General features: G+C 55.6%; 2 protein-coding genes across 3 annotated transcripts in view; both read left to right on the top strand.

Moving 5' to 3' along the window:
• Npm1 (nucleophosmin 1) overlaps positions 1 to 6084 on the top strand; it is a 13292-nt gene extending 7208 nt beyond the window's left edge. Inside the window, exons 8-11 of one of the 2 annotated variants that reach the window (XM_076856349.2) lie at positions 230 to 313; positions 930 to 1031; positions 3538 to 3612; positions 5731 to 6084. In XM_076856349.2, the coding sequence (XP_076712464.1) occupies positions 230 to 313; positions 930 to 1031; positions 3538 to 3612; positions 5731 to 5769 (300 nt within the window). In that variant the 3' untranslated portion in view covers positions 5770 to 6084. The other variant, XM_077109450.1, reaches the window with a different exon arrangement.
• Positions 6085 to 12738: 6654 nt separating this feature from the next.
• Fgf18 (fibroblast growth factor 18) lies at positions 12739 to 41100 on the top strand. The gene is made up of 4 exons (XM_076857602.2): positions 12739 to 12882; positions 24003 to 24183; positions 34261 to 34367; positions 40199 to 41100. The coding sequence occupies exons 1-4, from the start codon at positions 12739 to 12741 to the stop codon at positions 40463 to 40465; spliced, it is 699 nt and encodes a 232-aa protein (XP_076713717.1). The 3' UTR covers positions 40466 to 41100.
• Positions 41101 to 69327: the final 28227 nt, after the last annotated feature.

Genomic DNA, 69327 nt, shown 5'->3' with positions numbered 1-69327 from the left:
TTTTAGCCTCCCAAGTTGCTGATGTTAAAAATATGCGCAACACATCTGACTCTAAAATTTAACAGTGAGAAATGGATGGTTTTGTGGCCAACAGTTCATTAACCCTTTGCAACCTTTTGTTAAAAGGCTGCTTTTTTTTTTAAAGCATGATGTGGGATATTTTATTTGTATTGGCTGTCTACTGTGTATAGAGAGGGTGACACTGATTAAGATTAATTTCCAATTGCAGTCTATACGAGATACTCCAGCCAAAAATGCACAAAAATCGAACCAGAATGGAAAAGACTCAAAACCAACAACACCAAGATCAAAAGTAAGTGACAACATACACATAAAAGTAGGCTTCAATGAAGTGGTTGGGAAAACAGTTCAGAAATTGTTCTGTGGACAATCTGGTCTGTTAGGAATTTGGTAGGTGTTTCCAGAACAGTGATAACTAAAATGTGGTCATTTTTCTGGATACTCTAAGATAGAAGGCTGCTGGTTTTCCAGTGGGGGAGAAGGCCAATGGAAAGATTTATGATGTAAAATATTTCCTGTATGTAAGGTTGTATTTATTTGCCCAGAGCAGAGACACTCAACCCTGAATTCATGTTAGAATCTAATAGAGTTTTAAAGAACCCTAGTAATTGTGCCCTACCTATGGAGTCACTTGGGGTGGCCTCTAGGAGTCAGGGTATATGAACTACCTTGCTTCATTCTTGGTAATCATCTTTTTATTATTTAAATGTTCCTGTTTAATACCATCATAAGGTATTTCTTGCTTAAAGGAATGACTTCAGTAAAATAAGTGTATGGCATGTACTAAAACAGCAGTTCTGTTGTATACTTGCCTTTATAAGGATTATAAGAATAAGGAAATCCAGAAAGTGGGTTTTAGTTAAATGCTGCACTTTTATGATCATTTGAAATTGAAACTTTTTCTACAGGGTCAAGAATCCTTCAAAAAACAGGAAAAAACTCCTAAAACACCAAAAGGACCTAGTTCTGTAGAAGACATAAAAGCAAAAATGCAAGCAAGTATAGAAAAAGTGAGTAAAATGATCTTAGTAAGTTTGGCATCTCAAATCATTATGGCTTATGGCTGGGAGTGGTGGCACATACCTGTGAGGCATGATCACCAAGTTGAAGGCCAGTCTCAGCAACTCACTGAGATCCTCTTTCAAAAAAGGAAAAGGGTTAGGGATGTAGCTCAGTGGTAACTTTCCCTGGGTTTACTCCTTAGTCCCCTCCCCAACCCCCCCCCAAAAATCTATGAGGGTTTGGACAAATTGTTCCTTTTTATCATTTTAATATACCCACCCCTTCTGTGCTTTGAGGGTGTTTTCTGTATTGTGATTGACTCATGAGGCACTGAGCCACATCCCCAGCCCCTTTTTTCAGGTTTTTAAATTTTTTCTTTATTTTTATGATACTGAGGATTGAACCCGGTGCCTCACACCATGTTAGGCAAGCACTCTATACTGAGCTACAACCCTAGCTCTTCGTGTTATAGTTGGAGATGGGGTCTATTGCTGAGGATAGCTTCCAACTTGGAATCCTGCCTCAGCCTCCTGAGTCACTGGAATTACAGGTGTGCACCACTGCAACTGGCTTGAATTTTCCACTTTAAAAAGCCAACAGGCCCATTTTTTGTGAGCTGCATTTTTAATTTTAACCAGTTAAAATGAAGTCAGAATATTGTTTGTGTACTTCTGGTTATATTATGCTGAACAGCCAGCAGAGGGCATAGGAATCTTAAATACAGTTGTAGATAGCTGCAAAAGTAGAGACTTTAATTTTGCCTGCTCTGTGCTAATAGTTTGATAATTCATATTTGACTCGAACATTTTTCTAATACATTGAGTCATTTCTTTTTTCCCTTCATACCAAGACATTCCCAGCCAGTACACGTGGGTAATGTCCAAAATTTGAGTATCTAATGGGCTTACATGTAGTCTCCCTTTTGTTCTAAATAACAGAAACATGAGAAGAAGGTGAATTTTTTTTGTCTTGCTACTTAATTGGGGACTGACTGTAGTGAGCTCAGGATTTTTGTTGTAGGGAATAATTGGTTTAAATGTCAAGGAAAAACATTTGAGACAATCTTTTAATTCTAAGAATGATATATCTAGACTCCAGTTTTTGAGCATACATGTGGGTGGTGAGGAGGAATTGCCACCCCTTTCCCCATGTTTCTCCTGTGCTCTGTAGGCTGTACCTGGCTTCAGAAGATTTCCTTATGCAGTGATGAGTGGATTGGAAATTAGCATTGTAGCACCAGAATGTATTGTTTGCTTTAGTCACACTGTAACCTCTTAGCCTTCCTGGTATCACTGACTTATTTTTATCCCTTGCATACAGTGCTAAAATGATGCCCCTCCCCTCCATTTTAATGTGGTCCTATCTCCTTGGTTTAATTGCAGGCACATTGAACAGCCCTGGGCACTACTGGTAAATTAAGCCCAAAGATGGGGAGAAAGGAAAAGGAGAGACAAATATAGTCCATACTGAGTATCATCAACAATCCAGGCTGAAGTCTTCTATTTTAATCTCAATCCCCTTTCCTGATTTGCCACCCACACCCACTTGCAGGCTGGAAGCAATCTCTCTTGATTTCCTAAAGCACTTTTGACTGCTGTGAATTCAGTTGAACCTTATATATTGCTCTCTTGTGCATATGCCTCATCATCTCTTGGACCATGTTTTAATCACCTTTGTATCTCCTTAGCTGCTCAATAAATATTTGAATGAATCAAATAAGGATGTATGTGACAATAATTTTGAAAGGGAACTTATTACAGGGAGGTTTTATTTATCTAGGTGATAAGAGGCAGTTAAATATCAATATTTGTAGCTGAATCTGGCATAGTCCCTTTGGCATTTGGAAGCTTCTCAATCTTACTAGAGTGCATTAAAATAACTAGCTAGGATAAGGAAAACCAGTTAACTTAAAATAGGAAAGAAATGTATGATGTAGTAAATCATAATTATAAAATTTTCAGGGTATTCAATAATAATGTTTTAACGAATTTTGATGACAAAGTTTTAGACATTGCTGATGCCGATAGTTTTTTGCTCATGTTCATAATTGGAAAGAAATGCCAGAGGTTATAGTTAGAACTACATCCCCATTCAGCTTTATATAACCCTTCAATATTGGTGTACAATGTTAGTGTACAAATGTTAACTGTTTTTTATACGGCTTTGGCCACATGGGACAATGTTCTCAAGGGAGGGGGCATATATTTACTTTGTATTTGGTTTAGGGTGAAGAGAGTAATACAACTGCTTTGTTATAATATGGACAGGCAGCCCAATTGCCATATTTGCATACAATGTGGCTTGTGTCTCCATACCTAGAATGACTGTTCTGAACTAGAGCCTACAGCAAACCTGAAGCCTCTAATGGGCCTAAAAATAACAATATTTTAAAAATGAAAATGTTGAAGGGACAAATGACTGATAACATGTAAAAGCACAGATCTTAGAGGAATTTCCTGAAGGCCTCTAAAGAATATACTTCTATTCTTATTCTCAATGCTTTTTTCTCAATAGGGTGGTTCTCTTCCCAAAGTGGAAGCCAAGTTCGTCAATTATGTGAAGAATTGCTTCCGGATGACTGACCAGGAGGTAACTGAATTTTCTGGGGATATGACCAAATCCAATTTTTTTCATTGGTTTATTATGATTATCCTTTTAATCTGTTTAAGTATTGGCTACTTATAAAAGTGTCCTAACCACAGAATTTGGTTGGCAGAGACAGAACTATTAACACTGAACTAAAGAGAATACAGAGTAATAAACATCTTGCTTCTAAATTTCACCCTTTAGGTTGACTTTAGCAAAATGGTCTTCTCATGTTTAGCATCTATGAAGGATACTAACTCCCAAGAAAGCAAGTGACCACATTGCCCCATTCAGGCAAATGGAGTATCAAGAAAAACCAGTTTACTTTCTTAGCCATGAAAGTACTTTATTTTTTAAAGAGATTTTAAAACAATTTTTGTGCCAACTTTATTGTACAATTAACATACTGTAAGATTTGCCAGTTTTTGTGTGTATGTGGTGCTGGGGATTGAACCCAGAGGCCTTGTGCATGCAAGGCAAGCATGCTACCAACTGAGCTAAATTCCCAGCCCATGAAAGTACTTTATTACTACAAGAAAGTTATTGTATCTTTGCTGTGCTGTGGAGGAATCCAAGGCCTCAGCCCTTTCATTCTTATTTTCAGTTAACTGAAAGGAAAATGTAAAAGTAGTCACCTAGGGTTGCTAGGTTTTCCCTATGTAGAGAATAGATCCTGTTCAGTGATATTTATGTATTCAGTATGGAGGAAAGTTTGATACAAAGTTCTATGTACCATCATTTTTTGTTTTTATGATTGGTAAACAAAATGAGATTTTTTTTTACTAAGAAAAATCCACCTTGGGAGTGGTGGTATATGCCAGCTATTCTTGAGGAGACAGGAGGATTGTGAGTTTGAGGCCAGCCTAGGCAATTTAGCAAGACCTATCTTAATTTTAATGTTTATTTTTTTTTAGTTTACGGCAGACACAACATCTTTATTTGTATGTGGTGCTGAGGATCGAACCCTGACAGCACGCATGCCAGGCGAGCACGCTACTGCTTGAGCCACATTCCCAGCCCAATACCATATCTTAAAAATAAAAAGGGCTGGGGATGTAGCTCAGTGATAGGGCACCTTCTGAGTTCAGTCCCCAGTAATTGGGGGAAAAATCCAAGTGACGATGTCAAGACAACTGAAGTGGCACTTGTCTTTCATACCCTGTATGAGAGTTTTGCTGGTAGTTCACTGCTACCCAGAAGTATTTTCTGAGTAAAACTTCAAAGCATGTTTTTGAGTGAGTGCCAGGAAGAAGTTGTTTGAGTTCTAGTAAATGATAAATATTATAGCTTGATTTACTGTTCACTGGTTGAGCATCTCTTATTTGAAATGCTTGGGATCAGAAGTATTGCAAATTCTGGTTTGGAGGAGGGGGTGCTTTTATATTGTTGGCTTTAAAAGTTTTAGAATCATTTGAGCATCCCTAATCCACAAGTCAAATGTTTGAAACTATTTGAGCTTTGTGTCAGCACTGAAATATTTTGGTGGGCTGGGGATGTGGCTCAAGCGGTAGCGCGCTTGCCTGGCGTGCATGGGGTGCTGGTTCCATCCTCAGCACCACATAAAGATAAAATAAAAATGTGTCCACCAAAAACTAAAACATAAAATATTAAAAATTCTTTCTCTTAAAAACAAAACAACAAAAACATTTTGCTTCTTGAATTTAAGTGTTGTCATAGATGATGCTTCAAATCAGTTAAAAAACCATTCTGATACTAGTTGCATTTTCACTGGGCAAGATTTTGAATGTCAACACTGTAGGAACTATTAATATGTAAGTAGAGCATGTTCTAGAACTGAGGAATTTTATAAGCAGAGAGCTTATTAAGGAAATTCAGATCATCAGGAAATTAGTTTAGATACATCTAGTTTATTTTAGATAAGCAACAGAAATGTAACTTTGCTAACTCTGGCTATTCTAACTGATCTCTGGGCCAGTGATATTTGATTGGTGTAATTAAAGTTTTTGACTTGGAGTTAAGCTCTCAATTACCTGGAGTGTGAACCTTTTTTGTGGTAGAATAAAAAATAGATTTTGAATTGTGCAGAGAGACATGGTTTAATTTATTGATGTCTGTGAAGTATTATGGTTCTTTAACCACAGTTCTTTTTTTTTTTTCCAGGCTATTCAAGATCTCTGGCAGTGGAGGAAGTCTCTTTAAGAAAATAGTTTAAACAGTTTGTTAAAAATTTCCGTCTTATTTCATTTCTGTAACAGTTGATATCTGGCTGTCCTTTTTATAATGCAAAGTGAGAACTTTCCCTACCGTGTTTGATAAATGTTGTCAAGGTTCTATTGCCAAGAATGTGTTGTCCAAAATGCCTGTTTAGTTTTTAAAGATGGAACTCCACCCTTTGCTTGGTTTCTAAGTATGTATGGAATGTTATGATAGGACATAGTAGTAGTGGTGGTCAGACATGGAAATGGTGGGGAGACAAAAATATACATGTGAAATAAAACTCAGTATTTTAATAAAGTAGCACTGTTTCTTTCTATTATTTAGCCTTTTTATACTTTGTCAAAGAAGTAAATATCCATAATTAAAGCTGTCCAATGCTATCCTAAAATCTGATGGGAAAGTCCCTGCCTACTCTGCCAAATAGTTTTCCCCATAGTAAACCAATTTTTCATCATGAGTATTTAGTGATCATTCCCATCCAGATCCTGTTAGTTAACAATCAAAACTATTAATCATGTTTCCAAACAGTACATCAGACTATCTACCTACCCTTGCCTCCCAGAGGAAATCTCTTATGTGGCAACAACCCAGAACAGACTTTTATGGTCTGGGTCTGAACAAAATGACTTAGGTGACTTTCCTGTTTGTCCAAAATTCAACATTTTGATAAACAGAAGAAAAGTTAAATTGTCACATGTGATAACATGAGGATGTCAGGGCCACATTCTCAACACTCACTGTTCTGCTTTAAGCCAGTTGTATGGTGATTCAAGCCATGTGGACATTATTATGATTGCTTAGCTCTAAGCAAACACTGCATAGCAATGCCGTATGTAGCATGCAACAACATGGGAAGACTGTCTCTGGAAACTTTTCAGGGGAGGGTATCAAACTCAATGCTGCCTTATTGTCTATTTTTCTTTTTGACTTTTAAGCATACACCTTAACTCTTGCCATTTTAGTGTGTTTTGTTTATGATAACTTTTCTGAAGAATTGTTTGTCTAGGTCTTGGGCCAGTTTCTGGGGAAATTGCAGTGTCCCACTTCAATTCTTAGGCTTTGATTCTCTTGGATGTTTTTCCTCATTCCTTTTTGTTTACACTTTTAAGACTTTTTTGTCTTCCAACTTTGTTTTTTAACTTCCCAAGTGGTGGTTCTTTGGATGTTACCAAAAGCTAGATTTCAAGGGGGGGGGGAGCAGGTTGTAATTTTGGAAGTGATCTTCAAAAAAAGGGTTGACAAAAGCCAACTTCACCCATTCCCTGTTTCCAGGTCTCTTATCGAATGGTTGTTTCCTTCACTATTCATTCTAGGATATCAGTGTTGCTTATTGTAGAAGGAAATGGTAAATACTCTCTGCTGGAATACATTGCCATTTTAAAGAGGATTTGTGTATTTTGGGTTTGAAAGATAATTTTTTTGAGACTGGATAATATGCTTTGTTGCCTATACTTGCCTGGAACTCATGCTTACTCCTTCCTGGTTCAGGCTTCTAAGTAGCTGGGACTACACGTGCATGTTGACTGCTGCTGTCAAGATAATTAAATTTCTCCTTATCAGCCAGCTTGATATGAATAGATTAAGTGCTACAGGTAGAGATGGTACCAAGAAGTACATTAAACTTAGGATCACTCCTTTGTGCTGGCACTTGGTAGTATGTGACTCAGGATAGAGTTGATGGAATTCTGCCTCCATTTTTTAAAAAATATTTTTTAGTTGTCAATGGATCTTTATGTGTGGTGCTGAGAACCAAACCCAGTGCCTCACACATGCTATCTGCCTCCATTTTAAAAAAACGTCTTAAAATGTAGGTCTGAACTTTTTAGTGTCTTGAGTTTGTGTCTGGAGACCGAACTTACTTCAGTTTAGTTAAAAGTCACATGTGGCAGGAAGCCCAGAAGAACTTGCTACCATTCTGAGAGAAAGCAGTTGGCCTTGGTGGTTGTCCTCTTGTGCCTCATTGAATCCAATCCATCCTTGAAAGCCCAGGCAGGCCTGCTTTTCCCATCTCCTCACCTTTAGTACTACTAGGTAGCCAAGTCAGTATGATGGCAATCTGAAAATTAACTTCCTTCTAGATTTTACTACTTTTGACAATCTTTCTATAGTGAAAACTATTAGGTGATTACTATCATTTGGATTTAATAGTCTAAAAGCACTATAAGGTACTTATAGTGGAGAATCATGAATTTGTGTCCTTGTGCATGCTTGTAGGCAGGTCTCTACCATAAAGACCAATAAGAAGCAACTGTTCCTTTGTTTTCTGTCACTAAGTAGATAAACTGGTTCAGGAGGGTCTGAAGATCACTATTTACTTTGGGGGCAAGTATATTTTCCTTCGGCCAGTCTGCTGAATATGGATGCTTAATGGGCTTAGTCTTTAGCCAATGCCATTTATAATTCTGCAGGCATTTTCTTTGGTGTTATTAGTAAGCCAAAATCCCTATTTTTATTGAAAAATTATGTAAATTATATTGTCAATCTCTGAAAAGAACCAGTGGATTTATCCCACAGAGAAGTTTTTTAATGTTTTAGGTGTAGATGGATACGATACCTTTATTTTTGTCTAGTGCTGAGGATTGAACCCAGTGCATCACACATACTAGGCAAGAAGTGCTCTACCACTGAGCCACAACCCCAGCTCCCACATAGAGATTTTTATTTATTTGTATTTCAGTTCACTTTTGGTTGCTAAAATTGCCCCCTTTGACCCTTCTGAAGCTACCTTTTGCCATCACAGACCTCGCTGAGTTAGCAGGAGACGGGCCTCAACATAGATGACTATTCATACTAGCCTTGCTTAGTTACTAGGTTGCATTAAGTCCATTATCCATTGCTGTACCCTGAGTGCCTATCTGAGAGCTCCACATATAAAAGGTTTTTGTGACTCTTTGATAACTGCAATCAAATTATAGGTTTGACTTGCTTTTTAGTGTGAGAAGATATTCCAGGTTCATTTTGTTCATAGACTTGGAAGGAGCTATTTGGCATTTAGGACTACAGTTGGGAGTATTGCTTAGTACTGGGTTCTGTTTGGCAGGCTGGGATTTGGAAAATCGGAGAAATATGTAGAATATATTACTGCTATGTGAACACTTCAAATTCAGATAGAATTCATTTAAGACATGCATATGGTGAGTAGTTTATTGTTAGCGTATCTTTACATCTGTGAAACAGTTTGAAGATGTAGAATAATGGAGAAAAGGAATAATGTGAAATAAATAAATTCTAGTCAAAAGATTCTGGTTAGATGCTGCTTCAACTTTAGGGAATAATCTTACTTCCTCATTAGAAATTGTGAAGAAAATAATGTGAAGACAATGTAAAACCAGAATTATTAGTTAAAAACAGCTAAAACATTTGGACCTTTAGTATATGCCAGATGATTTTCATTCTTAATTCTGTGACCCCATGGAAGTTTAGTGTTCTGAGTCGTGTTTTGTAGACAAGGAAGCAGTCTTGGATTGCTTGCTAGAAGTGAGAGAAACAACATTCAAACCCAGGACCTATGGCTATGTTTCTACTAAGAACTGTCTGGACTTTTTTTTTTTTTAAAGAGAGAGTGAGAGAGGGAGAGAGAGAGAATTTAAATATTTATTTTTTTTTAGTTATCGGCAGACACAATATCTTTGTTTTGTATGTGGTGCTGAGGATCGAACCCGGGCCGCACGCATGCCAGGCGAGCATGCTACCGCTTGAGCCACATCCCTAGCCCCTGTCTGGACTTCTTGGTCAGTCTTATTTGTGTGGTAGAATAGGAGATTGATAAATTGTTAAGACCACAGAACCCTTTAAATGGAACAATAGTTATATACTCCTTCCATTAAAAATTAATAGAGATGGTAGTAGTATAACAGCATGGAAATATGATCTTAGCCAGTAGTTACTAAACACTGTCTTGGGAGGCCAGAACCAAGCCTTGACTCATATTTTCTAATAAAGCAAGATCAAAGGTGATGGCGATGGCTCAGGTCCAGTGGGTCATTTCAAACTATCTGGGGATTGGTTTATTTCCAGAACTTGGGAAGTTAGTAGTAACTTCTGAAGCCCAGTTCTGACCATGTCTGTTGATTTTTTTTCATCCCTGTAGATGAAACCCAGGGATGCTTAACCACTGAGCCCCACACTGAGCCCCTTTTTTAAAACAGGGTTTCCCTAAGTTGTCCAGGCTGACCTGAAATTATAGGAATTGCTGGAATTATAGGCATGCACCACTACACCTAGCTCTGGTGGGTCATTTCAAACTCTGGGATTTGTTCATCTTCATTTAGTAGTAACTTCTCAAGGCCAGTTCTGGCAGAATGTCTGCATAAATTCAGTCCAGCAGCTTCTTGCAAAGACTTTGCGGTCACTTGGTACCTAGTTTTGTAAAGGTTCTCTGTACTTGACTCCAGGGCTGTTTAGAATAGCCTTAGCATTGAACAGGAACTTAAAATAACTCGCAGGGAGGCTTGATATTTGGAACACAGAATACTGATAATCGGATCTGTGACTTGAAAATAGCTCTGCTTGACAGCACCTACCTACTTTATTATGTTTGAGTGAGGGTGGAACGCTGAACCACAGCCGGTGACAGAAGGCTTTTAACCACATAGTCTGAATTCCTGAGTTCTTCATTTTGAGCTTGCTCTCTAGTTTCTTTTCCACTGTGACCTGTTTTATATCTGTCCTAGTTTGAGCTTGGTGGCAGCAATCTCTAAAAGGGGTGTGAGTGGGAAGGACAGGATTTTGCGGTTGGTGGGCACCGGCGGAACCAATCTTTTGAGGATCCTACCAAAGGAGGCAAGTTCCTTAATAGCACACAAATGGAAATAAATCTTAGCCCGGTTGGGAGGCGGCTGGAAAAGGGCCTAGAGTGGTCGCTGACCAGAGTCCTGCTGGCTACTCCCAAGCATATATCCCTCACAAGCTGGGGTTGTAGTGACGCCTTGGAGCCGCTAGGTGGTAGCCATGTGTTTCCAAAACTAGCTCGCTAACGCGAGAGCCCAGCTGGGATCCCAAGAACCGACCCGGAGCCCTGGAGGAGGAAGAAGGGAGAGATGACCCGGAGCCTTCCCCACTTCCAGCGGCAGGGAAAGAAGAGAGGAAGAAGGCTCACTTAGCATGGGCATTCCGCCGGGAGGGTGGCTGGGAAAATCAATATCTTGTGTGGACTCCTGGCGGGTAAAAGCGGCGTCCCTCAAGTGGAGCTGGGGGGTTGGGCCTGACCTGCTCTCTCCCGGTTCCCCACTCCAACGCTGGTGGGTGTGAGTGTGAATAGCGAATATGGGTGAGTGAGGTCGTTCTGCACCTAACTGCGTTCTTGGGAACCGCTCTCTATTCATTTCGGCCAACATTTGCGCTGTGGCGCGGGTCACTGCGCCTAGGTGCAAAGCTCCGACGGCTTCCAGCGCTCACCCACTCCAGCCTCTTAGGTTCTGCCCTTCGGAACTGCGGGTCCCGTCGCCGAGAGTGAGCACCTCCCTTCCAACCCGGAGCCACCAGGAGAAGGAGGAGGCGGCGGTGGAGAGGCCGCGGCAGGCTGGCGAGCAGGCAGGGCCGCCTTTGATGTGGGCGCGGCGCACCCAGGCGAGCTGAGCGCCCGTCCGGCCGCGCCCCGAGGGGGGAGCCCCGAGCCCCGCATCCTCATTGTGCCGGCTCGGGCCCGGGCCCGCCCCCGGCCCCCCGCCCCCTCGCCGCCCGCGCGTAGAAAACGCCCCGGCCGCCGCCAGTGGTGGGAGGCGGCGATGCGCACGGCCGGAGAGACGCGGAGGAGGAGACATGAGCCGGCGGGCGCCCGGACGGAGCGGCCGTGACGCTTTCGCGCTGCAGCCGCGCGCCGCAGCCCCAGAGCGCTGACCCCTGGCCTCGCGCAGTCCCGCGCCCCGGCCAGAGAGCCTGCCCCAGCTTTTATTCCTGTCGCGCATGCTGCCCCCGGAGTGAGCCGGGCACCAGCATTCCGCGGACGCCTGGACGGCTGCCGGACAGCAGTGAGCAAGCTTCCCGCACCAGCCGAGCGCTTCCCGCACAGCGGCGGCCGCCCCGCAGCCCCCGCGCCAGCCCGGAGGGCGCAGCGCTCCGGAGGAGCCGCGCGGGGCGCTGATGCCGCAGGGCGCGCCGCGGAGCGCCCCGGAGCAGCAGAGTCTGCAGCAGCAGCAGCCGGCGAGGAGGGAGCAGCAGCAGCGGCGGCGGCGGCGGCGGCGGAGGCGGAGGCGCCCGGTCCCGGCCGCGCGGAGCGGACATGTGCAGGCTGGGCTAGGAGCCGCCGCCTCCCCCCCGCCCAGCGATGTATTCAGCGCCCTCCGCCTGCACTTGCCTGTAAGCGCCCGCGCGCGGGGCTGCCCACCCTGCCTGACCGTCTGCCGGTGTTCCCGCACGTCTGTGCTCCTGACTCCGCCTCGTGTCTGTCTGTCCGAAAGCCCCCTCCCTCTAGTCCCACTGACCACCTCTCCATCTCTCTCCGCAGGTGTTTACACTTCCTGCTGCTGTGCTTCCAGGTACAGGTACGTGGGCTCCTGACTTGACCCCCCCCCCTTCTGCCTCGCGGCAGAAGCCGACCCCCCTCGCCGGGGCCGCGCCCCCTCCGGGTGCCCCACCCTCCCGGGCGGCGAGCCCAGTGCACCTGTTCCCAGGGCGCGAAAGGGCGGTTCCGCGCGCTCCCTGCGCCGCTGGCGGATGAGCCAAGGGCAAGGGACTCTGCTGTCGCTCGCTAGCCGGCGTGGGTTGTCGCAGCGCCTGTTGGCCTGGGATGAGATCCCTTGGAGCTAGTGGGCTCAGCCCCAGCAACATGCCCGACCCCGAGACCCCTTCCTGAAGTCAACGGCGAGTTGGGACTTAGGAATTTTTCTGCCAACTGTCCTTAACATCGCCGTTTGCTCTTCCAAACAAAAAGACTCCTTTCAGTTGAGAGGATTTGGAGTCCAAGGAGAGAGCTGCAGTTGTAAATTACTCTGTGGTTTCAAAGGCGTTTGTATGCGAGAAAAGGAGAGCAAGAGCGAGAGCACGACCAGAGAGGGAGAGCGAGCGCCGGGTCTAGGTCCCGCGGAGGCGCTGGGCGGCTGGGTTGTCCGCGAGGCCGCTCCGGGACAGGCGGCGCTCCGCACGCCCTGGCCCAAGGTGCTGCAGCCGGCGGCTGGTTCCCGCCTGCTCCGCGTTCACTCTTGCTCTCCGTGAATCAGAAGAGGGCTTGGCGCTCAGCCTGGAAAGCACTTGCTAAAATCTGATCTGTTACTTCAGCAGCTTTCAGACTCGGGAAGGTCTTGGCACGCAGACAGTTGGAACGCTCTGGCTTCCAAAGCCGTGGAAATGAAGGAAAAGGGCGGGGGGGAGGGAAAGAGGGAGCCGACTTCAGGCCCGATTAGAACCAGACCAGGGCTGCCTCGGCATGACGGGGTGGGGGCAGAGGGAATGGGAAGCCCAGCTGCCCGAGCCCCCACCCACCTAGAGCGGCCAGAGAGGGGATCTGGGAGGAGCTGGATGCAGGCCAAAAGAGGATTATCTGCCCCTTCCCCCTCTGCCTTAAAGGCAGGTGTCCCTACAGGGTTGGGAAGGTGCTTAAGCCTGAGCCTTCTGGGTTCTGGAGATGCCCAGAGACGGCCTCGCACATGGAAATTGGAGTTCCCAGATTTCTGGCACCAGGAATGTGTGTGTTGAGGGCTGGTTGGTGAGACTCCGCAGTCACTTGCCTTGGTGCTGGTGGCAGGAGAGGACTGGTGCCCTTGGGATGGATGTGAACTGGGGGCAGCCAGTTGAGGCTGGGAGGAGGGTGGCTGGAGGGACAGGCTGATGGGTTCTTTCCTCCTGTTGGCCAGGCTGGGGTCCCCAGTGACTCCTTGAATCAATACAACTGGAGTCAGTAACTTAAGACTGGCTGTTTGCCAAAGCAGATGTGACCCTGTGTAGTGATGGGGGTGGGGGACCGGGTGGGGAATGGTTGGTGTCAGAGAGAGAGGCCAGTGCCAGGCATGGCCTGCCTGGTCTGCAGCTGAGTCCCCAAGCAGAGGGCAGGCCCCAGGGTCACTGCGGAGGGTCTGCTTGTCTGGCCTGGGGAAGGCTCCTTGCTGGACGGCTGGACCAGGGGCTGGAGCTTCTCAGGAGAGGGGCCTTTGGTCATGGGTGCCGGAGCTTCAGGGTGTATCCCATTCTTGGTTCTTCTTGAAGTGAGGCCCAGGAGGGGCTGCTGGGGGGGGGGGTTGTCTTCTCCAAGGAGAGTGTGAGGGAGGGAGCCCCGCTGTGTGTCCCAGCTCCACCTCTGGGCCAGAGTTGGAGCCAGCATCGTAGGAGGAGCTGGAGGCCCGCCTGGGGTAGGTCCAGAGGCAGCCCTCCCCAGGTGAGGGGCCTCCACGCCACTCTCCTGCCTTTGCTCCTTTGTCCCCTCTGGCATTTCCAGCTGGTTCATGTGCCCTTGGAATACATCTCAGAGTGGGATTATAGGGGGAGGGGTGTCTTTGAAACAGTGCACAAAAAATTGTGCCCAAATGTGCCATGTCGGAAAGAGAGTTCTCAGCAACCCACAGATTCCGAAACCACTCTGACCCCTGAAAGGTAAAGAGGTAGTTCCCCAGGGGGTTCAGGTGAGGTTGGCAGCCCACAACCCCACTTACCTTTTCAGGGGCAAAGTTTGTGTGGTCCTTAGTGGTAAAAATGAGGGGCAGCCCCTATGGGGGGAATTGCCAGGAGTTGGGGGTCTGATCCCAGTGGAGGTGGTGCTGTGAGGACGCTGGAGAGTGGCTCCATGCGGGCAGCCTGGACCTAGACAGTGAGTTGGAGCGCCTTCAGTGCGAGGCCCACAGTGCACCCAGGGCCCACCCACTTCCCTGAATGGTGGGCAGGGCTCAGGGCTTGGCGATTTGGTGGGCTAGGCCTGGACCCCAGCTCCATCGTTCCCTGCCCGTGGCTTCCTGGGGGTCTTAGTTTCATCTTTTGTGAAAGAAGTGGCCCTGGGGTGGGAATGATGAGACAGAGCAGCGTGACTTCTCATCCTCCCCGGAAAGTCGTCTGGGCGGAGAAAGGGGCCCCCCCATCCTGTCCTCCCCCACCTTGCTATCCTGGGGGTCTGGTCCATCTCAGGAATAGTCTGCCCCCTGCCCCCAGGCCTCAGCCGGGGTCAGGACGGGTTCCTCCCAGCCACATTTCCATGAGCACATTGAATGCTAGACACTGTCCTCGCCCACCCCCAGGGTGCTGAGTCCCGCCCTCACTCTGAGTCCGGCAGTCACCCTGGGAAGCGGGAAGCTGGGAATTTAATAAGATCCCTTCATCCCTTCTCCCCAGGACTTGGGCACTGTGGATAGCTCTAATCGGAAGAATTTTAGAAATGTCCTCCGGAGCAGGTGGCGTGACCAGTAAATTGCTTTTCTGCACTTGGCTGAGCTGTGACAATGACACGGGCCGGTCCTTTCAGGAGGCTCAGCCGGCACCTGCCTGACATTGTTCCCACCGCCAGGCTCAGCTAGGTCCAGGCCTTCCCAGACAAGCCGGGCATGAGCAGGCCAGGGGTGGGGGGAGGGGGAGGGGGGGCTTCCTCCAGTCCCCTGTCCCTCCTAGTGCCTTGTCCTTCCCACTCGGCCACTTCCTGTGCAAGAGGTGTTCTGGTTTGGAAGTTTCCTTCCACGTCCCTCTCTGTCTGACTACCCAGCTTCCTCCATGGGCTTTGGACCCTTCCTTCAAGCTGGCTAGTATGGGATCAGTGCCCTTCAGGGCAAGAGGAGGATGGAAAACTGTCCTATTGGGTGGCACTTTTGTTTATTTATTTCGGGCACTTTCAGTTTCTTAAAGATCATCATCTTCCATTTAGGCAGGTTTTCATTCAACAGCTGCTTGGGGGGAGTCTGCTTCTTGCTAACCTGAGGATAAGCCCTAGAGGGCACCTGGCCCCAGAGCTCGGAGCCTGTCAGGGAGATGGCCAGGTCTCAGGAGTGTGTCCACCACTGCTCCCAGCTCTGTGGGGCAGGGCGCATCTTCCTCCACCAGGAAGGTGCTCGTAAGGATTTCACAGTGTCTGTGGCATCAGGCAGCTGCTTTCAATCCTCCAACCATTGTACAAGATGGTGGGGAGGAAGGAGTGACGTTCCTCCCACAAGGACGGAGAAAGCGAGGCAGAGACGAGGAAGGGATTTGTTCAAGGCACGGCTGAGTCCCCGCCCTCTGGATGCAAGATCTTGTGTTCATGCCACTGTGCCAGGCTGACTTTTCCAGAGAATCCTGGCATTAATCAGAAGGAATCCTGGTGGCGAAACAGTCCCAGGAGGGTGCTGAGGGAGGCGATTCTGGGCTCGAGGTATTGGACCTGCCGCCCCTCGAACTTGCTGCTCTGAGAGGGTCCTGGAGGTAGAGGTGGGTGTTTTGTGGGGTGGGGCTGGGCATTCGCACCCTCCTTCCAGCCTCCTTCCCAGGTAGAGGGGGAGGGAGGGAGGCAGGCACCCTGCCAGCATTTGTGATGTTCCAAAGTGTCACCTGCGTGGAGATAAGAGGTGGGTTTTAGAATTTTATTGTGGTTGGTTCAGCCAGTGCCAGCAGGCCTGGACAGCACGTCAGGGTCTCCGTGTGCAGCCTGTATACCCTTCCTGAGCAGCTCTACGGGTGCCCCGGGCCCCCGAAGGAGGCTGGAGGCGGGCAGGGAGGTCCATCCTCAGCAGGACTTAGTCCTCTAGCAGGAAAACCCTAGGTGTAGAAAATGGGGGTGCAGGCCTGTCAGGCTAACGCAGAGAGGGCAGAAGGCACCCATGTAGCCCCAGCAGGTAGGGTGCGCTCAGTGGAGGGCTCAGCATGTGCTAGGACTTCTCTCAGCGTCTGGGCAGAGCCTCCCCAGCTGTTGGAAGGAGGGAATTCTATGGGTAAGGACAAGAGGTTCAGGGCCATAGTCGGGCGCCTGCTCTGGAGCTGCCAGCCTGGCTCCAGTGGTAGCTCCGCCTTCTCTTTGCTGTGTGACCTGGTGCAAGTTATTTGACCTTCCTGGGTCTTAGCTTTTGCACACATAAAATGGGGGAAAACAAAACAAAAGAAAACACAAAAACAACCCTTACTTCCTGATGGGAGTGCTGGTGACAGACTCATGTGTGCAGTCCCCATGCCTCTGGCCCTGGGAGGTTGCCTTGCCCGTCACCCTATCAGCTCCTGGGCACTGGGAAGGGGGCATTGACTCTGGGCAAGGGCTGCTCTGAAGAGGAATGTCTGCTGGACCCAGGGCAGACACTGGGGGACCGGGATGCCGAATCCCTCCCACGTGCCAGGGTGGGAGGCCGTCTGGCCTTGGCAGGGGCTTTGGCCTCCTGTGGCACTAGCAGGAGGGTGGGCCACAGGCTCCAGTCAGACTTGGTGGCAGCACCTTGCTGACATCCAGGGGGCCTCAGCTCAGACCCATTTAAAACACTGCCGTGTCAAGGACAGGGTAGGGTCCAAGGCAAGCCTCCTGAGGGCCACCAAGCAGAAAGACTCCCGGGGCCACGCACCAGCCCTGGCTCTGTCACCTCCCATCCTGTGCCTTCCCTCTGAGCCTTGGTTTACCCACTTGAGGGTCAGCCAGGTGGGCAGTGGCTTCTGAGTTGCTGCGGCCCAGGTGCGGGTCTGAATCCCACCAGCGCCTTGGTGGGGACATTGCAGAATGGGACAGTGCGAAGCTCCTGCTTCTCAGGGGTCTTGGGGGTATTGCAGCCAGCATTGAGGCTGATAAATACCTGAGCAATAGTAGTCGCTCTGTCATGTGCCATGTGTGTCTGGGGCATGCGACGCGCTAGAGGAAGCCAGCAGGGTTCTTGGATTGGTGACAACAGGCCTTCTCCTCCAGTTTGCTGGTGGCATAGGCTTTTGGCCTTAGGTCTGGATTTAATTGCTGTTCCGCCACTCACTCTGACTGTCTCAGAGTACTATAGGGATGATCACACCGCTCCCCAGAACACTGTTGGTAGGAGTAATAGAAGCCCAGTCCTGGACCAGGTATGCAGTAGGGGCTCAAATATGGCACCATTCTTCATTAGCAATCCATAAACATTTATGGGATGCTGCTTCCTGTCTGGCTGGACTGGTTTTCACGGGCCCGGAGGAGACATCGGGGGCTTCAGCTCTTCCCTGGGGTCCTCTGGGTGGACACTGGGCTGCCTTACCCACCAGCCTCTCTGGCTCCCGTCCACCTTCTACCTTGGAATCCCACAATCCCACCGCACTTTGTCCCTGTCCTTCGACCCCCATATTCTCTGCTAGAACTCACAGGTACAGAAGGGTCTCAGGCTTCGGCTCCAACCCACTGGGTCACTCCTGCCTTGGCCCCTCAGTGGCTCTGTGACTGGGAAAATTGAGGGTCTCTCCATTCTGTGGCCTCCTGGGGGCTGCTGCCAGGGTGGACTGTGGTCCTCTGGGGGGAGCACTTGGCACAGTGCTAGGCTTGACATCAGTGGGAGGTAAACGTGAGCTGCAGTCCTGGCTTGGCTCTGGGTGTCTGAGGCCTGCTGTGGGCCGTATGCAGATCTTGAAGTCCAGGGAGGGCTGACCCTGCCGTGGTACCATGGCACCTGGTTCTCACCCGGCATGGAGGACCTGGATGGAGCTTCTACGCGCTCGGCATAGGGCGTCAGCTTCTCTGCCAGCCCTTGGGGTCTGGAAGAGACCAAGGCTGGGTGCTAGAAGCGGGAGCCCCAGCAGCTAGTGGGGATTGTGTGGAAGGGCCCGGATGGAGCCCAAAGGAAGGAGCAGGCCAGGTGGAGGGGTCCGTGACTGTGTGTGCGCTGTGAGAGCCCTGCAGGCGTGGGCATGGCTGTCTCCAGCAGACCAGGCCTGGTGGGCCACTGGGGTGCCTGTGACGTCAAGCTCAGGGGTGGAGGCGCTGGCACAGCCCGGTGGGCACTGGATGCCAGAACTCAGGGCTGGCTTGTGATCGCAGGCCTGGGGACTGCTCTCCCCACCCCAGGGCTACAGGGACGGGATCGAAGCCGGCATTGCCTGTAAGGGAAAGGGGAGAAGAGAAGCAGGCTCAGTGCTTGACAGGGCCATCCCTGTCCCCAGGCTGGCTCCGGGTGTGGCCACCTGCCCCAGCACCCATATTGACAATCTGTAGGAGTCGGTGATGTATGGGGAGAGGGAGGCTGACCCTCGGGCCCAGCCCCCACCCTGCCACGCCCGCCATGCGGATGGCTCGGCCCTGCCAATCAATACATTGATAGCTCTGGGAGCTTAATGGACAGGCTGGGGGTGGGGAGGGCCCTTTGCGGCCCTCCTTGCTCTCCAGGCTGGTTGGGCATGGGGAGTGTGACAGGAGGGAAGCCAGACACTTGGGCTGAGGGTGGGGCTGCCCATCTGAGTCCAGCTAGGTCCAGGGGTGGCGGTCCCCCCTCTGCGTCCTACACAGGAGTGCCTGCTGCGGGGACCCTGTGGGCTGCAGAGCAGACAGGGACTCAGATCTTGGCTCAGCTGCTTTCTCTACTGCTCTGACTGGTCCTTGGGCCTCTCTGCGTCTCCCTGGGTTGCCTACAGCACAGGGACAGTCATCATTGTGACCTGCTCTGGTCACGTGGGCAGTAAGGACAGTGTCTGGCAAATGGGCATCCTGGGCCCTGGCATAGAGCAAATGCCCAAGAAGTAGGAGCCAACGTGAGAGTCGCTCTCAACAACAGTGATCGGGAGGGTGCCATGGCTGGCAGCGGCCCCTGGCCAGAGTCCAGGCTGCTCTCGAGGAAGAGTTTGGGGAGCTGCCTTTGGGAGTAGAGAGGGGGCCAACCTTACCAGGGACCAGGTTTGAATCCAGAATTTGGAGATGCTCTGGAAGTCCTGGAGAGACTGACCTTCTGCTGCTGGGGGAACGTGGCCAGAAGTCTGTGGCTGCCTACCTGGGGCCAGGGAGACCTCAACAATCGGGAGCTGGAGTGGGAGATAGCAGTGAGACCCTGTCCTCCTTGCTTGTGAGGAGGAGTTCATGGTCTTCAGCTGTTTCACAGACAATATCCCTCACCCCTCAACTATGACTTGTGTTCTGAGCCAGCCACTGTCCTGGAATGCAGTCACTCCTCCCTTATCCTTGAGAATATGTCCTAAGATCCCCAGTGGATGCCCCAGGTGGAGGACAGTACCAAACAAGCATTGTTGTCCCGAGACAGTCGCCCTGATGGCTGAGGCAGCTGTGAAGTGGCTACCTGGTGGGTAGTGTACATAGTGTGGATACACTAGATCAGTTGCCCTGATGGCTGAGACAGCTGTGGATGGCTACCTGGTGGGTAGCGTATACAGTGTGGATACGCTGGATCAGTTGCCCTGATGGCTGAGACAGCTGTGGAGTGGCTACCTGGTGGGTAGTGTATACAGTGTGGATATGCTGGATATGGGGGCAGCATGAGGTTTTGTCATGCTACTCAAAATGCCACCAAATGTAAAACTTACTAATAGTTTATTTCTGGAATTTCCCATTTAATATTTTTGGTCCTTGGTTTACAAGGGTAGCTATGGACAGTGGAATCCAGGAGAAGCAGGGAGCACTGATGTGACAGAGGAGGTGGGGAGTGAATCGCCTGAGGGAGGGTGGCTGCAGGTTGAGTCAAAATGATGGACAGAGGGGAAGGTGGTCCCCTCCCCAGTTCTATGACTTAGGGCAAGCGATATAACCTCCCAGAGTCTCATAGTCTCCATCTGTTAAACGAGGATAGTAAGCAAGCCACCTCCCGGGGCTGCTGGGGCGATTGTAGGGTGATTCAGTCACAGCTCTGCATGTCACGGCCATTTAAAAGACAGAGAAATGTCTGAGCTAAATATTACAAACAAAATATTTTGCGGATGGGAAACTGAGAGTTAAGGAAACTGGGGTGGACCTGGGCAGCCTGGGGCTGGCCCCACTTCTGGTGTGGAGTGTGATTGTGCCATGTGTGTGACGGGGCACGGGCTAGTGGCTGGTGGCAACGTGGCCTGGGAAGACGTAGGAAGCCACGAGTGTGCTTTTCAGAATGGAGGGTGAAGGCTTCAGGCCAGAGGGAGCTCTGGTGGCGTCGGACGCCCCAGTGGGATGGACACCATAGCGATCCCCACAAGATAGCCAGATCTCTTGTACCTCAGAGGGGCCCACAGCCTGCCTAGGGCAGAGCTGGATTTTAAGGCCACCTGTACGTTGTCCTGCAGGAGTTGGGACCCAGGGCAGGGCTTGGGCAGGGACACTGTCTTTCTGCATGCTCTGGGCCATGTGAGACGAGCATGCGACTGCGGTCAGGTGGGCTGGGTCCCCGGGCCCAGGGGGTGCCTCTGTCCCCGGGTTCTGGCAGGCCTGGCCCTGTTGCCTCTGTGCAGTTCCTGGGCTGGGGAGGGAACATTTCCCCCCCATTGAAACCTCAGACTGGGGAAAGGGCAGGGGGTGAAGTTGGGGTCTTAGGCTGCCAGGGGATTCTAGGTCACCCCCCCCCCCGTGGGAAAAGCTACTTCCACCGAAAACATGATCCACGCGTGGAGGGGGGTGAGGTGGGGGTGAGATGGGGGCGAGATGGGCCGCGAGGCCCTTCTGTCCACTTTGAAGAAGCTACGGGGCTGGGACTGTGTTTGTCCTGCGGCTTTTCAGGGCCCCTCTGGTGACTCTGCCCCTGAAGGGTATGAGTGGACAGACGGCAGCTCTGACTGTCCTTGGAAGGCCCTGACTGGGTTCCTGCTCAGGCACTGAGGACCAGTGACCTGTCACCCAACTAGTGGACAGGGAAAGGGGCCATGGGGCCGGGCAGCCCTGCATGCCTGTGCTCCGGAGGCAGAGCCTGGGGCTCTGCTCACCTACCTAGCCCTGTGGCTCTGGGCAGAGGCCTGAGGACCCATCTGTGAAGAGGACTCAGCTGCTGGGGTGGTCAGGGCAGGTAGAAGAAAAGCATATCCACTCTCAGCAGAGTGCCTGGAGCAGAGGACAGCAGGGCCTTGCAATCCCAGTGGCTCAGGAGGCTGAGGCAGGAGGATCGCAAGTTCGAGTCCAGGCTCAGCACTTAGCAAGGCCCTAAGAAACTTAGTGAGACCCTGTCTCAAAAGAAAAAGTAAGGGCCTGGGGATAGAGCTCAGTTGGTAGAGTGCTTGCCTCGCATCACACACACATAAAATAATAAAATAAAAAGGGCTGGGGGTGTGGCTCAGTGGGTAAGTACCCCTGTGTTCAACCCCTGGCACCAAAATAAATAAACAAACAAATAAATAAAATAAAGGAAAAAAAAAGATCTCCCCCTGCCATCCCCCGTGGAATCTGCTTGTTTGGGTGGTAAGAAGTAGGGTCATTACTGACCTCCAGGTGTCCCTCATTTGGGGCCACATTGGCAAGCTTTTGCCGACGGCCTGCTGGAGGTAGAGCGGAGACCTAGGATTGACCCAATGAGCTTGACTCGGGGACAGCTGCATGTGCGGAGACCCTCCCAGCCTTGGAGGTGGGGGCCAGGCAGGTGCCTGGGGCAGGTGACAGCCAGGCTGAAGGACACTGGCAGCCCTGAGCCCACCAGAGGCCTTGCCCAGGGCCTGGGGCGCTCTTGGGCCCTGTGTCCTGGAGAGGCCACCCTGACTCCCTACCCCGGGACTGATCAGGCCTCAGGGTGTGGCTTAAATCACGGAAGCTGGGCAAGATGGATTGCTCACCCCACATCCTGTGGAAGGGTCACCCTCCAGCCTCTGCTGACCCTGGGTCACCCACGCTGCCTCTGTCCAGTGGGCCAGGGAGAAAATCGTTAATGGGAGGCCAGCTTCTGGGGCAGGGAGTGCCCCTTGGGGGCCCGGGGTGAGGAGATTGGTTTGACCTCTGGTCGATAGGGCCTCCTGTGAGTGGGGGTCGGCGGGCGGGGGATGCTGGCGCCTACCCTTGGGGGAGGGGACAGGGCCAGGCCACTCCGGAAGTCATTCCAGGAGGGTTGAAGTCCATGCATGGAGGTGTCTTGGGACATGTGCCCATAGGAGGGGCTTACTGTCCCTGAGCTTCAGGGTGGGTGTCAGCTGCAGGCAGGTCTAGCTAGAGCTTCGGCATGGGTGGGGCATCCCGGGAACAGGGTCCCCTGTGTCTCGCGTTGTTCCAGACATGTGACTGCCTGCCGGCCAGGCTTCAGGACCTGCTCAGCTTTATGGTTAAGGTGGGATGGGTCGTGGGAAAACTTAATGTCGTGATAAGTGGCACGGCAGGACTCTGAGTCTTGTCAGCATTCACCTGTTCACCCACCCATCCATCCACCGTGTGTGGGTGTCCACTGCCCTGGGTGCTGGGGAAAAGCAGTGTACAAGGAGGACACAGCTAGATAGCTTCAGCTTTCATGGTGCCCCAGTCCGTTGGGGGCAGATAGACAAAAACCAGACTGGGAGATGGTATGTCAGGTTGATAAGTGCTACAGAGGAACACAGAACATCAGGGGTCAGGGCTGAGTCGGAGGCTGCCTCAGAAGGGCGATCCAGAAAGGCCTGTTTGAGCAGAGATGCAGGTGAAGTAAGGACCTGGAGTGGAGAGGGCAGGGAGAAACCAGGGGAACAGAGGGAAGAGCAAATGCAAAGGCCCTGAGGCAGGAGCCAGGGTAGCTGGTAGGAAGGGAGCAGTAGAAGATGGCAAGGCATGGGGAGTGTGCCAGGGAGGGGTCTACGAGGACCAGGTTTGGTGCAGGATGGATTAGCAGGTGGCTGGAGTGGACCAGATTAGCAAGAGGCCATGAGGAAGTAGGTGCCCATTATCCTGATGAGAGGCCATGTCTGGGATGGGAGACTGGAGAGTTGTGTGTTGGTGCAACCAGAGAAGGCTTCTTGGAGGAGGTGGGCAGATCCGAGCTAAGCCCCAGGTGATAAAGGGAACTTTGATGGGTGATATGAAATGGAGGGTTCTCCAAGAAGGGCCTGAGGTTGGGGTGTGAGTTAGTGGGAGGGTCACAGTGGTGGGGAGGAGCCTCGGCCTAGCGGTGGCCTCTGGCCCATCGGTTCCCAGATGGAGACTTGCCAGGTCTCCCCCAGCGGCTCTCTGCCCGTCCCCCTCTCCCCCCTCGGGTGGATGAGGTCTTTTTCTTCCCGTTGGCTCTCTGTGTCCTCACGGCATCCTGCCATGTCCTGGGGTGGGGCGCTGGTGCCACTGTTCTGAGGAGGAGCTGGCCACAGGGTGAAAGGGGCTTCCCGCTTCCCTGCAGGGCTGTGGGGCAGCGTCCAGCAACTTCAGGTGCGTCCACCGTCCACCATCCACCGTCCACTGAGGCTGGTTCTCGGCTGCTTCCCGGCTGGGCCACTGGGGCCCTCAGCTCTGTGGAGCAGGGTGGCCATGGCCTTCACCCTGTCCCCGTCCTCCGCAGGTGCTGGTGGCCGAGGAGAACGTGGACTTCCGCATCCACGTGGAGAACCAGACGCGGGCCCGGGACGACGTGAGCCGTAAGCAGCTGCGGCTGTACCAGCTCTACAGCAGGACGAGCGGCAAGCACATCCAGGTGCTGGGCCGCAGGATCAGCGCGCGCGGCGAGGACGGCGACAAGTATGGTAGGTGCCAGCTGCTGCCCCCGGAGGCCTCGGACTGGGCCTCGCCCTGAGCGCTGAGCCCCTGGGCCTTGGTCCCCTGGTGTGGCAACCTCAGTTTCCGCGGTCCTAGCTGAACGTGGGACCAGAGGTGCTGTGGCTGGGAGCGCCCCGGAGAGCAGCGGTGGTTGTGGGCACCGGTGGCCCTGCAGGCCCTGCAGCAGGTGGCCGCCTTGTGTGTCCTGCTCAGCCCCAGGCGCAGGCCTCCAGCCTCTGGGTCGCTGTGGATGCGCTGCGTTGGGGGGGCGGGGGACCAGCCTGGCGCATGTGCGGTGCCTGGGCGGCTCTGGTGCACGTGGCTTTCAAGCTTGAGCGTGTGGACGCTGGACGCGTGGGATGTGGTTTCCCTGACCTGCCCTTGACTCTGGGAGGGCCTCGTCCTCCTCTGGGGAGTTTGGGCGCCCTCAGCCACACCCCCCATGCTGAAGCTGCACCCACAAGACCTCAGCCGCCCTGAGGGGTGTGTCGGGGACAGTGGCTGAAGGCATACTTGGCCCGCAGGTCATTTATGGAAAGTCACCAGGCTGGGCCTCGCCTCCTGGTCCTTGCCCTCTTGGAAAGCACTGCCCCATGGGTTCCTGCCTGGGTCCTGGGAGGCATCCCGGCCCACAGGCAGGTGGCTGGGGCAGGGTCCCGAGTGCTGCTGGCCTGCCACTCTGGCCTTTCTGGGATGGTGCCCCCCTCCGCGTCCCCGCCCAGCAACCCTGCCCATTGCGGTCAGGACATGACAATAAGACAAATAATTTCTTGGACCCTTTATCTTGGACACCATTTATTTTCCCCGAGCCCCAGGGCAGGCCTGACCCCGTATTAGGGCCTTAGTGTGGCAGCTGCGGCGGCACTGGGGGCTGGGCCGGGCCAGGCTGGGCAGGGTCGCCGCTGGGCTCTAGCTGCTGGGGCCAGCTGCCTGCTCTCAGCCCCCCACTCCTCACTGGCTCCCGGCCCCCCTTTCCCCTCTCCTGGCCTGGTTCTGGCCCCTTCTCCTCTTTGTTTCTGTCCATCTCTGTCCCTCCCTCTGTCCACAGCTTCTTTGCCCCCGTCTCCTGGGCCCTCTGCTGGCCGCCTCTCTGGGCCCCTCTGCAGATGCCTGGCTTTGCTGGGCAGACCCAGGTGGTGGTTTTCCCTGGGATCTTCTGTCCAGTTTCTGCCAGGAAGGGGCAGCTGGCTGGCCGGGCAGGAGGAGGTGCCCTCCCGGGGAGCCCCTGGAACTCCTGCTGGCCCCGCCAGCCTGGAAGAGTACAGGGGGCCAGACTCTGGCCTGAACCATCTGTCCACACCCTAGAAAAGGAGGTAGGAGCTGGGGAGGGAGAGGAGCCCAGAAGTGACTGGCCTGTCACTCTGAAGCCACCTGTCCCCCCACTTCCTTTGCCTGACTGGGAGCTCAGGCGGCCTTGCCAGCTGTGTGACCTCGGACAAGCTCTCGGCCTTCTCTGGGCCTTTTCTGTTCTGTACACTAGGAGGCTGGGCCTAGAGTGGCGCTTCTTTAATGCTAACAAGCCTGTGAATCACCTAGGGGTCCTGACAAATGCCCGTGTCCCCTGTGGGGGTCTGCAGTGGGCCTGGGCTCCTGCATTCCTCGTGCGCACTCAGGTGGGGCCACGGAGCCCATCTCTGAGTTGCAAGAAACCAGCGCATCTTGGACACTCTTCCCCTGCCACAGACTCTTGAACTTAGTCCTCGTCGCTTAAGGACTATATTTATGGATCCTCCAGGCCCCCAACACCCAGGGCGACAGGGGCCTTGCAGGCTGCTGCTGTTCCACTTAAAAGTCCCATTAGAAACGCAGATGAGGCCGAGGGACCCCATCTGTGAGCCCTGGGAGAGGAAGTGAGACAATGGACCAACCGGGGTTTCCAATCTAGATGATCAATACAAATATTATTGGAAGGGTGATTTATGTGGCCTGGGCAGGAGGCTGGGCCTGCTCTGTGGGGCTGCAGTAGGGGCCCCGCCTTGCCTGGGGGAGGGGTGGCCTGGGGCCCAGCGCTGTTCCGGAACCTGCTCCCTCTTCTCAGGACGGGGCGCAGCTGGGGACTGTGACGCCCACTGAGCCAGCATCGCAGCACTCTATAACATGCTGCTCGGAATTCCAGCCCACGGCAAGTCCAGACGGAGTCCCTCTGAACGCCTGGGGTCAGGAGTCCTCACAGACACCAGGGGCTCAGGCCAAGAAGCCAGCACTCCGGGCCTTGCCTGCACGCCAGGCGCCGGTCCCCCTGCCCAACTCATTCAGGGCTTTGCAGCTGCGGTGGTCCTCTGGGAGACCTCCCAATGCCACCGCAGCTGCCACACTAGGGCCCTTGGTGTTCTTCAAGAGCTCCCTGTGTTCCCCTGAAGCTTTCCCAGAACTCTGGTGGCCGAGGGTGGCCTGTTCCAGGTACAGGGTGCTTTCGTAGCTTTGCTCTGGAGGGGACACAGCTGGCCAGAGGGTTGGCGGCCGAGGAGGAGTGTGCTGGCAGGCAGGGGCCTTCTTGCCCTTGGTCCTGGTCACCTCTGTCCTGCAGGAGGGCACTGCCTTGAAAACAGCAGGACACCTGGTTCCCGCTGCAGGTCCATTACTGGGCAAGAGTCTCTGGCTCAGGACTCGGTTTCTTCCTCTGCCAAATGGGGACCAGCGGTCCCTGTTCTACCTGTTTCTGAGGTGGACGGGCTGAGCCTAGGATGTCAAGCTGTGGGAAGTGGGCGGCTGAGTGGTGGGGCTGGACTCTTAGCAGGGAGGCCCGGGACCCCCCACAGGGTGTGGTCGAGGCCCCCGCCATGGAAGGGACTGTGGAGGCCCACCTGGTCTTGCAGGCCTCAGGATTGGTCACTCCTGCCTGATTTCACTTGCACAAAGGCCTTCTCTATTTGAGGATAAATAAAAAAGTTTAAAAACCCCATTCTGCGGTCGGCCAGCCTCCCGGCCAAGAGTGCCCAGAGCAGCTCTGAGCAGACCAGCAGGGCCAGGAGTGCTGGCCGAGGGCGGGATGCCCGGGTTGCGTGGGCTCGCGGTCCGAGGGCATTTGAACCTGGGCTCCTCCACACAGGCGGTGCAGACCGTGGGCCCAGTCGGCCTCCCTGGTCCAGTTGTCTCTTCCACAGAATGGGGGTCACTGAAATGAGAGCGAGCCTTGGGCCTGCAGGCTAGGCGACGACTCAGGGAGACCTAGTAACCACCTGGACGTAGGGGCAGTTGGGGAGGAGCGTTCCCCACTGGGAATGGGTTCCTGAGAGTTCCAAAGAGCCCCGGCAGGAAGGGGGCTTCCTCTCCCATCTGGGAGGCTCTGGTGTGTGGGGTGCAGGTGGATGAGGCCTCGTCACGTGGTTCTGAGGGCAGGTCTCAGGGCGGAGCAGGAAGGAGGGCCCAGGGGTGGGGCATCTTGTGGGGCTTTTTGCTGAACTGGTGGGGGGGGGCCCTCCTGTCCCTGTGTCCCTTTGCTGGTACTTGCTGGAGGGCTAGGTGTGGGATGACTGGTGTGGCTGGGGCTGCAGGGACCCCGGCTCTGAGTCCAACCCCCAGGCCATCCTCCACCCCCCAGTCGAAACGTCACTCCCGCCCTGGTGCAGAGCACTCATGTCACTTAGACTAAAGGCTCTTGAGTCTTCCTGAAGGCCTGCGCAGGCCCAGCCCCCGAGACTGCCCCCATCACCGCTGGGCCCCCATGCCTTGCCCCTGGCTCCTCGAGCCATGTCTCCTCGGCCTGAGGACCCTGTCCCCAGAGTTCTCGTGACTGCGCCTCCCTTCACGGTGGTTTTCCTCCTGGGGCGATGGCTGCCTGAAGGCCCCTTGGCTCTTTGGTATTTGGCTCTTGATCCGGCAGGTGCTTCTGCTCGGTCCCGCAGACCCTGTGCCCTGAGCCTGTCACCGAGGTGCTCAGTATATGCATCTGAGCAAGTGGATGCGGGGTCCTGGTGCACCTGGGAGTGGGGCGGGGTCACTGTCACTGGGGCACCGGGCTGTGTTTGGCACCATGCTGCGCGGTGGTGTGTGTGGCAGGCCACGGCCCCTCCTTCCTCCTCCTGCCTTGGACCAACCCACAGACCTGCTTCCCGTCTGAGCTCTCCTGATGGGGGCGGGGGTGGGCTTCCTCTCAGGCTTAGTCTCCTGCCCTCTGGGCTCCTGTCATATGACCTCTGGCCCAGTGGGAAGTGGTCCCCTGTCTTGTCCACTCCACAGTTGCCGTGGTACCTAGAGTGACAGCGAGGGTTAAATGCAGCTTCTGATCAGCTCTATTGATTTTCTTCCCTTCTTCCCTTCTGGTGAGCCCACGTGGCCTGCGAATGCCCTCCAGGGACTTGAGAAGGGGAACTGGAGGACAGGCCTCAGTGGGCGTGTGCGTGTGTGTGTGTGGGGGGGGACAGGGACAGGGAGAGGAGATGGGGGGGCATCTCTAGGGAGGAGACCCTCCTCCCCTCCCGGCCTCCTGTCTGTCCACCTGGCCCACCTTCAGAGAGCAGCAGGGAGGGCTGACCCAGTGTGACCTCCCAGCGCCTCTGGGGCCAAGGGCATTCTTCGCTGGAGGACGATGCCGGGCACTGGGCCAGCAGCTCGGTCAGCACTAGAACTGTCGCCGCGGGTGGCTGCAGCGCCCTGTGCGCCCCGTGTGGCCTGAGCCCCCGTAGTCCTGGGGAGCCTGCCCACAGTCTGGCCATGTTCTCTGTGGCGCTTCTCTGGGCCCCGGTTCCTGTGTCTCTGGCTGGCTCCGTCCCTCCCTAGGTCTCCGGCTGCCTCTCGGCATCTTTCACTCCTGTCCCCACCTTTGAGGCCAGAGTGTTCAGAGGGAGGCCCAGCACCTGTCCGGCAGTCCACCTGGACATCTGAGCCCCTCCTCTCTCCTGTGTCACCGCAGGCCTGCGCTGCATCTGCCCTCAGGCTCCTGTCCCTGGGCCTGAGTCTCTGGCTCTGGGCTGCTCTGCCTGTTCCCAAGGAGCCCTGCCGTGTGTCTTTGGGCAGGTGACACAGCTGCTCCGTCCATGCCCCATTTCTGCACCTTTGAGCAGGTCACAGCCCCGCCTCAGGTTGTGGTGAGGCTCCTGGGAGGGAGCGGGGCTCTGCGTCCTTTCCTGGCACCTTCCTGCACCCGGCGTGGCTGGGCCATCCCTGGAGGTGCCTGCCCAGTGGGCTCTCCTTTTGGGGGAGCTGTGGCAGGGGCTCCTCATCTTGACTCCTCCTTGGGTCTGCGCAGTGCCTTCGTCCCTTCTCCAGAGAGAAGGTTCCTTGGCTGGCTGGCTGGCTGTCATCTAGTTCTGTCCTGGGTGCCTCTCAAGGTCACCCTAGGGATCCCTCCTTCCTCAAAGTCACTTGGAAGTGGAGGTGGGAGGGATGGGCCTCTGTTTCTTGCTCTGATGCCCAGGAGAAGACCCCACCCCCACTCAGTCCTCCCAGGAGAGGACGTGGGGGAGGGGGAGAGGGAGACCCAAACTTCAGGCAGCCTGCCTAGGTGTGACTCTTAGCTCCCTCACTGTGTGGCCCTGGGGACAGTCTTCCTGCCTGTGCAGCAGGGATGAGGACCAGAGTTCTAACCTCACAAGACTTTGTAAAAATTTTTTTGGTACCAGGGATTGAACTCAGGGGCACTCAACCACTGAGCCACACCCTCAGCCCTTTTTGGTATTTTATTTAGAGACAGGGTCTCACTGAGCTGCTTAGCACCTCGCTAAGTTGCTGAGGCTGGCTTTGAACTTGCGGTCCTCCTGCCTCAGCCTCCTGAGCCCCGTTGAGGGCAGGCAGGGGAGGTTTACAGGTGTGTGCCACCGTGCCCAGCCCTCACAGGACCCTTGTTGGGAGTACTGACATAGCATATGGAAGGTAGTTTGCAGAGTACCTGCTCCTCAGAAGCTCTCCATTAATGTGAGTTAAGCTGATACGATCTAGCCAGCCAAAGCTAAAGGGGTCTTACAGGTCACCTTGTCCTGTTTCAGAGGGACAGGGTTTCTTCTTTGGGGTTTTATCTTTGCTACTGAGGCTGGGGATGAGTGAGTGGGAGCCCAGCATTCTAGCAAGTGGCCTGACACCAGGAACCTCAGCAGGAAGGAGCAGAGTGGTCAAGGGCATCGACTGAAGTCAGAGGCCGAGTCCACACCCTCCTCCTGAGTCACAGCTGAGTGCCCTTGGGCATGTTCCTTCACCTCCTTGAGTCTCTGTTTTAGTTTTTGCTACTGCAGATTGAGCCCAGGGACACTTTACCGCTGAGCTCTATCCTCGGCCCTTTTTATTCTTAATTTTTTAAAAAAAATATATATTTTTAGTTGTAGATGGACACAATACATTAATTTTGTTTATTTATTTTTATGAGGTGCCGAGGATGGAACCCAGCGCCTCACAGGTGCAAGTCAAGCACTATACTGCTGAGCCACACCCCAGCCCCCTTTTTATTCTTAATTTTGACACAGGTTCTTGCTAAATTGCGTAGGGCTCACCAAATTGCTGAGGCAAGACTTGAACTTGAGATCCTCCTGCCTCAGCCTCCTGACTTGCTGGGATCACAGGCGTGTACCACGCGCCCAGCTCTCCTTACTTCTCAGTGTTGGTCATACCTATATGGCGAGCTGTTCATGTACCTGTTAGAACTTACTTATTGGTCATTTCCCATGAGCCAGGCCTGGGATAGGGGCTGGATGTCACAGAGATAATAAGCAGATAGATCCTTGTCCCCATCGAACTTACCTTCTTGTAAGTGGGAACAGATAATAAACAGGGTAACAAATTGTGTTAGCTTTCCGACACTGTAACAACACACCTGAGAGAATCAACTTTAAAAGAGGAAAGGTTTATTTTGGTTCAGTTTTGGAGGTTTGGCCCATTGTCAGTCGGCTCATTGCTTTTGGGCCTTGGTGAGGCAGCATGTCCCAGCAGGAGTGCGTGGCGGGGGGAGGCCCTTACCTCAGGGTCACCTGGAAGCAAAAAAAGAAGCAAGAGGGGGTGTAGGCTCCAATTTTCCCTCCAAGGACATACTCCCAGTGACCCCTACTTCCTCCCATGAGGCCCCACCTCTTAACAGGTTCTGCCACCTCCCAACAGTGCCATGGGCTGCGGATGGAGCCTTTCTTCCTGGGGCCTTTGGGGGGGACCCTTATTCAAACTTTAACACAGGATGGTGTAGGAGGTTGAGGCAGGCTGGACTTGGGGAGGTGGCGCCAACATTACACAGCCTGGTCAAGGAAGGCCTCTCTGCGGAGGTGAAATCTGAGTGGCCATCTGGAGATGAGGAGCCCCTATGGGATGCTCTGGGCAAGGCAGCCTCCAGGCAGCCGGGCCAGCAAGTGCACAGGGCCTGAGGCAGGAGCATGCTGGGTGTGTTAGAAGAGCGGCTGCTGGCTGGGGCAGGAGGAGGGCAGGCGGGCAGGGGCCAGGGATGTAGGTCCTAGTCAAGAGTTTGGATTTTATTCTAAGTGGGTTGAAGATCCCTAGGAGGTTTTTAGCAGGGAAGAGATGTAATTAAATTGATATTTTAAAAGGATTCCTCTGGCTGATGTGTGCAGGGGAGACCAGTGGGCCAGGATGGCGGAGGGAGCCCAAGCTGGAGAGGAGTCACCACCCTTCGGCCTGGCCTGCCGCAGGCCCCAAGAATGGAACCGAGAGAAGGCTTCAGACTTCTGAGAGCTGCATCCTGGGGACGTGGGTGTTGGGAGGGGGTGAGGGACGCTGGGCGAACCTGGCCCGGGTGGAGTCTCTCTCCTTCTCTCTCTCAGAACGGCTGCGGCTATTACTCCCTGAGGACTTTACATAATTCTGGCCCGGGTCCCTCCTCATTATGTCATGCGCTGAGCAGAGTCTAGGTCACTCCTCTGCAGGCTGTTGGGGGTGGGCGGGAAGGACAGGCTCTGTCTCCTCTGGCACCGAGGCGGCCAGGCGCAGACCCCCTGGTGCTGCGGAGCGGGTGGAGGTGCAGTCCGGCCTGGCCCAGGCCAGCTCCAGCAGAGGCCAGGCGCCCGCTGGCCGCCCTGGCCAAGAGCGATGGGGGTTTCCCCGGGAGGCAGAGCTCCCCAGAGCTGGGACCTCGTCCCTGAGCTCAGGAATCTGCAGAAGAGGTGCGGGGTCTGAACCTCAGTCGCCGCCTCCAGAGACCCTCCAGTAGTGGGCATGCGCGGCGTCCGTGGGCTGGCACGGGAGCAGAGCTGGGGCACGGTGGAGGCCCTTCTGAGGACGGAGGCCGGCAGAGCGGAGTCTCCCTGGGACTTACCTGGGGTGTCCTGGGCCCCAGCCCCATGGTCACCGCTGGAACGGGAAAGACTCTGGGCCGGGCGCTCCCTGGGCAGCAGGCGGCCCTGGGAGCAGGTCCTTGTCCACCCAGCGCGCACGTCCTGGTTTTTCCACTGTTTTTTTCTTTTAGGAAAACAGCTTGGTTTTTCAGTTTTTAGGAAACTTAAGCCCCAGTTGCTGCCGCCCCTTCTCCATCCTCGGAGAGCGGAGCTGCCGTGTCCTACCGTCCTCGCGGGTGGGTCCATTTTCTAGGTGCGGAGACCGAGGCCCGCGGGTCCTTGCGCATGCGCCCCCCTCCCTGCGCGCCAGCGCCCGCACCCCGCTACCTCCGCTGCCCGGTGGAAGCCCCGGGTTGTCCTGGTCCCGGAGCCCTCACCACTGCGAGGCCAGAGCGTGGTGAGGGGACGGAGGAAGCCACCCCGGGAGTGGAGCTCCGGCCGGGGGCAGGGCCTGGACCAGGGGCAGCGGGGTGGCCGGGCCTCCCCAGCTCAGTGGGTTCAGGTTCCTGACTCAGTGTCCCCTGGGGGCGGTGGAGAAGTGGCCTCCCGTCCCCAGAGTGCCTGGATTCCTGTTAGATCTTTAAATTTTATGTAAATTCCTTTCCCCCCTTGGAAAGGGGGGTGGTGGTGTTTAATTAGCAGCGGTGTCAAAGGCGGGCTGAATTAATTACTGGAAATCCCGAGCTCCACCTGGTTTCAATTTGCACAACAGGGTACCGGGGGCTACATTTGTGATTTTTTTTTTTTTTTTTTTTTTTATTAAAATCATACCTAGAGTATTTTAGGGGCACTGAGGTACACATTTTGTGGCTCCAAGGATACTGTACTCAGGAATTTGGGGCTGTGATGTTTGTTATGGAGAAGCAAGTCCCTTGTCACTGGAATTAAACTTTTGTGGGTGAGGGAGGGGCAGGTGCTGGGAAGCAGAGGGTCAGAGAGGGCAGAGAGAGAATTTCCACAGCCAAAGAAAGCAGCTGTGGGAGGGGAAGTGCTGCTGGGGGAACCAGACATGGGGGTTCGCAGCCAGAGAGCAAAGGGAGCTCAGAGAGGTTGTATGACCTACTCAAGTCACACAGCACCCTGCTGGAGAAAAGTGTGGTCTGGCAGAGGGAAGGGAAGGATCTGGACAGAGCATGCCTAATGGAGGGACAGTCACCCTTTAGTTTCTTGAGCTCCCGTTCAGTCAAGAGTTTAGAGGCTCCGCACTGGTTACCCAGAGGGAGGCCTTGTGGAACACAGTGGTCTAGCGTGGTGTGTCCTACCCTGGATGAGGAGGAACTGGGTCCTGATTGGGACTTCTGGCCCTTGGGAGATAGTTACCCTGTAGCTTTGGTGCCCAACAGGAGGGAAGTGGAACATCTTGAATCCCTTTCCCTGGGCATGTGCCTCCTCCCAGTGTCTTACTGCATCGAGGGCAGAGGTGTCGGGGCACCTGCCGGGGTTCGGGTGTCTGCCTGGGGGAAGAGCCTCCAACTGACTTGTGTGCGCTCGTGAGTTGGCCTGTTCCCTGCATCCAGAGACCGAGGCTTCTCAGGGGTGCCGCTGTCGGACCTGCCGCAGGGACTGGAGAACTGGGGTGACGGGGAGGAGGGAACATTGGTGTCTAGTCACGGGGCAGAACGGCAGCAGGAGCCCTCTGGGTCCCACGTAGGAGCAGAGAGGCCGGAAGGTGGGACAGATGCCCCCCGCGTCCTTCTCTGGGCCCTGGGGGCAGGGTGCTTTCAGGGGACCTGACAGAGGCCTGTCTCCCGTCTGATTTGGGGGGACCGAGGGACCAGGGATAGAGTCAGGGACCAGGTTGCTGAGCCTTTAGGACTAGACTTTAAAAAACGTGTCTTGTTCTCCTTCTGCCCTTCCAAGCCCAGCTCCTAGTGGAGACGGACACCTTCGGTAGCCAAGTGCGGATCAAGGGCAAGGAGACGGAGTTCTACCTGTGCATGAACCGCAAAGGCAAGCTCGTGGGGAAGGTGAGTGGTGGCCTGCGTTTCCTGGACCTGGGGGCTGGGCTGGTGGGGTCCTGCCAGCCCCATGTGGAAGGCCGATGGGGGTGTGCCTGCACGGGCCCAGTTCCCACGGGCACCTCCTCCTGCCCTTCTCTGTGCCGATACCTGCAGCCAGCCAGGCGCGTCAGTGGCTGGACTCTGGTCTCAGGCAGGGCCCTGGTCTCTCCTGGCAGGCAGGAGACCTGGCTTGCTCAGCCCTGAGAGAAGCCTAAGGGGCTCTGCGGCCTCCTGCCTACGTGTCCCTGACGTCTGCGAAGAGGGACGGCAGGCCAAGGGCTGTGGCTGCAGCGATCATTTTAACAATCGCCAGGGGTTTAGAGCGCCGCCCAGCAGCGGCCTCCGGAAGCCGGCCGCCTCGTCAGCGCCGGGCCTCACGGTTCTAGCATTTCAGGAAGATTTTATTACTTTGGAACTGGCAAGAGAGCCGCATGTAACAAATTAGGGCCGGGTTGGGGCGCGGGTGGGGTGGACCCAGGGCTGGGGGCGTGAGCTGCTTCTCTGCGTTCCTCCTTTCCTGCTTGCTTGCAAAGGTTACCCTCTGCTACCCCTGGGGGTTAAGTGGAAGGTGCCTCTGGGGTAGCTCTGTGAAGTCATGTTCTGTCCCCTCTCTGTAGGGACTCTCTTCACCCTCCTCCTTGGGGCAAAGCCCTGGGGGATTATCTTTGCTCATGGGGCCTTGTTGGGGTAAAGGGAGCTGGCTACCTCTTGTGAAGGCAGGTTTGATTTCCTGAATCCCCAGCTCTTATCCCCACCCCATACCCATACGGGCCAGGGAGGTGCAGGGAATTGTCACACGCTGGTACCGGCTTCCTTTAACTGAGCACCTACTTTCTTCCAGGCATTGAGCAAAAATGCTTCCAAATAATCCCAGAGATTGGTACCAGCACCATCCCTATTTCAAAGGTGGGAAAGCAGAGGCTTGGCCACGTCCAGGGGCACTTGTCCCAGATCCCACACTAGAGCTAGGCAGGATTCAATGCCTAGTTTGGAAGGAGATTCCAGCTGCACTGCACGTACCAGCCCAAGCAGCTCAGAGAACAAAATAATAGTAACCCAGAGCGGAGGGATGGAGGAGTGGTTTTAATTAGTGATTCACTCCGCCAGTGCGAGGCGGGCCGGCGAGGGGGTCGGGGCAGGGGCCGGGCGCGGGCGCCGGGTCCCCTGGCCTGGCCAGTCCCCTGGCCGGCTGGCTGCTTCCTGCGGCGGCGGCCCAGCCCCGCGTCAGGCACTTTGTTCTGCTGCCCGCCTGGGCCTCCTCCCAGGCCCAACCTGCTTTGAGTTTGAGGCTCGTTTTTCTCTTTTGCTCCCCAAAGAAGGGACTGGCGGCACCTCCCGTGCCCGGTGCCCACCACGCCGCCTCGCCCGGTTGTTCCCGGCATCCTGACCCCAGGAGGGCCATCTTGGGGTCAGAGGAGAGGCTGTCCCTGGGCCATCCCGCCGCCCTCCGCCCCTGGGCTGGCCGCTGAGTCACCGCTTCCACAGGAGCCGGCTCTGATTTCCTGCCCCCTGGCCCTCTCTCCCGTCATTAATATTGGTGACGGTTCAGCTGGCGGGCTGTGGGCAGGAGGAGGCCTCCGGCCCCCTGCCGCTCCCTCCTCTGCCCTGGGCCCCCCCCCCCAGCTCCTTTCTTCAGTGCTGACCCGGCCCAGGGTGCCCTGTCCACCTGTCCCACTCCCTGGCCGGCCAGGTCCGCCCCCTCTGGCCCCTGAGGTTGGGATCCAGCCCCTTGGGCTGCTGTCCGGGCCACGCCCTCTTGGCTGCCAGGCCCAGGTCTTGGGATTCCCCTCCTTGATGGCTGGGGTGTGTCCTTCCTTCCCTAACTCCTGCCACGCCTGGTTCTGGCCCCACACCTTGCCAGAAATGGCTGCTCCGGCCGCCTCCCGGTGTGGGTTCCCAGGCTCCTCGGCCGCCCAGGCTTGTCCTGCCCACGCTTAGAGTCCAGCACCCTCCACCTCCGGCCCAGAGCACACCCCCAGGCCCCAGAGTCTGCCCTGGCCGGTGGCCTTCCTTCTGGCTCAGCCTTCAACTACCTCTAGCCATCCCTGGCCCTTGGTCAGTCCCCCCCAGAGTCCTCCCCCCACCCTCCCCTGCCCCTATGCTCACCTGGTCTGTCACCGCTTGTCCTGGGTCTGGTTCCCCTACCAGCCTGGGAGCTCCTGAGGTCAATTCGGGATCCACCTGCCCATGTTCAGCAGAGGGGTTCTAGGAGCAGCAGGGAAGTAGGAAGGGTTCTTGCTTTCTGAGGTCGACCCCGCCTCCAGCCAGAATGGCCTCCGTGGGAACCCGGGGTCAGAGGGCTCCCCTGGCCCTGAGGCTCAGCACCCTCCTTGTGAAGCAAGGATGTGGGACTCCATGAAGTTGATCCTTTCCCTTCACCAAGCTACTCCTTTAGTTTGGGGACCCCTGGCCTCAGCTCCTGTGCAGTGGCCCAACAGGGCAGCTTCCTGACCCTGGTGCTGACCGTGGGCATCGCTGGCCAGAGCCGGCATGCAGTCACCCCCTCTGCTGCCTGTGCCAGTGGTGCCCAAGCCCTACCTGTGAGCCCCTGCGTGCTCAGGCCACTTCTCTGAAGCCACATCCACCTGGCCCAGACAGCACTTCCTCTCACTCCAGAGTGGTTTTCAGAGTCTAGCATGTACGACCATTGAGGGGTCCTCTTGGGGCAGCAAAGAGCTTCAGACCCTTTTAGGGTAGGGGGCTCCCTGTCCATCAGCATACCTTTAAGACCACTTTGGTTGTAAGTCACTGAAACTCAACTCAAAATGCTTCAAGCAGAAAGAGTTTTTTGGCTTACACAGCTAAAAGAGTCTACGGGTCTGGTTTTAGGTAAGGCTTGATCCAGGGACCAGATGATGTTATCAGGATTCAGTCTTCAGATCAAATAGAAGGACTCGGAGGTGGGAGTCGTGGGAGGGGATCGAATTCTACTGTGTCACTGAGGTGCTGGGAGGAGCTGTTGACTCCCTGTCAATATGGACGCTCTGCTGCCTGAGCCAACTGAATCCGTGCTTCTGGGGCTGGGGCCTGCATGAGTTTCAGTCCGAGCAGGGGATCAGCAGGCCACACCTGCTGTCAGGAGCAGAGGCGAGGGTCAGGCTCAGGTGTGGCCAGCTGCTGGTCCTCACCCACTCCTGCCTGTGCTCCTGGTGGAGCACTGGTATCACCAGAGAGAGACCTCCCAGCTGTTCCCAAGCGGCCCCCAGTGCTCTGGGGGAGCCCAGCCTGCAGCCTCTGAGCTCTAGTGCTGTGTTCTAGCGCCTTGAACAGCCTTCTGTGGGCTGATGGCGGCCCTGTGGGTCTGGGGCAGGGTTTGGTGGGCAGTGTCTGCTCTTCCCTGTCCTGTCTGCCCATGGACTTCTCTGGAATAGACAGAGGAGAAGTGAGCAAGTCCAGCTCTGCAGGCCCCGTGACCTTGGGCAAGCCCCTTTGTCCAAGGCGAGCTCTGTTTCCTCCCTTGGGCAGAGGGTGGACGTCACCTGTTAAGAGGAAGAAGTGACACCTGGACGTGGCCACGTCTGACCTGTGGTCAGTGACACACAGATGCTGAAGGAATGCGTAGGGAGACTAGTGGGGCCAGTAGGGGTCTCCAGCCCTCCTCTTGCTCTTCCTCCCTAATCAATGTGTCCCCCAGGAGGGACATTCTGGGATATCGCTGGGCACTCACTGGTCAAGCATCCGGGAGGTGGAGTCTGTTTTCTTTAGATTTGTTCGTGTCACCCCCACCGTATCAGTGAGGCTCTCAGACATCTACCTGCAGACGCCATGGCCATCCCTGGCTTGGGCTAAGGAGGAGGCGGAGACGCTAATGGTCTGGGGGAGAGTAGGGGGCAGGTGCCCAGGGGGTTCAGAAGAGGAGTAGAGAGCCTCGTAAAGGACCAGGGAGGAGGGGAGGAGGCCTGGGAGCTGAAGGGCGCTGGCCGGGAGCTTCTCAGAGCAGGCGGGCACACAGCTGACCCCTGAGGAGTGAAAGTGCTCCAGGCAGGGTCCTTGGGTGGCCATTGGGTGGCAGGCAGCATGGCGAAGCCTTTGTCCCCTTTGCTCTGATTGTTTCTGAAGACCAGTTGAAGAACCTGAACTCAGGTTAGACAGGCAGCTTCCAGAATTTTCCTTGGGAGACCAGAGCCCGGGCACCACTCCCCTCGCCTGCCTTTGCATTTCCTGGCTTGCCTCGCGACATTCCCTCACTGCTGTTCCCGCTCTCACTGTCCCCTGGGTCCCAAGGGTGTCTCCAGGCCTGCGCCTGTCCACTCTGCGGTCTCCCGAGAGGGCTTTCTCCCGCCTCCCTTTCTGCAAGTTCAGCGCGTCTGCAGGGCCCTGCCTGCCCTCCGCTCAGAGGTGAACGCTCCTGGGAGCTTCAGACAAAAGGTTGGAGCCTGCGCCTGGGTCCGCACACCGCCAGACCTCTGGCTTCCAAGTTGGATGGGCGGCCATCCGGAACGGGGAGTGGGCCCGGCCTGAATGTGGACTCGTTGGTTGGAAACTCGAGTGCTGCTAACCCATGTGTTCCGCACTCGTCCCCACTGAGCCAACTGGCCGGCTCCAGGAGGTGACACGAAGCCCTGCCAACCCCACTCTCTGTCCAGGCACATCCACGGAGCCAGGCCAGTCCCGAGAAGCCCCCTGTTCTTTAATATTAACCTGAGCATGTCCCTCCTGTGGCTCTGGCTTGCTTAGAAGCAGCGTTCCTCACAGTATCTCAGGGACGGTCCCACTTGACGGTGAGGAATCTGAGGTTGGGAGAGTGCAGGTGGCCAAGCCGAGGTGACCCAGGAAGTTAGAGTCCCTCTGGCTTCTGCCTCTGAATCCAGTGCTCCTGGTTCTTCCAGGAGGGTCCCCACATCTGCTGGGGAGCCTGGCAGCCCAGGACTGTGGGCACAGGCGTTGGTCACACTCATCTCCCACCCACAAGTACTGAAGGGTGCCAGTCCACGCTGGGCGTGGTTTCCATTGAGCTTCATCCTGGTGGAGTGGACCTGGCCTGAGTAGCTGCTTCAGGTCAGGATTCGGGCAGACCCTGTCAGGCTCCTTTCTGATGCACGTGAGAGGACACAGGGTCAGCTGGTTTGGAGGAAATGGGACAGTACTGGCCCATGTGACAGTGAGGTCACTTGAACTTCAGATGTGCCTGATCCAGAGCCCAACAATGGGACAATGGCCAGACACGAGTTCCCCTCTGGGTGACACGATGGCCACTTCTGTTTCAGCCTTATAGATTCCTCAAGTTTAAATAGGCCTCTGTTTTTCGAGGTCACTTATGCTAAGGTCTGAAGCCACCCTGTGAATGGATGACCTGGTTCAGGTGGCCACTGTGAGCCGGTCACGAAGGCCACTTGTCACACTGGCTCTGCTGAGCTCTGTCCCTCACTCCTGCGCTCCCCTCTGTCACCTCCTCCTGTCAGAGACTCTGCAGGGCCAAACTTTGGTCAGGCTGCTGAGGCTTTTCCTGGGCCCACTGTGCAGTGCAGTTCTGCCCTTGACCCTTGGTCACTCTCCATATCTGACAGCTCCACCTCCCCCCTGGTGATGTCTGGTCGCACTGGCCTGCCTTCAGCAGAGACCCCATTAGGTTGCTGCCACTAGAATCCCCCTGACCCCTGACATTTCCTCTTAGTCATCTCCATCCTCTGTACCCGCTGTGCTCCTCGGCTCTGAACTCTAGCTTGCCTGTGCTGTGCTGGGAGTTGAGCCCTGTCTCTCTCCCTTGCTGCTAAATCCCATCGCCACAGCCCCTGGACTGTGGTCCACAAGGACCATTGGATCGTTTTTCTTTAACACTCTTCCTCTCTCTCCTGCAGCCTGATGGCACCAGCAAGGAGTGTGTGTTCATCGAGAAGGTTCTGGAGAACAACTACACGGCTCTGATGTCGGCCAAGTACTCTGGCTGGTATGTGGGCTTCACAAAGAAGGGGCGGCCTCGCAAGGGCCCCAAGACCCGAGAGAACCAGCAGGATGTGCACTTCATGAAGCGCTACCCCAAGGGGCAGGCAGAGCTGCAGAAGCCCTTCAAGTACACGACGGTGACCAAGCGGTCTCGGAGGATCCGCCCCACGCACCCTGGCTAGGCTGCGGCCCGAGGCCCCCAGACCCACTCACACTCCCCGAGAACGGCATCAGAGGAATATTTTTACACGAAAAATAAGGAAGAAGCTCTATTTTTGTACATTTGTGTTTAAAAGAAGACAAAAAAAAAAAAAAAAAACTGAACCAAAACTCTTGGGGGGGAGGGGCGATGAAATTTTACTGTTGACTTGAAACCCCGGTGACAAGACTCATGTAGAGGACTGCTGTCAGCCCACGGGTGCCTGCCCCTCTCGCTGCAGGAGTGCAGCTCTAACTTGTCCCCAGAGGACTCAACGAGGGAGCCGACACTCCGAGAAACCAAAGTTCTTTTTCCCAAAGGTTCTGAAAGCAAAGAAAGAAGGAAAAGAATAAAGAAAAAAAAAAAAAAGAAAGTAGGGCCCCTTCCCACAACATCCCCATGTCCCCAGCCCAGCCCTGCCCAGACTCAACAAAAATCGCTCTCTGGTTTGCAGTCAGTTATTTATTGTCTGCTGTCCCGAGACACCGCGCAGGGAAGGCGCCCAGCGCTCCGCGCCCGACTCCGACGACAGACAGCCTCGTCCAGCCGCGGTGCCCTGTGCGTGCGCGGTCCTGGAGGACGCTGCTGTGGACCTTCTCGCTCACGTGACTAGTACACCAATGATAAGGGGATACTTTAAAACCAGCTATATTATATATATATTATATATAGAAGCTATTTATTTCACCTCTCTGTATATTGCAGTTTCATGAACAAGTATTACTGCCTCAACAATTAAAAACAACCAACAAATTATTTAAAAATCCACGAGGCGAGTGGTGGCTAGGGCGGGCTGGGGCCGGGCAGCTGCTCCGTGTCCTGTGGGTCTTAGTCTTTGCTCCGCGACTAGAGCCTTGGGTCATTTGCTCCTGGATTCGCTCAGCGCTCAGCACTGAGCAGGCAGCCTCAGAGAGAGGACAGTCTGACGGGACACTGTGACTGTCTCCCAGCATTTCCCGTGCACAGCCTACGGGCCAAGGTTCAGAGCCCATGGGGAGCATCACTTTCAGGAACCCAGTGGGACCTCCCTTCATTTGTTGATTTAGTGAAGGCTTCATCCACTCAAATGTGTTCACGAAGCACCTACTAAGTGCCAGGCAGTCCCCTAGGTCTGGGAGGTCATTGAAGAACAACACACACACATACAGAGTCCTGCCTCACAGACGGGCCAGATGAGGGGACATAGTCAGTGGGTCCAGGTCAGTTTGGCACCTGGGATTTCTGTCCTCAGACTCGCGCCTAGTGGGCAAGGAGTGTGGCTCCAGCGCCTGTTCTCCAGGTGGCCCTGGGTTGAGAGTAGACAGGAGGCGTGGGCCCCGCCCTGAGCCTGGGCTGAGTGGGAGACTCGGCTCTCTGGCTTCTCCTGGCTCCATCCCACGTCTCTTCCTGGTAAACTGTGTTCCTCGTGGGACAGCAGAGTGACTGAGGCCTCTGACCCCTCCTCTGGGGTCCTGCTGCTGTCATCTGCCTCTCTTGAAAGCTCCTTCCCCTGAGACTGGCCAGACAGGTCCCCACGAGGCCCTTGGAGAGGAGGGGATGGGGCAGGGAAGGGTTCCCTGCTGGGGTGATGCCAACGTGGAGGTGCAGAGCCCCTCTCCCCCCCAGGCCCTGCCCGCATGTCTGTGTCCACCTTCCCGCCCAGCTCTGGACACTTCCTTAGAGCCTGTGAAGTTCTGGAGGTGGGCAGCCTCCCTGTGTCCTCGGGAGCTTGCGTGGAAGGTACAGTTACTACCCCAGGTTTTAGATGAGGAGACCGAGGCTGGGAATCTCCAAGCCAGGTGTCCAGGTCGCTAGATGAGGACATGGTGGGGCCCCTCTCTATGTGGCTGCTGCTTGGTGGGAGCCTCTGCTTCAGGCGCATTCTGGTGGCTTCCTGGGCACTAGGCCAGCAGGTCCATCCATAGCTCAGTGGGGGAGAGGCGCTCCCACCTTGACAGATGGAGAGACTGCCGGGAAAGATCATCCACTGGCCCAGGCCCCTCAGTAAGCAGGGGACAGCCAAGACCCTTGGGATGACCCTTTCTGTCACTGTGACAGAAGGCCTGAGATAACTGCCTAAGAAGAGGTTTCTTTGGGCTCAGTTTGGAGGGTCCAGTCCGTGATCATTTGGCCCTCAGGTTTTGGGCTTGTGGAGACACAGCACATGGGGGGACAGTCCCTGTGCAGATCCAAATTGCTGTCCTCATGGCAGAAGCAAAAGAGAGAAAGAGGAGGCCCGAGGCCGCTTCAGGGGCACAGCCCAGCGACCAAGGGCCGCCCCCAGGCCCCACCCCACACAGTGGCCCCCCGGGGAACCTCGCCCTGAGTCCCTGAGCTTGGGTCCTGACCCAGAGTGCAGCCCCCGGGCTTCTGTCGTCTCCAGGCAGCGGTTCTGTGTCGCGCCTTCACTCTCCGTCAAGGCCATTTATTGAAACAGCCTCCCTGTGAGGTGGACGCTCTGTGGCCTCAGCACTGGAAGGTTCTGCGTGGAATTAAAGCGTCAAGCGGAGCAGCGCTGCTCCAGGTCCCGCGCTCATTCCCTCCCCACCCCGCAGACCAGGTTCACTCCTGCCAGGGGGCCCGTGTCACCCGGGCACCACGACCCAAAGGGCCGCTGCCCTCAGGGTACGTGCTTCCCCTGGGGACACGGACAGAACCGAGCAGGCAAACCCTAGGGGACACAGAGTCCAGCCCAGGAAAAATCAGGCCAGGTGGGGGCGGGGCTGCTGTCGGGGGCGGGGCTGCTGTCGGGGGCGGGGCTGCTGTCGGGGGCGGGGCTGCTATCGGGGGCGGGGCTTCAGAGGTGGGCTTTCTGAGCAGGATTGAAGGAGGAGGGAGGACCCTCTCCACGTGGAGGGGAAGCACACTCCAGGCGGAGGGGACAGAGGGCTGGAGCCTGCAGGGCTCTCAGGGGACAAGGAGGCCTGGGACCGGAGCAGGGTGAAGGGAGGGGGCACTGGAGAGATGCAGAGTGACCGGAGCTTTGGCTTGGCGTGTGATGGGCAGCCAGGTCTGAGGGACCTTGCACTTTAAAGGAGAAGGAAGGACAGATGCTAGCCTAGCGCTGCCCAGCACCCTGAGCCGGGCAAGCTGGGCATCCACCCTGGTCCTGGGCTGCCTGCTGCTGCTGGCTCTGGCGTCCCTCCCAGCACACGCCAGGCCCTCCCCAAAGCCTTGCCCCTGTTCCCCTGGGGCTGTAGGGCCTGTGGTCATTTCCTCCTCTTGCCTCTTTAGAGTCCCCTTTGCGGGAAGATGTGGGCCCGGCTCTGTTTAGACAGAGCTTCCTGGACATTCCCGAGTTACAAGGAACATGTTCATGATGAGCACCGTGGACAGCAGGGAGCTCTTCCAGCCAGGATGGTGGCTTCTTAGGGCCACTTGCTGGCGGAGGAGGCTGTGGAGCCTCCGTAGTCGGCGAGGCAGGGAACTCCAGTCCTAGCAGCTGCAGCCGTGCTCCAGAGCTCCTGTTCTGCACCAAGCACCATCTCGTTGGCCCCCCGGGTGGTGTGAGGCAGGTGTTCTCAGCCCCACTTTACAGAGAGGCTCAGAGATGCAGTCACCTGCCTGAGGTCCTGCTGCCAGTAGACAGAGGAGCTGAAATCGGGCCTGGGCCAGTCTGTCCAGGTCTGGTTGCTTTCTGCTCTCCGACTCTCTCCAGGCTCCTCTCTCGCTACCAATCCACGGGCTGTGTCTCAATACCCATTGTCTCCCCCACCCCCCAGGGAGGACAGATACAAGTCGTATTCCCAGTGCCTGGGGATGGGTCTCCCCAGCCCCCTGCACCCTCCAGGTCACTGTCTCACGGAGTGTCCAGAGACCTGGGACCTGGAGCCCCTGAGTGTCTCTGGCCACTCTGCCTGCTGGGCAGTCTGGGGCACACTCGTCATTCCTGGGAGTGGCACGCTCAGGGCCCCATCACCTTTAACCTTGCAGGGCTGATGTTAGGCTAAAGAAAAGCAACGAGTTCTTCCTGCTGGAAAGGCCTCCGCTGGTGCTCCCTCCTGTCCTCCCTCTGCTCTTTCCAGGAGGAGGTGGCTGAGACTCAGAGAGGGGGAGTGCCTTGCTCCAGGTCACCCAGCGAGTGACGACAGAGCCTGTTAGATGCCCAGTTAGTAGTTACGACCTAGGAGATGCAGACGGAGGCGAGCCTGGGGCCAGGACACCCTCTCAGCATCCTTCCAAGCTGGTTTCTAGGATCCAAGTGAGCAGAGAGCAGGGCAGAAGGGGGCCGTGGCACTGGGCCTCAGCTCCCCCCCACCTCACCCCCATGACGGTGCCCAAGGTCTTTGTGCTGAGCCAGGAGAGGTGGACCCGGCCCTAGTGTTTCAAGGGACAAGAACAACAGTGGGCCCCAAGTCCAGGACTCACGTGGGTTTGGGGATGAGATGCCCTTACACCTCCCCCGCTGTGGGTCTTCTGCCCCTGTGACTGACCCTCTTCCTACTCCACGGCTGCCCTTGAGGTCACCATAACGTGCCACTCCCTAATCTGGCATGGGGCTCCCAGGAAGGTGAGTGCTTCGCATTGTCCCTGTTACCAGGACCCCTGTTCCATGGGCACAAGAGCCTGGGAGACTCAGGCCATGGAAGAATGGGACAGACTCGAGGTCCCCCCGGGAGAAAATGGCACAGCTGAGACTTTTTTTTTTTTGAGACAGGGTGTGGCCATGTTGCCCAGGTTGGCCTTGAACTTGTGGGTTCCAGTCATCCTCCTGCCTCAGCCTCCCAGGTAGCTGGGACTAGAGGCAGGTGGCCACCCCTGGCCAGAGGGAGACGCCAGCCCAGGCCTGCTGTTCCCAGCCCGCACTGCTCTCTTGACCCTCTCCTTCCCGCCTCTGCTGAGGATGCAGTGGCAACCAAGCTCCAAAGTTTGGAGCAAGACACGTGCTGTGGCCCTGGTGGGGCGGGGTGGGAGGATCCTCTGTGTGACAGTGCCACAGGCTGCACTTGTGGGCAGGCTGCGGGGATGCGTGGCCCCAGGCCCAGAGCAGGACCTCGGGGGATGCCCTGCTGGCTGCCCCACCGGCTGGAGCCTCGCCAGGCCAGGCTGCCATGCCCAGGGCCTGAAAGCCCCATAAACAGGGCAGAGGGCCCCCTCCCCCCAGCCGTGGGACCGGGCTCCGGAGGAACAATGGTAAATTAGGTGTTACAGATGTGAAGGGTGCTCTCACCATGCAATTAGCCGGTGGGTCTGGTAGAAACATTAGGCACAGTCCGGGACCAGATGGCGGCAGGGCTCAGTCTCGCAGGCTGTCCGGGGACGTGCCTGGCTTCCTGGCCCAGGCTTCAGCCCTGGCAAGGAGGGGAGGTGCAGGTAGGCCTTCCTGGGGCCCCCTGCAGAGCCTGCCCCTGATTAACCAGGCCCCGCCCCCCCATGGGCCTCGCAGACCTAATTAGCACTTGCTAGAATTTCTGTTCAGCTCTAGGGTGGAGGGAGACCTTTCAAAGTTCCTGGGCTGACCGCTCTGCAGCTGCAGGCCCCAGGTCGCCCTCTGGGGTGGGTCAGCAGTGGCGGCCGATTTTAAGACTGTCCTGGACCTAAGTCCCCTTGGTGCACCTGGTTGAGAGCATGCTTAGTCCTCTGAGATACTAACTCTTACCTGTTTCCCGCCAACGAGGAAACTGGGGCTCAGAGACGCCAGGCTGCTTGCTCCAGGTCACCAGTGTGACTTCCCAAATGTGACCCGTGACTATTACACCACCCAGCAGTCCACCCCACCCCCTCAAGGCATGTTATTCCTGTTTCATGAGGGAAGGAGGGGCACAAAGGCAGAGGGACTGGCTCAGAGTCACACAGTTATTAAGCAACCTGTGAAGCCAGGATTTGGAACTACGTCTGTGAGGTGTATTGGTCTTGCCTCTCCTCTGAAGAGAGGAGGCTGCACCTTCGCTCCCGTTCCTGTGTTGTTCAGGATTACTTGGGCTACAAGAGATTGAAACACATGGAAAGTGACTTGCGTCAGTAAGGAAAATCATTTGCTTGTGTAACAGGAAAGTACCCGGGTATCTGGCATCAGGTAAAGCTGGATCCAGGTGCTCAGTTTCCTCTCCTGGCTCTCTGCTATGTTTGCTTTACTCTCGGGGAAGCTTTTCCTGTCGTTCCAGGCCTACATTCTACGGGACTGATCACTTCTGCAGAAACGTATCTTTCCCAGAGACTCCAGTAAAAGTTCCAGGGCTGACTCTGATTGGATCCACCCTCTCTCTAGCACATTCTTGAACCAGCCACTATGATCAGGGAGACAGAACCTTTGAACTGGTCAAGCCCAGGTCATGAGGTGGATGGGGGAGCGATGAGTCAATGCCACCTAACCGTAAGGTTCAACAGTGGGGAGGGGACTTCCCAAGGGAGCGTGATGTGGTGCCACCAGGAGAAAAGTTATAAAGACAGCAAGGGGGGGGGGTCTGTGCCAGTGAGAGTCACCGTATGGGTAAGCACCAGCAGTCCCGGAGCCTGCGCATACAGGGCGGCCTGCCCCACAGGTCTGCGGCACCTGAAGAAGAAGGTGCATGTCCAGTGCTTCCAAGGGAGGCCCATACTGCTGCTCTGAGGCCAGCCCTGGGGACCCCTGGTCTGCACTTCTCCCGTGCTCTGCTGGGTCTTGGGGGAGTGTTGTCCCACAATTTCAAAGAGGAGGTCAGCACTCCAGGCTGAGGGGGCAGGATGCCTTAGGGCAAAACTGCATCTGGGCGAGGCCCCTCATTCCGACTTGGAGGGAAGATACTGTCATTTAACGTCTACAGGGTGGTGCTGGCTGCCATAAAGCCACATCCCCCGTGTGCCCCCCTTTTTTAAAAATATTGGCGATTGAACTCAGGGGCACTGGATCACTGAGCCACATCCCCAGCCCTGTTTTGTATTTTATTTAGAGACCAGGGTCTCACCGAGTTTCTCACTGCCTCGCCATTGCTGAGACTGGCTTTGAACTCGCGACCTTCCTGCCTCAGCCTCCCCTGCCACTAGGATTACAGGTGGGCGCCACTGCACCCGGCCATACCCCTTTTTAAAACTTGGGCATGCATGTCTTTGCCGTCCCTGTGGTTTATTCATCCCCAGAGAGGGCACATTAGATTTATTTTTATTTATTTATTTTATTTTATTTTATTTTTTTATTGGTTATTCAAAACAAAGATGAACAGGTTCCAGGTGTGATCAACTCCGCGGTGTGTGTGTGTGTGTGTGTGTGTGTGTGTGTGTATCCCGAAATGATCCAAGGAGGCTCATGAGCAAGGAAATGTCTAGCCCCTGTGGGTCCAGGCTCTGCGCCCACACGCAGAAGGACTGCGACAAGCGGAAACCGGCCCCCTGGCCACCCACAGGGTGCAGCTTCCACGCGGCCCCTGCGCTGCGGTAGGGGGTTCCAGGCAGCGGGAGAAGAGGGTGCGCAGGGTGGCCGAAGCTCTGGCTGCACAGAGAGGGCGCCCGGGCAGAGGAGGGATGCGGAGAGGCTAAAAGGCTCAACGGAGGTTCAACTGCAAAAGGAAATAGGCCAGACAGAGGTGGACAGGGACTGGCGAGTCTGGAGGCTCACGCAAGGGCAGCGTGTTGGGGGGCAGGGGCAGTAGGGAGCGGGCAGCTGCACCCCTGCGCCCCTGCCCTGCCTGGCATCACCCGCACGCACGGCCCCGCAGGGCCATGCCAATGCACAGTGGGCCCTGGCCTCCCTGCCGCCTCCCGCCTCCCGTGGTCTCTGGGTGCCAACTCTGTCCTGGCTTCCTTGGAGCTAGAGATGCCCCTGGCACACTCTGCCCCTGCAGATCTGTGGAGGGGACGGTTGACAGTGACTGCGAGGCGCAGGGGGAAGGATGGGGTGGGGAAGGCTGCGTGGAGGAGGAGGCGCTGCAGAAACCCAAGCGGGGAGAAGAGACAGGGAGCTGCAGCCAGGGCAGAGACCCGCCCCGCGCCCCTCTGGGAGGAGGAGGACGAGCCATCGCGGGGACCTGATCCGGCACCAGAGCAGTGGCCACTTCTTGGGAATAACGGGGAGTGGGAAAGCTGGAAGGGACCTGCGTGGTCTCTGTGCTGCTGGAGACCCTGAGGCCAGGGCTGGTGGAGCTGGGTGGTGGCGGCGATGGGTCCCGGCCCCCTCAGCTTCCCTGGGCTGCTTTTGTCTCAGGCGAGGTCAGCTCCTCTCTGGCCTCACCTTCGGGCTGAGCAGCCACTGGGGACCACGTGTGGGTCAGTGGTTCTCAGCGGGGGTGGTTTTGTCCCCGGGGACATGGGGCAGTGTGTTGCAACATCTGGGGGTGGAGGCCTGCTGCTCTGGTGGGTACAGCCCGGGCGCTTGCATCTGGCCCACAATAGACAGGACAGCCCACAGCAAGGAGCTCTCCCACTGTGTCAGCTGGGCCAAGTGGACACACCTGAGCCTGCACCCATTATTTTGGGAGCCTGGCAAAATGGGTTTCTAACCCCACCCACTTCTCCATTTATTGACGGACTTCTATGCAGAAGAATGTCTCTCCATCAGCTACCCTCTGATGCCATGCCATCTCTACCCAGAGACCGCAGTGTCTGATTCTCTTCATTCACTAGTTTTCAGAATGTTGCTAACTAGCATCCTCCAAAGATGGCCAGTGAGCTTTTTTAAGGGTCTCCAAGAACCTTCTTCTTTTTTTTTTTTTTTTTTGGAACCAGAGATTGAACCCAGGGAGCTACATCCCTAGCCTCCCCCCTTTATTTATTTATTTTTATTTTGAGACACAGTCTCACTAAGTTCTTAGGGACTCTCTAGGTTGCCGGGCTGGCCTCGAACTTGCGATCCTCTTGCCTCAGTCTCCTGAGTCATCGGGGTTACAGCTGTGAGCCACCATGCCTGGCTTTCTAAGAACTTCTGTATTTTAAAACTTACTTAATGCCTTCCAAACCCTAGCAATGGCTATTCTTTTTGAAGTTGCAGTCATCCACATCTGGCCAGTGAGGACTCCAAGTGTCCTTTTGCCATCGTACTTGTGCTTTTTTTTCCTTTCTATTAATTAATTTATTTTAATTAGGTACATATGACAGCAGACTGCACTGTGACTCATTGTACACATTGCAGCACAGTGTCCCTTTCTCTGGTTGTACACCGTGTAGTGTTGCACCATATGGACAGTCATACATGTCCCTAGGGTGATGCTATCCATCTCATACCCATGCTTTGATGGTTTCTTTGCTTTCTGGTGTGACAAGAGGTCTCAGGTCATCCCCACATGCCCTACATTTCCCACCTCCAACCTGGGATCCTCTCTTCCTCCTGGGTCTGCGTCGTTTCAGCCACTTGGCTCTTTGGACAGGTTCTGGAGCGCACCTCAGGCTCCTGGGACGACTGACAGCAGGACAGGACTCTCAGATTGCTCCCTCTCCCTCTTTTAGCCTCCCCCCGGCACTTTGCCCCTCCACACCCTCCACATGGGCTGGGAGGTGCCTGGGGGGGCGCCTGGGGAGAGTGAGGCTGAGGTCAGCAGGAGAGGGCTGGGAATCAGGCTCCGTGGGGTAGGGGCACCTGCTGGCCAGAGAACGCTCCTATTAGAAGAGAAACCACCCAGGAGGGAGCAATTAGCTAATTTGGGAATCCAGGACTTGCTTTTATTTTACTGGCAATTTTAATCCTGCAATAACCTTTGACCTAAACCTCGGGCAATTAGTGGCTGCCCTAGAGAGCACGGAGGTGGGCTTGAACTTCTGCCTCCCTGCCGCCAGGCAATACCGTGTATTCTGTTACATGTAATTCAGGTAAAAGGGGTTGTTAAGCTAACAGATGATTATTTCCCACAATAGACACTCCAGCCCAGTCAAAGAGTTGGCCCTCCGGGCGGACTGTTTTGTCTGTGAGCAAAGCCTGCATTCCGCCAGTCCCCTCTCCCCTCCTCCCGCTCCCCTCCGCCCTCCCTCACCCGCAATTCAGCAGACTCAGTGTAAGGAGCTCGCCCCGCCACCCCATTCTTACCCACCCGCCACCCCATTCTTACCCGAGGAGGCTCTGGGTTCCTTTGCCATCCCTCCCATCTCAGCAGGGCCTTGCAGCCTGGTGACTGAGACAGGTTCACAGCAGATTAGTTATAAATTGTAGGGGGGGGACTGGGATGGTGTCTGGGGCAGAGCCCTTGCCCAGCAGGTCCAAATCCTGGTGTGGTCCCAGCACCAGGCACGCACCCCACACACCATCATGTACCCATCATCTATCTGTTAAATTGAGTGTATGGCAATCCAGCAAATCTAGGTGACAGAGGTAGATGGCAGGCGGTGGTCTGTGGAAGAGTCTAGAAGGGGAGAGAAGGCTGGCCACCGGGGTTCTATCCAGGTGGGGAGGTATTTCAAAGGAGGTATGGGAAAGAACATGACTGGCTTCTCACTACAGAATGCAGATTTGGCTCAGGGTCGGTGCTCCCTGGTGGGGTCATGGGCTTTGGAGACACCTCCCTCCATCTTCATCCTCAGGGGTGGGTCTGATTTCTCATCTAATCATGCTAATTGCTTTCTTTCTGCCAGTACCTGGCTTAAGGGGAGAGTGATCATGTTCTGGTCAATGAACCACTAGGGGAAATTGGGGGGTGGGGTGGGGCATGCTTCTAAAGAAGTTTCTAGAATCTTAAAAACAGACACAAAGAAGTTGTGATCCCTTTTCTGAGTCTGGATTTTGGTGAGGATGTGATGGTGGAGATGTTGCAGCCATTTTGCAACCACACAGAGAGTTAGCTGTTGCACCGAGGGTCTCACTGACTTGCCCAGTGCCTAGTCGTTGCTGAGGCCGACTTTGAACTCGAGATCTTCCTGCCTCGGCCTCCTGCGGCTTTCAGGAACTACAGGATGGCAGAAGCAAAGAGATGGGAGGAACCTGGGTTCTTAATGACATCGTTCACCTGCCGAATTAAGCTATGTGGGGTCTTTTCATTGAGGTAACAAACTTCCTTGTATACAGACCTCTTTCAGTTGGGTTTTCTGTTATGTGCTGCTGAAAGATTCCCAATTGATACAAAGAGGAGGTGGAATTTGAAGAACGAGGCATGAAAAGAAGGGAGAGAGTATTTCAGGAAGGGGACACTATCCAAACAAAGGTGCTGAGCAGAAACAGCACATGGCGAAATGTTAGTTCACGGCAGTTCCAGTCCAGAGAGGTGAGGTCAGAGGCTCAGCCAGGTCAGGAGGAGCCCCTTCCCTCCTCTGCTCCCCTGCCCTCCCCTCCTCCTCTTCTGCCTCTTCCCGGGGTCTGGCAGGAGAGGAGATGCAGGTGCAGCCCCGGCATCCTGACTCTCAGGGGCTTTTAGTATTTTTCTGTACCAGCCCCATGCACAGAGGTGCGGTCTCCTCTGGGCAGAGCTTCAGCAGCCCAGTGGGGACAGGAGCCGGTTTGTAAAGTGCTCAGTTGTAGGTGAGAGGGGGTCCATGGCTCAAGGACTAACATTTGCTTTTTTTTTTTTTTATCATTATGAGTTTATTTTGATGATTAATTTCTATATATGGAAGAAATCTTAATTTTCCTTTTAAGTACATATAAGCAAGGAAAAAGAATTAAGGGAAACTAGTTGGTATTGTGGCAGGTGGTATGTGGATGTAGTAAAATTTGTGCAATAAGAATTAAATATATGCGTGTTCCTGCATGTGCACCTGCCTGTGCAGGTGGGCGACCTGCTTGGCTGCTCAGTCCTTTCCCCAGTCACATGAGAACAGGGTTCTTTTGTTGCTGTTGTTGTTGTTGGTTTTGGTTTTGGTACCAGGGATTGGACCCAGGGGTGCTTAACCACTGAACCACATTCCCAACCCTTTTTTAAAAAATATTTTATTTAGAGACAGGGTCTCACTGACTTGCCCAGTGCCTGGTCATTGCTGAGGCTGGCTTTGATCTCGCGATCTTCCTGCCTCGGCCTCCTGCGGCTTTCAGGAACTACGGTTCCTAGAGCTTGAGTGAGTGCACCTGGAGACGCCTCTCCTTAGATGGCCTTGCCCATCCTCTACAGTCTGTGGCCCAGGCGTTTTCAAACGAAGGCCCTCTCTGCTGACGGAGGCCAGGAGGCACCAGGCTGGGCAGCTATGATCAGCCTGCATCTTTCCCTCCTAAGGGCCCAGAGCTGGAGAGGGAGGCTAGAGAGAGCGAGATCGAGGAGATGCAGCTGATCCTTATTAATTCTGGAATCACGCTGCAGAAATGAGAGAACCCGGGCCGTTGCCCAGAGGTGGGCTCCTGTGAGCTTCGGGTCCCAGCGTCTTCATCACCCAATCCAGCCCCCAGAGCCCTGTGGTGCGCATGCGCTGCTCACACACCTTGCTGGACAGGTGTAGTTGATGGGTTAGCCCCGGTGCAGGGACCTTTCACCGCCTGGGCGAAGCTCCCGGGCACCTGTCTTTCTCTGCAAGGTGCTTCAGGGTGATGCCTGGTGCAGAATCACCAAGGAAAAGCTCAAAGATGAGCCAAAGGTGGCACTACCTGGATCCTGACCAGGAGACTTGTTCACAACACGCCCGGTGGGAGGAGGGTTTGCCTGGGTCACGCAGAGATTTTCACCCACAGGTTTGTGGCCAGGGTATTCCAGAGGTGCTGGCGGGTGTGGCAAGTAGGCGAATTCCCAAACAGCGAGAGTCAGGGACTCCGTCCGCCTGCCCACGGCTCTTGGCTCTGTGGGTGGGTCCCTGGCTGCGGCTGCCCCTGCCCTTCTCCTGGGTATTCCATGCTGGAGCCGATGAGATATTTCCAGGCCCTTCCCACATCCATCCACTTTTGTGGTCCCAGGCGGTTCCCACTGGAGTTCTGTTGCTTACAACCCAAAGGTTCTGCTGGGTAAAAAAAGCCCAGCACACAATAGGTCCTCAGGAAGCACCAGTCCTGCCTTCCTTCAGGGAATGCAGGGTGGCTGAAGGGAGCCGAGGGGGCGTCTGGGAGGGTGGAGGAGAGGCCCCCAGATACGTTCAGGCTCCAGGGACTCCAGGTTCTCCCGATCTCCTCTCTACAGCGCAGGGCCATCACTTCTTGCCATGTTCCAGCACAGATGGAAAAGTCACCGAGTTACAAACCCAGTTGCAAGCTATTTTTGGTGGAGCCGTGTGTGTGTGTGTGTGTGTGTGTGTGTGTGTGTGTGTATGTGTGTGTGTGTGTGTGATGCACGCGCTGGGATTCTTGGCCACCGCCTCTGTTTGTATCAGCTGTCAGCAAATCCGAGGCGCCGTCCAGGTTCGCGGTAATTCATTACATTAATTAACCACGTTTACGGAGGGGGGGGAGTGGAGGGGGTGCGGGGGAGGGAGCCGCCGCATTGTTGTGTCTCAGCCTCCCGGGTCAGAGTTTCCACGGTTTGATGGGCTGCCATCGCCTGCACATGTGTCCCCTAACACGAGGACCTTGATGAAATCATCATGTTTACATCTCTGAATATTCTCTGCAGATGATGCGTGTGGCGGGAAGCCAGAGGCAAAGAGCATTCCAGAACTTGGCTCTAGAGGCTCAGCTCTGTACCCAAAAGAGTTTGGAATTACCCTGACGTCGATACCAAACTGGGCATCCTTCTGTACGGCTCCCTCCCGCCAGGCCCTGGGCTGCCTGCCTGGCAGAGGCTTATGCAGGACCAGCGGCCAGTTCCATCAGGGACCCAGTGGGGGGTCCCCTCCCCTGTCCTCTCTGCTGTATCAGTGAGCAGGTCAATGCCTGTCCAGGGGCCAGGCCTGGGACCTGTGGGTTGGTCTTCGCTCTTGCCACTTCCAGTCTCCATATCCTGTCCCTTCCCTTCATTGCCGGGTCTCAGTTCTCAAGCCTCAGCTGGGCCTCCACCACCTCTGACCTGAACAACAGCACCTCATTTCTAATCTCCTTCCCCTCCTCTTCCCTCCATCTTTCCTGTAGCTTGCGGCCCCAGGAATTTTTCTTAAATGCAAACTGAAGTACATTGCCCTCCTGCTTAGATTCCCCCGTTGCCTTCCCGCTGAACTTGGGACTCCGCAATGGCCCTTTCTGACCTGGCCCTTCCAATATCCTGTTCAATTCCAAGCCTTATTCTCTAGCCTCTCGATCACTTCTTCCAATGCATTTCTTCTGCTGAAGTTAGTTTCTGTTGCATGCAACCAAAGACCCTGATTCCTGAATCATCAAAGTTTATATTTGTAAGGCCAATTTTGTTTATTTTTCCAACAAAAATGTCTTCAGTTTTTACCATGTGCTCAGGAACCGGGCCACCAATTAGTGTGTAGATACTGGGTCTTTGGTGCTTAGAAACTAGGTCTTGGGTGACATTATTTAGACCACTAGGTCAAACCTTACCTGAAGCCAGTGCCAAAAAATTTCCAAGGTCTTGAGTCAATAGATTCTCTTATTGACTAAGCTGGTTTGAATTAAGTTTTCTGGAACTTTCAGTTTAATGAAGACATTGAATCACAAACTGTTTTGAACAAAGAAAACCCATGCTAGGGTGAGCTTGCTTTTTGTATTCTGCAGCTTCTTCTGTACCTTGGTGATGAGAATAATCACCCTCACATCATTTAGAGTTTATAAAGCAATCTCACCTCCAGTATCTCATTTAAACCTGTCAACAATCCTGGAACTGTGTCATTGTTTCCTTTTTAAATATGAGAGAACTGAGTCTCAGGAACAGACTTGCCAAGGTCACATGGCAAGTGAGAAGCAGATCTCATGTTTCAGTCTTATTATCTGATTCAGGACTTACCTGTTTTCTTACATCCATTTATTCAGTCATCCAAGAATGGCAAGAATTATTGAACACTTCAAGCAGGCAGCTCACTAAACCTTCATCACATATCAGTGAATGAGCCAGGGTCTCTATCCTAAGGGACTTGGGGACACAAACAGCAGCAGGGCTAGGTGAAGACATCTGTGATGGGGTGTCAGGAAGGGGACACTCCTGACACCTGAGCTTCACACTCAGCTTCACTCTGAGCTTAAACACCTGGGCAGCAAGCTACCCTTGTGGTGGAAATGACCACTTCCAATCTATTTGTCTCACCATTTTGAGATTCCAATTCCAAACTTGGGTGGGGCGGGAGCAAATTAGAAAAGATGCCAATGGGTACCAAGGATGAGGACATTCCTCAAGAGGAAACAGGGCTGCTGTTAGGCAAGGGAAGGGCAGAGACCGATGTGTGCTGGGCTCAGGGCACCTCAGCCCCTTGCAGAGTTCCAGGGTCCCAGTGCTGGTGGAGGTGACCAGGGTCCACGCTCTGCTTAGTGAGCACTTTAGACCTACTTTGAAGCCATCTTCCACAGCGATGATCAGACCTTTCAGGGAGATGGTGGAGGTTGGTGAGGGCATCAGGGCACCTCATCATCTCCCCCGAATGTGATGCTACTGTCTGTGCCCAAGCCCCGCAGGCGGTAGACAGCACTAATCTATGCCGGCATGCTTTCCCAGGAACCCAGATCAGACCCCAGAAATCTCACCGAAGTCCCCAGGCAGCCACAACCAGTTGGTCTGTTTGGGGGCCTGTGAGGCCTGGGGACAACCCCCTCCTTTCATTGCACCTTTGTGTTAAATAACGGCCCCAATAATGTCAGGTGCTGCCTATCGTGGGGGTCGGGAGGGGAGGTCTTCAGCTCCCTCCTGGGGCAGCCTGTGGCCTCTCCATGGAGTTTCCCTGCCTCTGGGCCTCAGGCCTGGGAGTGGTGGCCATGGATGAAATGTTTTCCTCCAGGGTAACCGGCTAGGGTGTGGACTCAAGGGCCCACCAGGGCAGGGATGGCCTCTGCTTAGAGAGTGTCTCCTGCATGTGCTGACTGCGCCTCTTACCTCTGGCGGATGCTCTAGAGGCCATTTTACCCACGAGGATGCTGCACTAGGGGCTGTGCCTGCGGGGCCCATAGTGCGCAGATCCGGGATTGAAGCGCAGGTGCCATCTCCGTGACTCTTTCCCTAGTCACCTGCCAGGTCACTTCCTCTAATTTGCCAAACTCCAGACCTGCTCCAGTTCACCCAGGATGTCCTGGTCACCGCCCACTGCACCACTGGTCCTAGACTGATCCTCACCTGCTCAGCCACATAGACTTTGCTGCTTTCTCCTTTGTCTCCCCCATTGTGACAGACACCTGCTAGGTACCTATTCCTCAGTACTGGATCAGTTCCCAACTGCCCTTGCAGGTAAGTGCAGGTGTTGTGACTGGCTCTAGCCAGTGGAATACAAGCAAGCAAGGCATGGTTTCTAGTCCAGACTGTAAAATGTTCATGCAACCCTCTGTGATGTCTCTCTCTTGCTTATTGACTGACTTCTAGTAGAGGATTGCAGTAAAAGACTCCAAGGAGGCCTGGATCTTGGAACACTTGCACGGAGCAGAAGCCCCGCCAATGCATTGCACCATGTGATGTCTTGTTAAAACCATGAGATGCCGGGGGCTATTTGTTAAAGCAGCTTGCATTAAATAACCTAATACATCCAAGATCTTATATTCATCTATAATAATAGCAATAACATTGCACTACCATCCGTTATTTATCTTTTTGCCCATTAGATTAGACGCTCCTTGAGGGCTGTAACACGAATATTTTCTTGATGTCCTTTGCCCAGCCCAAGAAGATGTTCTGCATTTGTTCAATGAGTACAGAAAAGCACTGTGAGATACAGCACAGAAGTTAAGTCTGCTGTCTGTGGAGTCCTGGAGTCGGAGTGGCTGGGTCAGAGTCCTCATTTTTTGTTGCTTGGTCACCTTGGGCAAGTTACTTAACTTCTCTGAGTTTAGTTCCCTAATCTGTAAAGAGGTGAAAACCGACTTGCTTCATAGAGTCGTTCTGTGTTTAGTCCAGAACCTGGAAAGTAGTAAGCTCTCCATAAACTATACCTCTCACTATATCAGTATCAACTTATTATCATTATGCAGAAGTCCAGAGGGGCTGCCCCAGGCGGAGGTATCTCTGATGCCGCTGTGCGAGGAGTTCAGCGGAGAGTGCTCCCAGTCTTGCTCTTTCCCCTGGCGTCCTGGGTGGCAGCCAGCCTTCCCAGCGGCAGTGCTGATCTGGCGGTTTTTAATGTCTTCAGGTGCTAATTTGAGACGAAGGGCCCTTGGGATTCCCCTGGGGATAATCACACAGTTGGCTGAAAGACCCTTTAGGGCTTGGGAACCATGCTCCACCCTGGGGGAACCAGGGCGCATTTGGGGGACACCCGTGGAATCCCAGGGCCCCTGCGGGGGAGCCCTCGCTGCTGGGGGTGGCCAGGGCGACCAGGATGCGAGAGGGGAGCCTGGCTGCCCGTTCCCAGGCCTCTGTTCATCTCCTCACTTGCTGCCGCCTCCTCCGTGGGAAAACCACCCTGCGGTCTCCCAGCTGCTCTGAGGCTCTCTGAGCTTGAACTGCAAGACCTTGGCCTCTGAGGGCAGGAGCCAGAGGACGTCTGCGACCCCCGAGGAGGAAGCGGAAGGTGGGTTTCCGGGGGTGGGAGAGATGGCCTTTGAGGGTTTCCCTGGCCGGGTGGGAGGGGTCCCAGCTGGGGTCTCACTAGAGACCCTCTGGAAGCTTGGAGAAGAGGGCCCCAGGGAGTGCTGGGTGCCCGCGTGGCTCCCGCCTGGGGCAGTGGTGAGGGCCCGCAGCAGTGAGGGCCCTGCTGGGGACGGCTGGCCTGCTGGGGTGCAGCTTCCCTTCCCGCGCCTCCCCGCCCATCAGGAGCACCAGGTCCCATCCTTCCCTCCTGCTCCTCCACCTGGTGCCCTCCACCCGCCTTCGGTGGTGGGGCCAAACCCACCCCTTCTTAGTGGGGTCCTCAGCAACCACCCCTGGCCTCCGTCTCTGGTGGGCTCCCCTGAGAGTCTGTCCTCTACGAACCCGAGAGTGAGTGGGTGAGACCTTGATGGTGGACAGGATGGATGGACCTGCCCTAGGAGGAGAGGGCGGGGCTTCCCGTGGCTCCAGGCCGCTGCAGGGGCAGGGGACTGTCTTGCTGCTATGGCAGGGACCCACAGCCCAGGGGTCTCTTCCTGTGGCCTCTCTCTGGCTCCCGGCTCCTGCCTCTACTCCAGCTCTCATCGGGCTGAGCTCGAGAACCCTCCTGGCCCTGCCCTCGGGTTTTCTTGGCCGATCCTTCTCCTCCGAGGCTGTTTCTCTTGGACGAAGCCTCCTCCTGACCCCTCCCCCCTCCCCAAATCCCCATAAAATGTTCAAAGTGTTTTCTTTTACTCCATAAAGCAAAACAAAGGCGGGGGCAGCCTCGAGGGCCCCATTGCCTTCCCGGCAGCTCTCAGTCCAGGCTGCGAAGGCCTGCGCTCCAGCCTTGCCATGCAGCCCACCTCCCAGACAGGAGGGCAGCGGGAGGGCCCAGGCCGCTCTGCCTGCAAGTGACTGGCACAGACTTGACCTTGGGCGTCCCTTCTCAGTGGCCCCTTGCCACCTCACTTTGATTCAGGTGGGTGACAGCACAAGGATGCCCTGGGACAGTCCCAGGGAGCCTGATTCTTTCTGCAAGAAGCTACACTGTGCGTCCTCCGCTGACCGGCTCCCAGCAGGTAGGAGGATGGCAGAGAGGGGAGGAGGGACTTTTCCATTACCAAGGAAGCTCAGGGACCCCCAACTGGGGCTCCCGAGGGACTGATGACACCGGGCTGGGGCAGGGGCAGAGCAAGCAGGCCCATGGGGAGGAACACGTGGCGATGGAGAGAAGCCTACTGCCGGTGCTGTCCTCACAGCTCTCCAGGTGCTAGGTGGGTGCCATGGTTGCCATTGATTGGGAAGGAGGGCAGACACAGGTGTGGACTGGTCTCAGGGCTGTAAGGTAGTGTTAGGTGCAGCGAGGATGCTCGCGGGGACCTGTGGCCGAGTGCCCTTCTGATGGAAGCCAGACAGGGCCTTTCTGTTCTTGCAGGAGCCTGGACTCTCCCTGGCTAGTCTGTTCCCTTAGAAGCCTAGCCCCTTGCTTCAGTCGTCTGTGCAGATAGATGCTTCTAGCATTCAAGTCCAGGCTGGTCCTGCTTCCTGCCGGCCCTGGCCCCACACCCCAGCGGCGGGTGGAGCTGGCGCCGTGGGGAAGGGGTTCCCTTTAGACAGCACTGCCCTCCGCCCCCTCGTACTCGCTGGCCTTGGCCGGCCCCCTGGGCCCTGCTCGGGAACAGACTCTCCCCCTGCTGCCAAGCACGGAGCGGGAAGGGAAGGGCGGGGGCAGCCCAGCCAGGAGTCCAGCCAGGGAACGGACAAGAGCCGGTGGGACAACTGGGCTGTGGAGGGGCCTGACCCAGGCACAGGGACCTGGGCTGGTGGGTGGAGGGGTGGCTGGGAGGTCAAGGGAGGAGCTGGGGCTCCCTGGTCCCCACTCAGCCTGGTCTAGCAGCCAGGACTCTTGCAGCTGCAGCTGGAGGGGGCACATGGTGGGAAGCAGCCTCAGCCATCTCTCCTTTTAAAGGGCCCAGCCAGACCTCTTAAAGGGGCAGCTCCAGGGCTGGGCTAGGGTGATGGGAGACCTCAGCCTCCCAGGTGGGGCGGGGGGTCTGGCCTGAGCACCTCCTGACCAGGCAGTGAGTAGCCCTCCCCTGGGATGCATGCCCTTGTTTCCTGCCTCCTCTCCATCATGGTGTCTGGGAGCAGGCCCTGCTCCCCGAGTGGCTGTGGAGTGGGGTCCCTGTCCAGAGTGTCCAGTCCTGAGCCTGGCCCAGAGGAGTGCCTCCGTGTCAATGAAGAGTAGATGATTTTGTGGGGGAGCCCAGAGCCCACCCAGAGCCCTCTCCTGAGTCAGTTTCCTGTGGGTCTCCCAGGCTGGGTGTCTGTTGGGTCTGAAGGAACCCCACCTGTCACTTCCTCTCAAACTGAGCCCCGGAGCCCCAGGGCACATCTGAGGTCTTTCTCCTGTGTTATAAGTGAACAGTGTAGTGTGGTGTTTGGGGGCCAGACGGGCTGAGTTCAAGTCCCCTCTTCGTCTAGTCCCAGCTTTCTTACCAGCAAATGCAGCTGTCAATAACCCTGTAGCAGAGGGTCACCAGAGGACCAGGTCAGTCAGTGACTGAGCAGGGCCCAATCCCAAAGGACACCCAAAGGGCAGCTCTTCACCCCCATCCCCCACCCTTAACGCTCTCTGCAGTGGACATAACACCTTCTGGGCAGGTCAGGAAGCAGGGCAGCTGAGACTTAAACAACACGTTCAGGTCTCACAGCACATAGCCAGCAGAGGCAGAATTTGAACCTGGATCCAGCTGGCGCCAGCGTCTGCCCTCTGCTTGTTTCTGTGCCTCACCTCGCTCTGTAGTCCTGGGAGCGCACAGTTCCTGGGTCCTGGTGGTTGGTCAGTGCTGGATGGTGGGCTATGGCTAGCTTCTCTAGAGCGTTCTGGAGGCACGTGGTGAACAGAATTGCCTCTCTTGTCCCAGTAGCCTAATTCCATGGCTCTCAAGGTATGAAGCCAGGGGAGGGGGTGGGAGCTCCGAGGGAGAGCACCTGCAGAACACTTGCTTGGCATGTGTGAGCCTGGGTTCCATCGCCAGCATTGGGAGGAGGAGGAGGAGGGGGAGGAGGGGGAGGAGGGGGAGGAGGGGGAGGAGGGAAAGGAGGGGAGGAGGGGAGGGGGAGGAGGGGGAGGAGGGAAAGGAGGGGGAGGGGGAGGAGGAGGAGGAGGGGAGGAGGGGGACGGGGAGGAGGGGGAGGAGGGGAGGAGGGGGAGGGGGAGGATAAATCAAACAGAGGGATGGAGAGTCATGCTGGGTAGAAATGGCTCTGCAGCCCCTTTCTGTCCCTGAGTCTCAGCTTCCTCCTCTGTAGGTTGGGTGATGAACAAAGGGGAGGCGAATCTCAGCTGAGCTGAAATCACGACACAGCAGGATTGGCCCCCCAGGTGGAGGAGGAAGCGGCCTTTCTGAGTGGAGAAGAGAACTGATCGTGTCCATGGCCTTGACCGGGGCCTCAGCCCACAGCTGGGCCTGGACCGCTGCTCCTGGCCGCCCCTCTCATGGGTCTCTGGGGATTTCTCTGCTCTAAGCTGACCCCTTCCTTGCTGTCGGGGCTTCTGTCTCCACTCAAGAGCTCTGTGCGGCTCCTTGCATGCTTCTGTGGGTGTGCGTGTGCGTATGCGAGTGCACGTGCGTGTGTGGACTGTGAGACAAGGAGATCCCAAGCACACTCTGCCCACGCACAGAGCCCCTTGGAGTCAGCCTGGGCCGGGGCTGGGCCGTCCTTCCCGGCGCCTCTGCAACCCTCCTGGCTGACGCTGCCTGCATATTCCCGGCGAATGGTGCTCCTGAGACCTCCACGGGCCCAGGCTGCGTCATTCCCACCCTCCCTGAGCCCTGGGACTGACTGGGCACGGCTCCAGCCCTGGGAACTCCGCCTGATGCTTTTCCCTTCTTCGAAACTTCCCTCTATGATTCAATGAAATGTCCTCTGCTTCTCATTGCCTGGCTGGGCCGGGCTGACTTGGCAACAAGAGGCAGAGCGCACTGGACCTGTCTGGCCCGTGTTCTGCCCTGGATGTGCTGTGTGACCTCAGGAGAGTCCCTTCACTCTCTGGGCCTCAGCTTTCTCATCTGTGAGTGGAGCAGGAGGATGGAGGAGGGGTGTGTCTCCCAGTGGAAGATGAGAGAGTGGGACCCCCCTGGGGTCCTCACGCTTGCCTCTCAGCTCATTGGTGCGCTCTGCCCGTTCCTTCTTTGCGGAGTTCACTGGAGCCTAAGCCAGAACTTTCCATTCTGGCCTTCTGGCCAAACCTGTGTACGGATCACTGGTCCTGGGCTCAGCTCTGGTGACCTAGCCTTGGAACTCACCCACAGTCCCAATAAGATCCCCCTCCAAGATCTAAGCCCACTGTCCTCCCTTGGCTACCTCCTCCCCTGAGGCTGAAGGCGGTGGCACCCACCCGGCGGGGCTCCACCACTAGAGGGCGCCCACCCCCCCAACATGATGGAAATCACCCCAAGAGCTCACCCCAGCTGGACTCAGTGACAGCATTTGTTGGTCGTTTCTTGTGTGTTGGGTGCTGTTCTAGTCCCTGCACACCCCCAGGCTGTCAAAACACCGTGGTCCCACAGCCCTGGACAGGAGAGATGACTTACCCAAGGTCACCCAGCTGGTCGGTGATGGGGTGGGACCAACTCCTCCTTCATCAGGGTGGATCGCAGGCCTGGAGCCGAGGACCCAGGGATCCCAGACGAGCGGATGGCCAGGGGTGCTAGGAATCACTCCATCGGGGACACCATGGCAAACCCTGTTGGTGGCCCGGGTCAACGTGTGGCAGGTCGTTTCAGTAGTCACAGTGCTGGATCACGTTCCCAGGACGCTCATCGTGTGCCTGGTGCGATACCAAGTGCTCGGAATACACAGCCTCATCCAGAGGAGTCCCTTGTGTCCCCCAGGGGAGTGGCTCCAGGACCCCTGGGGTCCCCAAATCTGCAGGCGCTGGAGTTCTTTTTTTTTTTTAAAGAGAGAGGGAGAGAGGGAGAGAGAGAGAAAGAATTTTAATATTTATTTTTTAGTTCTCGGCGGACACAACATCTTTGTTTGTATGTGGTGCTGAGGTTCGAACCTGGGCTGAACGCACACCAGGCGAGCGCACTACCGCTTGAGCCACATCCCCAGCCCGGCGCTGGAGTTTTTTACACAGAACAGCCCAGTGTCTGCCGCGAACTCCGCGCAGCTCCGTGGGTGCAGGATCTCTGACCAGCGCCAGGTCCTTATCGTTCCTGAGCCTTGCTGGTGACGGTGCTTGGCTTCACGGATGTGTGATGCAGAGGGCCACCTGCTCCTGAAGGGGTCTGACAGGGACATGCTCTTGCATGGTTTCCAGATTACGGGGGCAAACTGAGGCTGGTCCGGGTGAACTGTCCTGCCCAGGCCTGCTCCATGGCACCAGGTCTGCTTGCCCAGAGCTCTCGGCGTGTGCCCCGGGCTCCTCTCCTCATTTAGCCGGGTCTTAGCCAGGATCCCAGGGTTTAGGAGATGAGGGGGATGGAAACAGAGGGGGCGGGCGGCCCAGAAACCCGAGGACCCACAGACCCTGGTTTGAGAACCCCTGATCCATGCACCGCTTTCCAGGCTGTGGAGAGGTCAGGGCCAGTTAAGGGCCGAGAAGAGCCCAGGCTCCCGGCCCAGCCTCCTGAAGCACTGGCTTCCTGCTAAGGGCCCCTGGGTCCAGGCCTGGTGACCGGGGTGGACACTCTAGTCCTGGGCCTCAGCTGCTGGACAGTGACTGTCTTGCCCCTGGTGGGGAGACTTGGCCCTGACTGGAGACTCTGGGACACACGGGTACGGGAGGCAGCGGCAGACAAGCGTGGCTTGGGGGACAGAGATTCGGGGGCCCCCCTAATCTCTCTCAGTCCCTCCCCCAAGCATCCCAAACAAGAGGCCCCCATCTCACCCCTGCTCAGTGGGCAGACCCACAGCCCCCCTGGATAACGTGCCAGGGCAGGGATGGGACACAAGAGCTAACAATGTGTCCTGAGCACTCAGTGGGGACCAGGCCCAGTGCTAAGCACGATCCACACTGAATCCTTACCTGGTCCCTGTGAGGTTTGTGCTCCTGTGCTTTTACCTGCTTCATGCAGGTGGATAAGTAGAGTCTCAGAGAGGGTGAGTGACGTGCGTAAGTTTGCACAGCTGTCAGAGCTGACATGTGTATCCTGGTCAGCCTTTGAAGTCCTTCCCAAAAGGTGAGGCACGAAATTAAAGAAAGAGTCCTCCTCATGTTTAAAGACAGCTCTGTGGTGACCAGTGAGGGTAAAGACTTTTTTTCACATATTCGATAGCCATTTGGATTCTTCTCCATGTGGCATTTAGACGCCTCGCCACAGTGGGTCTCCTCAAGGTCACGGCTTTGGGGCTGTGTTTCTTCTAAACATCTGTCAGAAGCTCAGCACAGCCCCGAAGTGCCTGTGTGAGTGAGTGAAGGCCATAGCCTCGTGTGGTCCAGGAGGTGGTGGGGGTGGAGAATCCCCCATTTGGTTTCATGGTTCAAGAGTGACCTCCTGAGCCACATTGCTAACCCCCAGGGAAATGCCAATCAAAGCCACACGAGATCGGCCCTCACGCCCCTTAGGGTGGCTACAGCCAGCGAAACAAACAAAACCCCAGAAACTTCCAGAAAGAGTACTGGTGCTGATGTGCAGAAATTAGAACGGGTGCGTTGGTGGGTATGAAGGACGGTATAGCTGCCGTGGAAAGGAACATGTTGGGCCCCCCCAAAGTAAATAGTGGAGTTGCCAAGCAACCCAGCAGTCCTGCTTCTGTGTGGATTCCCCAAGTTTGAAAGCAGGGAGGGCACAGGTACCTGCACGCCCAGGTCCACAGCAACACTGTGCACCATAGCCCAGGGCTGGACGCAACCCGGGACCCCTGGTGGAGACAGAAACAGAAGATGGTGCAGACACACGATGGAATATTATTCAGCCCTCAACAGAGAGGAATCCTGCTGCTTGCTGCCAGTGGATGGGCCTTGAAGGCGTTATGCTAAGTGAAGCAAGTCCTCCGAGGAGGGACACCATAGGATTCCACTTCCAAAGCCACCATAGATCATCGAGGTTATAGAGACGGAAAGAAGGACAGAGGGCTCCAGGGTGCTGGGGGGAGGGAGCAGGGGGGTGTTTAGTAGCCCTGAGACTCAGTTTTGTAAGATGGAGGGCTCTGGAGGTTGGTGTCCTTACACTACGGAATTCAGACTCAAGGTGGTGGAAGGAGTGAACTGGGTGTGTATTTTACCAAGTTGGAAAAAAAAAGAAAAATAAGTGGCTCTCTCCTGCTGCTTGGCCAGGCAGACAGAGATGCCACCGTGAGGAGACCGGAGCTACTCCGTGGTAAGGGCCTGGTGCCAGGACCCCCGCAGGCCCGGCCACCACTGAGGAGAACGCTGGGCGGGCGTCACGACGCCTGTGCACTTTGTGAGGGCAGATGTGTTTTGGAGAAATCATAAGGCTGGACGTTTGGTGAGCTTTTCTTAGAAAAGATGCAAAGAACCATAACTCAGGTAGAAAGTCAAGTCGGTGGTTGAAGTCTGACTCCGAGCCACTGCTAAGGGCACTCCGGAGCGTGGCCAAGACCACGGCGCCCAGGCAACAGGAACGGGTCCAGGCTGCTGCAGCCACCAGGGCTGGGCACCTCTGCCACACCGGGTGACACGGAGCTCAGCTGGGTCTTGATGTCCACCTGCAACAGGACGTGGGCGCTGGGCTTGGGGGACAGCTGAGGAGGCCCACTGTCCTCAGGCAGGTCGAGTGGCCTGCTGAGGCCAACAGTGAGTGGCCCCAGGGCTGCCCTACTCCTGTGAGGCAGTCATCTCAGGAGGACCTCCTGGGGGCCATGTCCTGAGGACTTTAGGACTCTGTGGGGTGGGTGCTGTCACCCTGCTGCTATGGCCTGGGTAAGCTTTGTCCCCAAAGGTTCCTGTGCTGGAAACTTGGCCCCCAGCATGGGTGTTGGGGGGTGGGACCGCCAAGGGGTGGGGCAGAGAGGGAGGTGACTGAGGCTTGTCTGTTCCCAGGGTCTCACTGAGTGGGCGGGTCTCGGGGGACTGGACTAGTTCCTGCAAGAATGGGTGTGTAAGTGCCCCTGGGAACTCCCTGGGTCCCCCCTCTGCAGACGCCAATGGCCACTCGGCCACTTGTGCACAGGGCTCCACTGGCCAGGAGGCCTCACCAGAGCCAGGCAGAGACTGGCACCGCGGCCTTGAGCCTGTGTAGCTGTGAGCCAGTCAGCCTCCGTTCAGCCAAGGAGCCCAGCCTCAGGTGTCCTGCAACACAAAGCAGACTAAGGCCCCCGAGTCTCCGTAGCAAACGGTGGTGGTGTGACAACCAGAACCCTAACAGGGCGCCCGGGGGAGGGGCTTGGGCAGACAGGAAATGTGAATCTTGATCCTTTGCGGAAAAGAGGAAAACCCACAAAACCAAAGTTTAGCCCATGTAATGATTTCACAAGTGTTCACTCAACGGAGGAGTGGGGGTGGAGGGAGGTGAGAACGCAGAGGCCGGGGCCACCGGGCTGCAGGCAGCTACCGAATGCCTGGGTGAAAGGTCACAGGACCGTGCTGAGGATGACCCAAGGCTGGGGAGGCGGGAAGCGGATCACAGGATGGCCAGGGTGTCACACACACACACACACACACACACACACACACACACACATCACACACACCACACACCACACACACCACACCACACACACCACACATCACACACACCACACACCACACACACCACACCACACACACCACACCACACACACCACACCCACACACACCACACACACCACACCACACACACCACACACCACACATCACACACACCACACACACCACACACCACACATCACACACACCACACACACCACACACCACACATCACACACACCACACATCACACCCACACACACCACACACACCACACCACACACACCACACATCACACACACCACACATCACACCCACACACACCACACACACCACACACCACACCACACCACACCCACACACACCACACATCACACACACCACACACACCACACCACACACACCACACACACCACACACTGCACACACCACACATCACACACACCACACACAGGCTCCATCTCTCTCTGGTGGGCACACTCATAGAGTCACAAGCAGGGAGAGCCCACACATAGCAGGTGGTGCCCATTATCACAGAGGTACCCATTCACAGTCACACATACACACCACACACACACACACATACCACACACACCACACATCACACACACCACACAGCACATACACCACACACCGCACACACATACACTGCACACACCACACATCGCACACACCACACACTGCACACACCACACACACCACACACAGGCTCCAGCTCTCTCTGGTGGGCACACTCATAGAGTCACAAGCAGGGAGAGCCCACACATAGCTGGTGGTGCCCATTATCACAGAGGCACCTGTTCACAGTCACACACACACACACATACACACCACACACACACACACACACACACACACACACACGTGTTTCTTTGGGGATCCTGTAGAGACCCTGAGGAAGTGATCTTTGTCTACAGTCCTCCTTCGGTTGTAGATTTGGTCCCTCAGTCACCAGGCACCCCTCATTTCCTCTGGGGGACATGTCCACTCATGTCCACTGGGCACCCCCACCGTGCCCAGCACTGTGCTGAACCCTGGTCTGGTCCTCGGGGGCCAGGGGGCTCGGGTCCCAGCTCAGGAGTGGGGAGAACTCAGGCGGAGGGAAGGAGCTGGTGAGGCCTGCCGCGGCGGCCAGCTGGGTGGGCTGGTCAGGAAAGCCCCGGGTCGCTGGCTCCTGTTGGGCCGTCTTCCAGGAACAGAGGACAGCCACGTTTTCCTGATTCTAGCAGGAAGCTCCCTGGGACCACGGCGGAATCCCACGAAGACGGGACTGGCTGGCCTGGGACCCTCTCTCTGGCTTGGGTTTCAGCCAGGCTGGGCAGGCCACGGCAGGGTCGTGACCCTGGGTGCCAACGGGAGTCCTGCGCCAGCCTCAGGGGATGTGAGCAGCATCTCCTGCTCCCTACGAGGGGCTTCCCCAGGCCTCTGGGCTAGAGTGTCATGGGCCGCCCCCTGCCCCCTGGGAGCCGAGGATCAGAGAACTTCAGGGCTGGAAAGGAGACAGGCCAGATCCTCAGTCCTTTCCCGGGTGTTGCTCAACCCTCTCTTGTCACGGCCACCAACTGTCCTTTCCTTCTGTGTCCTGGTCTGTGCTGGCCAAAAAGGCCTTGGCCCCTGTTTGGGGAAGGAGCATGCTGGACCCTTCGCCCCGTGGTCTTTGTGGCGACTCCTGAGGGGCCTGCCGGACTCAGTTGCCACAGAGGGAAGGAGGGGAATAATCAATTAACCAGTAATTAACGTAGAAATCAGTGAATGTGCCCAAGATGGCGGGTGTGGCTGGAGCAGTGTCTCCTTGAGTCTTCTCAAGGGCTGGAGTGTGGGGAGGAGCCTGTGAGGCAGTGGGTGGGCTGCACCCCCATTTACAGAAGGGGCCGTGGGCGCTTGGCTGGGGCAGCGGCCACTGGGACAACGCAGGTTGGGGACGCAGTTCCGCTTGCCCCTCTGCCAGGCACTGGCTTTCAGTGCATCCTCCCGCCAACCCTTATGCTGCAGTCTAGGGACAGAGTGGCCCTTAGTGTTCTTATTTTTTGGAATGAAGCTCCTGGGACTCAGGTAAAATGACCTGGCCACAGTCACTGAGTGACAGCATGGGGTCCCGCCCTGGCCGTGTACACCAAGCACCACCTGTTGGTCCAGGGCATGGCCAGGGTGGGCAGCTCTCTCTGCCCCTGGCACAGCCTGGCCTGAGGACAGGGCTTGGCCAGGCCTCCAGGGCTCAGCTAGGAAAACATGCCAGTCTGCCTTGTGCCCGTGGAGCTGGGCCCATCCCAGATACAGGGCAGCAGGTGGTGTGGCCACGGGCCTGGGGAGCAACTGGCCGCGGTCTGCTGGCCGCGGTGCCCTGGCCAGTTGGGCTGCTGTTTACAGTCCACAGTTTTAATCATCTGATGTTATGTTTGGCCCTGTTTCCCTCTCAGAGCCTGGGGCTGCATCCAGCATGGCCTCTTGTTCCTCCCAATGCCTGCCCAGCAAGGAGCGGAGGCCGGGAGGCAGAGGGGGACGGGTAAGTCCACCAGACGAGCGTGGGCTTCTCCTGGGTGCCATGGCGTTCTGAGGTGAGTTTTATTTGACCCCCCCCCCCCATAGCAGCGGGGTGGTGTGTTTCTTCTCTCCAGTTGTGGGCAGAGCTGAGACCCAAAGGCCTAGCAGCCTGTCCAAGGCCACATGTGCAGGGACGGGTGAGCTGGGATTTGTCCAGGGTGTCCAGCTCCAGGGCCTGGCCATTGCCCACTGTACTTCTGGCTGGGGGCAGAGGGGCCAAGGCTGCCTCGGGTCAGCCCATCCACCCTCTCTTGGGTCTCGCCCGGGCACCGTCAAGCCTCATGGGCTTGGGCAAGAGCAGAGTGAAGGGCTGTCCTGGGGGCAGAAGACCCCGGCCTCGGGCTCTCCCTTTCCTCTTCT

This window comes from Callospermophilus lateralis, chromosome 5 (genome assembly GCF_048772815.1).
Source record: "Callospermophilus lateralis isolate mCalLat2 chromosome 5, mCalLat2.hap1, whole genome shotgun sequence".
Lineage (NCBI taxonomy): Eukaryota > Metazoa > Chordata > Mammalia > Rodentia > Sciuridae > Callospermophilus > Callospermophilus lateralis.
The sequence above is the reverse complement of the archived record's forward strand: the minus strand, read 5'-3'. Positions and strand labels throughout refer to the sequence as shown.

What these genes read in the sequence shown, in the direction of transcription:
- Fgf18 (XM_076857602.2), top strand. Translation starts at nt 12,739, where the DNA reads ATGCGAGAAAAGGAGAGCAAGAGCGAGAGCACGACCAGAGAGGGAGAG. An exon ending in TCCGCACGCCCTGGCCCAAG is followed by an intron (nt 12,883 to 24,002) that starts GTGCTGCAGCCG and finishes CGTCCTCCGCAG; the next exon opens with GTGCTGGTGGCCGAGGAGAA. An exon ending in AAGGCAAGCTCGTGGGGAAG is followed by an intron (nt 34,368 to 40,198) that starts GTGAGTGGTGGC and finishes TCTCTCCTGCAG; the next exon opens with CCTGATGGCACCAGCAAGGA.